The following is a 64,592-nucleotide window of genomic DNA, read 5'->3' as shown; positions in this document are numbered from 1 at the left end:
GAGAGATAGGCATAAGGTCCTTTTACTAAAGAAAGAATTCACATCGAAACTTTGACAGAGAATTTAATGTTGTACTCTAGATTGTGTAAGAATATATGTATATATCCATGGCAAAAGGGTCTGCCTACAAGGCTGCTATTTTGGGTTAATTTACAATTGATCCCCATAAAGTTGGTGATGTTCCATGAACTTCACATAGATTAGGATCACTACTGAAATTTATTATTTTTGGATCATAGTTAAATCCCTTTCCCGTTGGATCTCATGCATGCATGGAATGTTGGTTCACAATATATTCATAACCAGAGACAAATTCAGAATTTGAAGTTTATGATTTTCTTACATCAAGTTTATATAAAATAAAAGTTGAGTTCACGGTAAAAAAATTTATAAATATTTAGGGGCTTCTTAACACATACTGATATACAAGGTATTGACAAAAATTATTGAGTTCACGTGAACCTATAGATTACACAATAGATCTGCCCTGCTCATAACATACTGTCAAACTTGTGTTTTGGTATTAAAATATGTGACATCATTCGAGATTATCGTTAACTAGACGAAAAGATGCTAATCCTCGTTTAAACAAATTATAGAAGTGAATGATCTCAGCTACTAGACCTATCTTAGAACGCCAGATTTGATAAACTGGATAAGTTAAAATATTTGCGGTGGCTGGTTTAAGTTAGTTATATATTGTCATCTAATGGTTAGTAGCTAGGACGTACTTAATTTAGTCATTAGTAGGGATAAAATTCGAAATGCTACTTTAGATTTCGTTGAAGGCTACGTACTATTCCTTCTAACCGAAAGCAAAGAGGCTGACTATTACATAATTATTCTTCAATCCTTGTGTATATATCTTATGCTACACTAATTTGGAATATTCTAACTTCCTTTCTGACTAATCTTTCTACTTCTCGTATGTATATTATTATTGTGAAAAGGAGGTTATTATGAATAATCCTTTGCTAAACTTTTTACGATAGTTCGTACACTTGTTCAGTTCCTGAAAAGACCAAGAATGACATAGGTGGTACGCAGTGGCGGCAGAGCCAGGATTTTCACCTAGGAGATTAAAAAATATGAAGAAGTAAATACACGAAGAAGCCAAGGGGATTCAACATCTACTATATATACATAAAAAAAAAAAATCTTATATATAAACTGTAATTTTTAGCCAAGAGGGCTCGGAGCCTACCTAGCTCCGCCCCTGGTGGTACGTTAGGCACAATAAAATCGTAGCATAAGATTATACAGGATTTATTTTTTTCTTTTAACTAAACGTTGCCTAATTAAGTTATGCAGGGATTATTTTTTCTAATCCCGCTAACCAAACATGGGACTACTATGCAGGATTTTTTTCCAATCGAATGACCTCTTAGCAGGGGCGTATCTATGCGGAAGAGCTGGCTTTTATGCTCGTCTCACTATACTGTATTTATATACTAGACGGCCTATGCCCGTGCTGCGCACGGGCCCAACACTTTAGATTATAGTACATTTATGTGTATGTAGTTGTCTTTGAATAGTGATTTTATATATATATATATATATTATGTTCAAAACACGATTAATATAACATTGTAGTTTGTGCTTCGTATATAAAATTTTATTATATTAATGTTTGCTACGAATACAAAATCGGCAAATTTATTAATATTTTTTAAAAGAGAAGACTTGTTTAAAAGGAAACTATTTTCCTCTCTTTAAGATAAAGCAATAGCAATATTTAAGCATGAGTTGATACTTTCAATTTTAATTCGATTAATTTAAAGGTGTAAAATACTTATTATTTTTTATCAAATTTTGATTTGGATAATTCTAATTCAAATTATTAAATTAATTTTACATGTTTAAAACGAAACAAAGTAGAAATTGATTTTCAATTTAAACGAAGAAATACTATTTTTTTAATTTCTGGTAAATATTCTCGGTTTAGCTCATTTTACTTGTCATGTTGTCTTTTGCATGGTTTTTTAAGAAAACGTCGATTAGAATTATAATTTGACTAATTTACCTTATTCATTATTTGATCTCCATTTGATATATTTTATTTTATGACATTAATCCGTGAGTTTGGAGATGGTGGGTTCCACTTTTTTTTATATTGCTTGATGTTGTTTAGTATGGGGTCCATCCTTTACGGTGTGCACTTTTTTTTGGACATTATTAGTTTGTACTATTTTTATGCATATAATATATATACATATATTATGTTCAAAACACGATTAATATAACATTGTAGTTTGTGCTCCGTATCTAAAACTTTATTATATTAGTATTTGCTACGAATACAAAGTCAGCACTTTGTTTTTAACATTATATTTTTGTTAATATAGGGTTCACTTGTTTTTTTTTTTATATTACTTGATTTTGATAATATGGGGTCTATTTTTTTTTCCCCATGAGTTTGGAGATGGTGAGTTTCACTTTTTTTTATTGCTCGGTGTTATTTAGTATGGGGCCCACCCCCTTTTTTTTAAGGGACAACGGACGACGAAGCATGGGTCTAAACCCTTGCTTTATATAGTTTTTTTTTTATATTGCTTGGTGTTGTTTAGTATGGGGCCCACCCTTTTGGACATTATTAGTTTGCACTACTTTTATGCATATAATATATATATATATATATATATATATATATATATATATATATATATATATATATATATATATATATATATATATATATATATATACTATGTTCAAACACGATTAATATAACATTGTAATTTGTGCTCCGTATCTAAAACTTTATTATATTAGTGTTTGCTACGAATACAAAGTCTGCACTTTTTTTTGACATTGTTTGTTTTGTTAATATGGGATTCACTTTTTTTTTATATATATTGCTTGATTTTATCAATATGGGATACTATGTTCAAAACACGATTAATATAATATTGTAGTTTGTGCTCCGTATCTAAAATTTGATTATATTAGTGTTTGCTACGAATACGCACATGACAATGAATCCATCATTGTTGACTTAATGAGATACTTTGGAAATTACATGAATATTATTTGATTTTTTAATATGGGGTGCACTTTTTTTTTTACATTATTAATTTGCACTATTTTTATGCATATATATATATATATATATATATATATATATATATATATATATATATATATATATATATATATATATATATATGTATATATATATACTATGTTCAAAACACTATTAATACAACATTATAGTTTGTACTCCATATCAAAAACTTTATTATATTAATGTTTACTACGAATACAAAGTCTGCACTTTTTTTTTGACATTATTTTTTTTAATTTGGGGTTCATTTTTTTTTTTTTTTGATATTGCTTGATTTTGTTAATATGGAGTTCACTTTTTTTTACCGTGAGTTTGGAGATGGTGGGTTCCACCTTTTTTTTTTAATTTTATATTGCTTGATGTTGTTTAGTATGGGGTCCACCCTTTATGGGTGCACTTTTGTTTTTTTGGACATTATTAGTTTGTACTATTTTTATGCATATAATATATATACATATATTATGTTCAAAACACGATTAATATAACATTGTAGTTTGTGTTCCGTATCTAAAACTTTATTATATTAGTGTTTGCTACGAATACAAAGTCTGCACTTTTTTTTTTTGACATTGCTTTTTGTTTTTTAATATGGGATTCACTTTTTTTATATATATTGCTTGATTTTGTCAATATGGGATACTATGTTCAAAACACGATTAATATAATATTGTAGTTTGTGTCCGTATCTAAAACTTTATTATATTAGTGTTTGCTACGAATACGCACGTGGGAATGAATCCATCATTATTGACTTAATGAGATACTTTGGAAATTACATGAATATTGTTTGATTTTTTAATATGGGGTGCACTTTTTTTTTTGACATTATTAATTTGCACTATTTTTATGGATATATATATATATACTATGTTCAAAACACTATTAATACAACATTATAGTTTGTACTCCGTATCAAAAACTTTATTATATTAGTGTTTACTACGAATGCAAAGTCTGCACTTTTTTTTTGACATTATTTTTTTCAGTGTGGGGTTCACTTTTTTTTTTTTTGATATTGCTTGATTTTGTTAATATGGGGTTCACTTTTTTTTATCGTGAGTTTGGAGATGATAGGTTCCAGTTTTTTTTTATTTTATATTGCTCGATGTTGTTTCGTATGGGGTCCACCCTTTATGGGGTGCACTTTCTTTTTTTGGACATTATTAGTTTGTACTATTTTTATGCATATAATATATATACATATATTATGTTCAAAACACTATTAATATAACATTGTAGTTTGTGTTCCGTATCTAAAACTTTATTATATTAGTGTTCGCTACGAATACAAAGTCTGCACTTTTTTTTTTTTTAACATTATATTTTTTTTAATATGGGGTTCACTTTTTTTTTTATATTGCTTGATTTTGATAATATGGGGTCCACTTTTTTTTCCCATGAGTTTGGAGATGGTGAGTTTCACTTTTTTTTAATTGCTCGATGTTATTTAGTATGGGGCTCACCCCCCTTTTTTCTAAGGGACAACGGACGACGAAGCATGGATCTAAACCCATGCTTTATATAGTTTCTTCTTTTTTTATTTTTATTTTTTATATTGCTTGGTGTTGTTTAGTATGGGGCCCACCCTTTTGGACATTATTAGTTTGCACTATTTTTATGCATATAATATATATATATATATACTATGTTCAAAACACGATTAATATAACATTGTAGTTTGTGCTCCTATCAAAAACTTTATTATATTAGTGTTTACTACGAATGCAAAATCTGTACTTTTTTTTTTACATTGTTTGTTTTTTTAATATGAGATTCACTTTTTTTTTATATTGCTTGATTTTGTCAATATGGGATATTATGTTCAAAACACGATTAATATAACATTGTAGGTTGTGCTCCGTATTTAAAAATTTATTATATTAGTGTTTGCTACGAATACAAAGTCTGCACTTTTTTGTTTTACATTATTTGTTTTTTTAATATGGGATTCACTTTTTTTTTATATTGCTTATTTTTGTTAATATGGGGTCCACTTTTTTTTTCCCATGAGTTTGGAGATGGTGGGTTCCACTTTTTTTACTTCTTTTTTTTTAATAGTGGTTGGTGTTTTTTTTTAATATTGTTTGATGTTTAATATGGGGATCACGCTTTTCTTTTTAATGCTTAATGGACGATGAAGCATGGGTTGAGACTTTTTTTTTTATTGCTCGGTGTTATTTAGTATGCCCCACCCCCCACCCCTCCCCCCTTTTTTTTTAAGGGACAACGTACGACGAAGCATGGGTCTAAACGCATGCTTTATATAGTTTCTTCTTTTTTATTTTTATTTTTTATATTGCTTGGTGTTGTTTAGTATGGGGTCCACCCTTTTGGACATTATTAGTTTACACTATTTTTATGCATGTAATATATATATATATATATATATATATATATATATATATATATATATATATATATATATACTATGTTCAAAACACGATTAATATAACATTGTATTTTGTGCTCCGTATCTAAAACTTTATTATATTAGTGTTTGCTACGAACACAAAGTCTGCACTTTTTTTTTTACATTGTTTGTTTTTTTAATATGGGATTCACTTTTTTTTTAATATTGCTTGATTTTGTCAATATGGGATACTATGTTCAAAACACGATTAATATAACATTGTATTTTGTGCTCCGTATTTAAAACTTTATTATATTAGTGTTTGCTACGAATACAAAGTCTGCACTTTTTTTTTGACATTGTTTGGTTTTTTAATATGTGATTCACTTTTTTTTTATATTGCTTGATTTTGTTAATATGAAGTCCACTTTTTTTTTCCCCGTGAGTTTGGAGATGGTGGGTTCCACTTTTTTTACTTTTTTTTTTATATTGATTGGTGTTTTTTTTAATTTTTTAATATTGATTGGTGTTTAATATGGAGGGACCACACTTTTTTTTTAATTAACGGACGACGAAGCATGGGTTCCTGCTTCTATATAGTAGTAATATCAATGTGATATTTATTCAATACTACTTGAAAAAGATATTTAAGAGTAAAAAATATCCCTCTACTTTGTTTTTAGGGCTAAAAATATCCTTCGTTACAATTTTGGGTCATTTATGCCTCTGCCGTTATGAAAGTTAACAAATATACCCTTCATTTAACGGAAATCCCCAAATTGATTCAAATAACCCGATTTCACAAAAAATAACTCACTCCCATATTTTACCTGCCCCGACCGGCCTCCTAAAATAATCTTGCCAACTCCAACACCGACCAACCACTTCTCCCATTCCTTTTCCTACCACCAACAGCTGCCGCCACATCTCCACTACCCTTCATGTTCTGTCTTTATTTTTCTGTGCTCTTATTTGAAAAGGATCACAGAAAATGAAAGGTAGTGGAGATGTGGCGGCAGCCGTCGGTGGTAGGAAAGGGGATGGGAGAAGTGATTGGTCGGTGTTGGAGTTCGCCGGATTATTTTTGAGGAGGCGGGTAAAATATGAGAGGGTTATTTTTTGTGAAATCGGATTATTTGAATCAATTTAGGGATTTCCGTTAAATGAATAGTATATTTGTTAACTTTTGTAACGGTAAGAGCATAAATGACCCAAAATTTTCATTAAATGAAGGATATATTTGTTAACTTTCATAACGGCAGGAGCATAAATGACCCAAAATTGTAACGAAGGATATTTTTAGCCCTTAAAACATAGTAGAGGAATATTTTTAACTCTTTTCCCGATATTTAATTATAAATTAGGCTTAGCATATATCAACTAAGCTTTGTTCTTACTGAGAGCATCATGTATTACATGTACTACTGTTGTGACTGAAAAAGTTTTAACCGTTGCATCTTTGGTAGGAAGATGTGATCAATAAAATTACTAGTCTCTCCTGATTGAACCTGATCTTCCAACAAGCGTTGGCAGGGATTGCTGATCAGGCCATACTCCAAATGATTTAGTGGGAAAATCTACCTTAGAGCCGTAGTCAGACTTATCTCCAGTCATGTAGATTCAACAAAATTTATAGTGAAAGCACAGCATCTCCCCAAACTCAATTTAGAGATGGAACAAGACAGAAGCAATTGTTCTCGAAAAGTATTCAACACATTTTATCTTGGAGAAAGATATCCAAGAACGTACAGAAATCTTACAAATGAGATATCTATTACTTCTAATCACGACACTCTCTGCACAACAAACAGTAGATGGCATCTATTTGCCAACTTCCTTGATTTCTCAACCTATGCCACTACTTAACCCTGCTTGACATTGATATATTTATCATCTAAGCAAATGGATAAATAATCACAAGAGACGGTAGTTTCTTACCTTTCAGTTTTCTTTTTAAAAATATGTTTTCATATCATGATGTATTACTATTTTCTTTCTTCACCCACTGAGTGACTTGTTTTCTGGGACTGTGAGTGACTTGTTTTCTTGAACTGTGCCCCTGGTGTTTCTTTGTGCCGGAGTTCCTTGCTCTACTGGCACCAGGTTTATTTGAGGAACCACTAGAATTTGTTCTGGAGTTGGTTGCCAGATCTTTGTCTTGCTGCTCTTTTGCCTCTTCAGTGGACGCCGTTGAGGGTAATGCAGCAGGTTGTGGAAGATAAATACCTGGCCGCAACACTTCATGCTTTTTTATTTCAATTAAGCCACCCTTCTCTTGCTGGAGTTTCAGTATTGCATCAAATTTCTCTCTCCTTAATTTCTCTGACTCTGAGAAAAGAAGCTTGTCCTCCTTGTTAACTTCAGATCCGCTGGAGGTCTGGATTCAATCAGTGAACACATATCAACAGATCTCCCAGACTTTTCCAATATAACTAACAAAATGTTGCAACTATAAAAAAAAAAACTTCATCTAATAACCAGGGGCACTAACCAACTTAACTTTGTTTCAGATTTAACATATTAGGTCTCCAAGTTTATTGGTCCCATATTTAATAAGCAAACCAAACGTGCATAAACAGTCATTAGGAAAGAGTTTACAAGACCCATAATTCACACATCAAACTGAGGCTGTGTGTGTATCTGCCTCTCTTAACTTATCATCCTCCTCACAGTGGATAATAAGTGTGGTTACGCATATGGAGAGGGCGAGTGAAAGGAGTTACATGTAGTCGACATATTCACTGATCAAAATAAATTCTCGTTTGACTAAATAGTTATGGATGACTTGACAATTCCAATTCGAATCGACCAATCGAATCCTAGTTGCTTCTCTTATCCGATCAGAAACTGGTATTCTATCTTAAGTTGCTCGGACTCTCCTAAAATGTTGTCGCACCTGTGTCGGATCCTCCAAAAACACACTACTTTTGGAGGATCCGACACACACCCGTCGATATTTTTGAAGAGTACGAGCAACATTTCAGTTCTATCTATGATTGCAAGGGTCGGCAATAATGGTGGAGCCAGAAATTCAAGTAAGGGGATCCAAAAAAAATTCTTATGCAAATAAGGGTATTCAACAACTTATATATATACAAAAAATATCATTTTTGTCCTATCTAGATGGTATACATATCCAACTAAGGGGGTTCAATTGACCCCCCTTGCACCCTCTAGCTCTGCCCCTGGTTGGCAACAGGGTAAATACTTACCCAACCAGGTGTTTGCACCAACCCATTACAATTTACCATGGTTAAGTGATTTAATGAAGTGAATATCTACATTAATTAATCATGGTTAAGTGATAGTTATATATATTCACACACATTTCATACATCCATTGGTTTGGTGTAAACACCCGGTTTGTGTAAGTTTTTACCTCGGTAACAGCTCCCAAAACTTTTTATTTCTATATATATATATATTTTTTTTCGACTTATTTATATAGGTTTTACGAGGCCAAAATGCACTATAACCACTAAAGTAGTAAGCTACCAAGCTCTCTCTAGAATTTCTCATGTTTCCTCCTTGAACTTTTGTCTATCGGCCATCCTGCTCTATCAGAACTTTTGACTACAGAACACAAAATCATTCAGCACAACAATTCAAACAGGGTCTTTCTTTTATAGAAAGGCAAAGTGTTGCGTTGTATATATATATATATATAATGGATGCAAGAAAAACTGTGAGGTTAAATACACTGATTAAGGAAGATATTTGCATAACTTACAACAGCATTCTGAGTCTTCACAAAGTCAAGCACGTGCTCAATGTCCTTCGCAAGAAAAGACTTGCGACAAACCGGGCACTTCCTCCTACCTTCTTCTGTTATCACACATCACCAAGCAAGATAACTAGTGAGCTACGAAACTAGAAATGTTGCAAAAATCATGTTCACAAAAAAGACACAGATAAAAATAAAAGTTCTTCCTCGGTTTGTCCCAAAACTGTAAACACCATCCATCTGGAAAATATTTTTAAAAAATTAAAATAAATTATAAAATCTCTGTATCCTCGAAGCATGAGGGCTTTATGACGAAACACTAAGACATCGAAGTAGTCATTGACAAGCTAAGCTTGCAAGCAAAAAGAAAAAATTGGTATAACCAATGCTAGTGGTATAGGAGCAAAGGATGGAAAAGAAATGGATGGACATAAGTTGAATAATTGAATCATTGGTAAATTATAAGATGGGGAAACAAGCAAAGGAAACAAGAAAGCAAGGATCATATGAAAACTCAACCTCTCTGCAGAATGAAGAAACAGGGGATCTCTAGCCCCTAGGTTAGTGGATGTAGAGCCTCTTAGACCAAATGATGCAAATACTTTATTCAAATGAAATAAGTGAAACTTCCATTACATCTCCAACTAGACCAGCTATGCAGACAGAGTATTTGGGTACATGAATTATTTCTACAAAATTTCAGTAGTCAAGTGAATTGGGGACAAGTGAGGGATGGCTCAGTGGTTAAGCACCTCCACCCACGACTGGTAGGTCCTGGGTTCGAGTCACACTGGAGGGGAAGTGTGGAAACACTATAAATCCTCCTAAAATGGGAGGGGGAAAAGGAAAAAAAAAAAAAAAAGTGAATTGGGCAAAAAAAAGATCAAGTCTCTTGGCAAAGTTGACACGCCACATGGTTGAACTCAAGTAATTGGTTGACTCCATAGAACTCTTTCTATGCATCCTTCAATGCCTTCTTTTTTTTTTTTTTTTTTTGGAAGGGGGGGGGGGGGGGGGGGGGGGGGCAGGGTGAAGGAGTAAAAGGGTCTAACTTAATGAAAAATCATCCTAAAAGACCTATCTTGCTTCCCAATAAAATCCAGGTAAACTTTTCTATATCTAGTTGGAGCAGGAGAAGAAAATGAAAGGAGGAGTATGCTCTAAAACAAATCAAATCCTAAAGGCATCAATTTCATTGCAACGTACCATCCTGATTCCTGATATTTCCGGAAGATGAAGCAGAACCAGACGATGTAGGGGCATCAGATTCTTTTAGTCGTTCAAGCCAATTCCACCATCTGATGATGCACTCACTGCAGCAGTAAGAAAATAAATGAGTTTGAAGTTGCAACCACACATCTTTCAGCCAGTAGGCAAACTAATCATAATAAGAGGGTACTACGAACAAAATTTACCAATGAAAGCAATGATAACAAGACATCAGTTTCATAAATGGCGCAGAGCTTCCTGCATCTTCATCAACTAATGGATACAAGCACAAAGGACACTCTCCATCAGGGTGATTCATACCGGAAAGCCGCTCCACTGCTTCCTAGTAATACATTCAGAGCATCAATTTTCAGGAAATTAAGCCCCCTCTGAAATTCTAATAATTCAGCGGGATTGTGTTTTGAAGTGTTCCTACGTCCTGCTCATCTTTCCTTGGGTTGTCAAAGGGGGTGGCCCCAGATAACATAACAAAACTCTCTAGGAGCATTCCAACATATTAGCCCTTAAACCTTTGGAAGAAAGAGCAAAATGCATAGATCTCTTCGCAGAATAGATGCTCATCCATGACACAATCAATCAATAAGAGTTTTACTCATACTTCGACAAGTAGATAGTCCAATTCCAGCTCATTAAAATGTCTAATTAGTTCCAAAATTTCATCCAGCCAAAAAAAAAAACAACATTTCACTACTGGACTTCCTTTCAGAAAGAACCTGAGCACCCTGCCGCTAAGCCAGGTTAAGATACCCGTAAAGCTCTGGTTTCTAATATAAAGCCATATTATATACAAAAAGGCAACTAAAGGCATAATCAAAGTCAAGAGAAAAGATCATTAACCTAGCAAAAACATTACAAAATGCCACAGAACAAGTAGGAACCACAATTCTCTTCTTTAGGTAATTATTTTTTTAAAACGAGAAAACCCGGGTCAACTGTAGTGGGCCCACATGTTTGAAAATGAAGCAAATACTTCTTTGATTTCCCACTTAACTACCAGAATCCTGTCTGTGGCAAAATTTGAACTTGTGACGTGCACACAACCCACACCTCATAGTTGTACTTTCTTAACACTGAACCAAAACCCTGGGAGCTTCTATTCTTTAAGTAATTTATAAACATGTTCCTCTTGAGCTATAGAAATCTTCTTTTTCTGTCCAAACTACATGAGGAAAAGCATGTACACTTAACATTTTCAGGACAAAAAGATCCAAAGTATGTAGTTATTCATCGTATTGTGAGTCTTGAGATTCTGTATCTAGGTTTTAATACAAAGAGGGTATTCTAATAAAGAATGTCATCAATCACAGAACTGGATCTCAACAGCACAATGGTTACCTCACAAAGTGCTACAAGCATTAGACACGAGGAGAGTTCGCAAGCCCTTTCTGAAATACAACTTATCAATTGTTTTTGTCTTTGCTCGTCAAGGCCCTTGGAATCAACAATTCTAATAGCAGGAGGCTCGTCGGGATACTGCCAAAATAATTATATCAGCGCAGGAAAGAAATGCGAAACCTATCTAATCATACGAGTAAGCCTAACGCACAAAATAGTTAAATAAGACACAATATGGGACGCAAGGGTGGGTGGGCTGCACAAAGCTATCAGATGAAAAAAGACATGAAATTTGAAAACATAAGCACAGATGAATCAGATAACAAAAGCCCAAATGGTAATCAATCACCTCAAAAAGAAAAGTAATCACAATGACAGAGTACCTTTGGACCAGCCTGAATCCCTATGATTGCTTCCACAAACTACAAGACAGGAGAAAGGAAAAATGAAATTATTCTCTCTAGCAACATGCAACACAAAAAAGTAGGAAATGTAACCAGAAAATCAAAGAAGAAAAAGAAACTGCCAGGTATAATGCCAATTCATAAGATTCTTCTGAAGATATCAACTCATATTGACAGCCTTAGGAAAGACGAACTACTCCTAAAAACTATACCTAGAATCACATCTTCTCTGGTTCCCCATGATAGATGATATCTCAGAATTACATTGAGTTCCTATTTGTCATATAACTTCTTATGAATGTGAGGGATGACAAATTTGGAAGGAATTCAATCCAAATTACGGAAGAATGTGGAGAAGCAAATAAAGCCTAGGAGGTCCAATGGTTAAAAAGAACAGTTCCAATGGCTGCATAAAAAGGGGAAATAAACACAAATTAACCTTGTGAAATCAATTATAATGGGTAGCGACTGAAGAGAAACGTCCAACAGACACAGATAACTGGTCCGCAAAAAAAATCGATAGAAAAATATTAGAATTAAGACCAATAACTAATGAGAAAACCAGTGCTATTATATCGATTCGTTGCTCAAAACAAAAAACTGATGCTAAGCGAGAACTATCGCCTTATTGGTGAAGCCAGGCACTTTAGAGAAGTGTGCGCAGGAGCTGGATTAATATAAACACTATTGTATATGGATACTAAAATAGTTATTGTAATTGCAAGTAGATTATAATAGTAGCAAGAAATTATTGTTTTCGTAAATTGTCCGTTCACTTTAAAGAAGCGTGCACTTCATTAAACGCTATTCATGTCAAACCCCCTGGGATTTTGTCGTGCTTTTCGCTCTTAAAACCATTGGAGAAAACATTAATATATAGAAAACCAAATACGCAATGACAAATTAGAAATCTGAATTAAAAGGGCGTTAGTTGCATATTACCATCATTATACTATGATTGTAAGCGTTACTTAAGGCTCTGAAATTTGTATTCAACTATGGTTTACAAGGCTTGCTAGCTTAAGTGGAAGATAACTCATTGTAGATTCCGTATTTCACAATTAGCCCCCATACTTTAAGTCGTTACGTTGCAGATATCCTTATGAAGAAGGTAAATAGAACAGCGAAAGAGTCTTTCTATGTATATTCAAAGTCCTTTGTACTTTTCCCCATCTTGATGATAAATGCACATTTCACTTTTGTATGTTTTCTCATCTGATAATGAATGAACCTTTTCCATTTTCCTCTTTCCTTTCTTATATTTGGAGGAAGTTCTTTCTTTTCTTCAATCTTTCCTTGTATTTCCTTTTCCATCATAGACCTTTTCCTTCTTTATAAAACTCTGTTTTTTTAGCCATTTGCAGCTCAATGTTGGAGCTTCTTTTTCAAGTAGTTCTGTGATCCAACTTGAAGGCAGATGACTTGGATCCCACATTCAAAGTTCAGGATTACAGTCCTCGGGGACATGATAAATTTGGAAGAATATATACAGAGAAGATCACCATAGCCACTATGTGAGTAGGTCTACAAATAAGGAAATACCGGATTTCAATTTTGGGTTTATAGGCATTGAACTCTCCACTCTTTAGTGTGTCATTCTCATAAAGTTTGTATCACAATTAACAACTTTAGCGACAGATTCATTAACAAAAAAAAAAAACCTTTTCTGCTGCCCTCAACTCAAATTTTTTTTAACAAAAGTCCCTGATGTTTTCAAGATTAAGATATCAGCTAGCCCAAAACCAAGGACACAAATCTGCATTGAGCTCTCCACTCAATATCCTGAAGTTAGCCTCATAATTAACAACTTTATTAACAAACAAGAATCTTTTTTGCTGCCCCCAAATCATAATTCTCTCAACACAAGTCCCAAGCTGAATTTTTTTTTTCCACGTTCAGGATATTAGTTAGACCAAATACTCGAACACAACGTAAATATAAAGATTTCAGCACAGATATCGATCAGCTGTTTCAAGAATCGAATATCTATTATCAAAATAATTATTTTCTTAAAAATATATATATATATATATATATATATATATATATATATATATATATATATATATATATATATATATATATATTGGGTTGAGACGGAACCTGTTGAGAAGAATCATCGGCAGTCCGTGGTGTGATATGAAGATGAAAAAAAGGTGGATATGTTTGTAGGACTAAACAATCATCGCCATATACTGATTGTAGTGCTTCTACTTCTTCTTCCGCCATCTTCTTGTTTGTGGCTGCCAAAGGTGGGCGTTGTTAACTTTCTACACCATATATAAGACAAATTTAAAAGGTTAATGTCTCGAGACAAAAAAGGTCGGATTTTCTTTATTTTGATTAAATTAGTCCATATTAGATTAATTTCAAAATATTACTCATTTAGATGATAAGGAATGCTCCCTAATTTAACTTTGCACATGTATTAAATGAATGAATTTTGTTTAGTTATTAGAGGAAGCTAAGAAATTGTCATTTTAATGCTAGATATTTGAGGATAATTTAAAATAAAAGTATCACTATAATGGTTAAACTATCAAGACAAATATCTTGTATTTTTATGAAATGTAAATGAATGAGAAGAATAATTACTTACTATCATTTCAATATACTTTTTTTGTTATCATGGTTGAGATTTTCTTGCAATTGTTTCTGTTTGTTGCTACTGCCTATTTTTTCGTCTTTCTATGAGCCGAGAGTCTTCCTGAAAAAGCCTCTCTATCTTTTTCAAAATAGAGGTAAGGTCTGCGTATATACTACCCTCGTCAAACCTCAATTGTGAAATGACACTGAGTATGTTCTTGTTGGTTGAGAGAAATTGCTTAATAGTACTTTATATGGCTTGGTGAAACTTTAAAGATAGTGTTATTACTATTCTTTTATTTGATGTGAAAAAGAGTCAAATTCTTTTTTAAAATATTGTTTCGAGGCTTTATTTTGCTTCGTAGTATTTCCTCCATAGAATTAAACATATTAAATATACTTTAATCTTTCTTTTTAAGATTTTATTAGTAATGTAATTATGAAATTTTCTTAACCTCCTTAAATTTTTAGATTCGGAAATTTCATTCTTTGAATAGAAGTGAGAACCTTCATTGCCCTCTAGGTAACTACCTTTCTACCCACAATAATTTATTCATTACTAGATGTTTAAAATGTTAAAAAATGAATTCATTTGTTATGAGTTCTAGCATTTTTTCCAAATTAAAAAATCTTGCAATACTATATTGTTCATAATGAAGTATACGTCATCATTTAACCCTTTTAACTCATTGAGATGAGAAAACTACGCAGTTTGAACGAATTAGCTAACGTCCTTGACATTTTTAACTTTTTTTTTTTAAGAACGTAAAATATGTAGAAAGTATGGCAATATATCTCCTATAAATTATTTATATTCTTATTTTTAATTTTTCAGGTTATTTACTCTATTTTCCAGATTATCATTGTCACTTTTTTTTAAGAACGTAAAATATGTAGAAAGTATGGCAATATATCTCCTATAAATTATTTATATTCTTATTTTTAATTTTTCAGGTTATTTACTCTATTTTCCAGATTATCATTGTCACTTTTTTTTAAGAACGTAAAATATGTAGAAAGTATGGCAATATATCTCCTATAAATTATTTATATTTTTTTAAATTTTTCAGGTTATTTACTCTATTTTTCAGATTATCATTGTCATACTTTATGGCAATATATCTCCTATAAACTATTTATATTCTTATTTTTTATTTTTCAGGTTATTTACTCTATTTTTCAGATTATCATTGTCATACTTTCTAGTGTGTGTGTGTGTCTCTCTCTCTCTCTCTATACATATATATATATATATACAACAACAACAACAACCCAGTGAAATCCCACATCGTGGGGTCTGGGGAACATATATATATATATATGAAAAATGTGTCCAAATTATAAATGAAAAATACCGAAAAAGCTTTGGGAACTATCCTTATCATCATCCATTCACGAAAATGGCAAAAGAAGAAGACACAGCTTTCCTTATTATACCATTAGCATAATTCCATCTCCTTACATACTCTCAGGACGCATGTATTAGTTATACTATTATATATTTACAATTGTTTTACTATTTTATATAGAAGATAGTGCAACCATGTAGTAATTCAAAATGCACATGGATATCAAAGAACAAAAATCAGAAAAATGTACAACAAGCAAGCCTCTCACCCCAAAAAAAGATAAAATGGACAAAAGAAGCAGCAGCATCTATGTACACAGCTCGTTTATCCTTTCTGCCGCCTCCTTAGGTGCTCAAATTCTTCCAATTTCGTCTTTAGATGTGTATGCTCCTGCTGCATTTTGTCGAGCAGTGTTTCGACCATAAGCATCTCATCTTTTAGATGATTAATCTTTTTATCCAGAAAAGCTAGTGTATCAACACCCGTCTCTCCTAGTCGATACATGCTACCTGCAAAGTCCCCTTGAGGTATCACATGGACGTGCTGAGGTCTACTTAATAACACGACTATGCTCATCTGCAAACGAAGTTTGATGAGACGAACAAATTAGAAAACAAATATATCTTTCATCTCAGTTTGCAAGAAACGATCTTGACCGCATAATCAATGAGTCAATTTATTGCAGACCCATCATATGTGGAAACCTAAAAAATCAATGTATCTCTATACAGAGTAACAGACAAATTAGAACAGTGACCAAAATTGACATGGTAAAACACAAGCCAGAGCGGGCTGAAGCTGGGACATTAATTAGACTTGTTTTCAAATGGCATAATGTAAAAGAAAAGTAGTGTCACTGGATCAGATGATCAAAGGAAATGCATATAAACACAACGCAAGCAATGATATATTCCAGAGAAACCAAAACAAGGTGGAAAAGGGCAGCATCTTCCTACCTTTATAGAAGATGGCCAGAGCAATATACTAGAATATCAGCTGGTCATTCCCCTCAAAGTGTGCCCTTAACCTCCTTCTAACAACTAAAGTTGTTACACTCCTGTAACATGCAGCTAATTACACTTCCTTTCCTCGTCTCATTTATTGACCAGGTTTCTACCTTAGGTGCCGTTTGGACATGGTTTGAAATCCCAAATCATGCTTTTTTGGATGATTTGGGATTTCATCTCATGAGATGAAATCGCATGTCCAAACGCTGGTTTCATCTCATGGTTTCAACCCATGGTTTCAAATCGCATGCCCAAATGCCTACTTAATATGTTCTAACTTTTTCCCCTTCAATTCAAATACACATTTAATAGAAAGCCACTTTACTTAATTTCATATATTTTTTATGATGCTGGTGTCTAGGACAGCTTGCGCGCACCTCAACTATTCCGTCGAGTACCTGTTACCTCTTGCCAACATACATACTGGGTAACTAAGTCTCCGAGACTCGGGCAAATGAAGAAAAATCACCTAATGCTTTTTTTTCCATTGGGATTTGAACCTATGGAGACCTCATTGTCCTCATTCCACTTCTTTGACCACTAGGTCACACCTTGAGTGCCCAAAGAGATGCTACTTTATATTACTTCAAAATTGATTTGATCTCTTTTGGATTTTACACTTCCTCACAATTCAAATTATTTTACCTCCTTTACAAGACCAATATAATAATCCACTCAAACCTTGAAAGTCAACCCGGGTCAATTAAAATGGTAAGGACTGCCTTGCTATCTTAAACACTGAAAGGTGAATTCCACTGCGCCAAGACTAGTTTACTGAGAGTATCCGATGCTAACCACAGAAGCAGGGAAAAAGAATGAGACCAAAAAATAAGCTTACAATATCCGGTTACTTTTTCACACTATAACAATTAACAGAAAAATGCATGAAAATCAACTACTGCATGATCACATGGCCATAAAAGTTGTACTTTCCCTGCTCATAACACATCATAAGAAGATAAATTTGTGCTAAAGAATTAGTTAAAACATAATTCTCAGATAGAAGGCGCAAATTGAGAAACATACCTGCATTAAGAGCAGGATCACAGCAATGACAATCACTACAAGAATGGAAACTTGACCTTGAGATTTCAGAGATGATGAACACTTGAGCATGAAATCTCTACACAAGGAAGTAATGGGCACAGGACTGCTACAGCTACCTTGCAGGGTATCTGCAGCTTGCTGGTTGAGCGGCAGTGTTTGTGAGCTGACTTTATTACTTGTCTCATCTAATTTTTCCACATGTTCAGCACTTTCTTTTGGCTGAGCACTTGTTACCACGTTAGCAGCACGACCGCCAGCTGACAGAGAAAATAATATATTAAGATAACATGAGCTTAGAACCAAAGAAAGTATACCCCAACATATAGATGGCCAAAGGTGGGATACAAGAGGTTTCCAGAAGCACTACCTTCTTCCTTCTCTAACTTCTTTTGCTTCAACAGTTCATGTGCCTGAAATAAAAATCTGCGTCAATCTTTTAAACAGCTTTAAAATTCCTGCAAACTGAAAATAGAAGAAAATGGAAAGGATGAGGAACATACAAGGGCAATCCATATGGCATACACTTCTCGACATTCATCAACGGTAGACTGCACTATCTTCCCTGCAGAGATTCCCAAGCAATTAGCAGCGACACAAAAGTTCTCGTAAGGTGAACATCGCAAGTTACCTTTTCCCTGTAACTTCTTAAGCAGCCAAATTAAGAAGTATACACAGCATAGCTATATGCGCAAGATACAATGCCTACCACCTCCACGCTCTCACCTTTTTTAGCTCTCCTCACATTGTTTCAACTCTTCATTGGGGTAGCAAAATGGAGAGACAGGACTTAAATTTCAAGGAATGCCAAAGATCAGAGACTGAAACTCATCCATTGAGCATGAAGACTTCTCTGCTGTTGATATCAAAGAAGTATCTTACCCTTGAGGTGTTCGGAGAATGGTTCAGTAATCGACATCACCGTGTTAACTGGAGTGAAAATCTCCCATATACGGTATGCAGATGAAAAGATTATATTATGTGGGGTTGAGGAGTCGCAGAGAGTATCTTAGGGTAATCTTATTACTGTTTGAAATGGTTTCTGGCCTGAAGATATATCTGGGAAAGAGCTCTCTGTTTGCAGTAAATGGGGTGCAAGAGCTACACTGATCAGGAAATGTTCTGGGTTGTCGGATCAGCGAGTTACCTACAGGATATCTTGGAATTCCATTGGGTTTTTTTTTTTTTTTTTTGGGGGGGGGGGGGGGGGGGGGGGGGGGTGGTCTAGGTATAAGTAGAAATATGTCTGGAAAAAGATTGAAGAGAGATGTGAAAGAAAGACTTGCTATGTGGGAAAAAAATACTTATCTTTAGGGGTAGGTGGCCCTTGAGTTCAGTTGCTTTTAGTTTAATACTGTATTTTTATTTTATTTTTGAAATTGTGTTTAATATTGTATTGATACCAGTAGTTCTAGTTTTTTACTTTTACTATTTGTTTATTGATTTATATTCTCGTTATCATCCTGTGCTCCAACAAAATTTTTCTTACGAGCCAAATAAGAGTTATAAAGAAGAAGCCCTTTGAATAAACAAGGCCTATACGCATATAGAAGCTTTTTTTTTTTTTTTTTGAAACTGTATATAGAAGCATTTGATTAATCTATCCCCAAATGCTAAGTTTTTCAATGATGAGGAGAAGGCAAGATATCTTTATGAATTTTTTTTTTTTTTTTTTGATGAAGAATTTAGTAACTTCTTGATGAATTGGAGGAAAGCCATGCATAGGAGGAGGAAGGAAAATAATAAAAGGATGATACACTAGCGCACAATTCCGTGCCTCTTAAAATTGCAGTAAGATTTGATCAGACTTGCTATTTCTTTTGATAACTACAAAAGTAAAAGTTGAAGGAGGTATTAGGAGGAATAAAGAAGGATGAGCACCTCTAAACATGGTTTTCTTTGCAAATGCCACATTTATGTACACCTTCAAACTGCAGCCTCCTTCAGGTCCATCCCCATCATTTTCTATATCCCAAAAACCCTAATGTAAAAGAGAGAGATGTTCTGAGCAACAAAGAATAAACTAGAAAATTTCAACATGACCAACAAAAATAACCCCCACCCCATTCCTATAACGAAAAGAACCCCAAAACATAAATATATTCAAAATAATTGTGGTCAAAAGAAGACATTGTTTGACGGTCTATAATTCTACTGGAAAATATAATGGGACAGACAGAACACTGGGGATTACAGTTAGAATCGGCGTCAGAATAGGCTCAGATGTGAAGCAGACACTAATTATGCAGAACTATACTATCAACAAATGTTCAGTGGAGAAGTATAGCTCAATTTGATTTTTTTCTCCTCAGAATCTCTGTACCTCTTTTGTTCTCCTCAAGTCATATTTTCTTCCCATGGCTTAAGTCCTTACTTGTATATTCATCTTCAAGCATGATAAAACTTTATGAGATGATTTACAACCACACTTTATGTGGCACATTTTCTTTTTTAGTCTGTCTCAAAAAGGAATGCCATCTTTCTATATTTAGAAACAATTTAACTTTATGAGATGATTTACAGCCACACATTTATCTAAGACTTGTTTTGGACCACAAATTCCAAACGTCTTCCTTCCTTTTTTAAACTCCGTGCCTAGTCAAATGGTGCCACATAAATTGAGACGGAGAGTGTGTGTGTGTGTATACATATATATACAGTTACCAGTTTTAAGAAAAAAATACGACCAGCAAGTCAACATATCCAAATAAAGTTGAATGTAGGCCAAAAGAAACAAAGAAAAATCCAAGGAAAATTCGTTACTGAACACAAAATTAAGGGAACAAGATGCCAAGGTAAGATGGGAAGAATAAAGTTGAATGTAGGCCAAAAGAAACAAAGAAAAATCCAAGGAAAACTCGTTACTGAACACAAAATTAAGGGAACAAGATGCCAAGGTAAGATGGGAAGAGAGAGAGAGAGAAAGGGAATGCCAAAAAGCCCCAAATCTAGTGGGTCCTTGAAAAAGAATTAGATTAAGCACCAAAGACCATCAAACATTTAGGCAAGTTTATTCCACCAAATCTAACACCATATATCCGAGACAAATGACTCCTTGGGCTGGTGTGCAACGGAGTGACTGATGATTACAGAAGTGTAGCAATGGTTGTCCGCGAACACGATAGCGATGTGAGAGTTTATTCCCAAATCTAGTGGGTCCTTGAAGAAGAATTAGATTAAGCACTGAAGACCATCAAACATGTAAGCAAGTTTATTCCACCAAATCTAGCCCCATATATCCCAGACAATGACCCCTTGGGCTAATGTGCAACGGAGTGACTGATGATTACAGAAGTGTAGCAATGGTTGTCCGCGAACACTATAGCGATGTGAGAGTTTATTCCCAAATCTAGTGGGTCCTTGTAAAATAATTAGATTAAGCACTGAAGACAAACATATAAGCAAGTTTATTCCACCAAATCTAGCCCCATATATCCCAGAGAAGGCTGGTGTGCAACGGAGTGACTGATGATTACAGAAGGGTAGCTATGGTTGTCTGCGAACATGATAGCGATGTGAGAAGGAGAAACAGTGGCATAGTTTCCTAAAGTCCTTTCTTCATTTCACAGTCAACATCTACCTTTTAAGTTTCCACCTATGAGGTATTTTCTGGTTACCAATATCTGCCAAACAGTCATCTAACCTAAGTTGTGCACCACCCTAATGATAAGAGGGGCAAGTGCAGTCTTGTAATAAATACTGATCAAGAACTAGTAGAAAACCTCAAGGAGTACTATATCTAACGAGAAATGAGACCCTTATGAAAAGCAAAAATCATACCTCCACTCGAAAATAATCTGCGTAAGGAACATCACTGACTTCTTGTGATGTCTCGATCACCAGGTGACTGAAATCAAAGTAGCATGTTAAAATAACATTATTACATAGCAATAGCAAATCAACGCATTAAAACCTGTGCATTTCTAAATGATAGAGAAAATGAAGAAAGCCTATAATCAAACTTTCTAGACGCATGCAGGGACATCTCTTCAGTTTAAGAAAAAAGATCGATTATGTGTCTAAAAACACTACCAACTTACAACTAAAAAAGATTTGCTTATCACATTAGCGACATGAAATAGATCTTTCTTCTCTCTTGAGGCCATGCAGGGAGGAGGGGAATTTTCGAGGAGAATGGAGGTTGGATACATACCATTGCCTTGAAGGGTTGAATCATTTTATGGACCAAACGACGACATTGTTCTGAACCTAGTTAGTTTACTATTCAAGCTGTGAAAGCTGTTTTATTTGAAGTTTACTTAATTTATGGAATATCCTAGTGAATTTTAAAAATGAATGGAATTTCAATCAACTACATATCCCAAAAAAAAAATAAAAAAAAATCAATCAACTATGCCTAAATCCAAACAAAATGGTATGAATCCTCCATATCTATTCTGTTGTATTCAGATCCATTTCATTCGAATGCCTAATCAAACAGGAAAACAGCACAATACGAATTCAGGTGTTTTGGATAAACAAAAAAACAAAGAAAAAAGCAACCATCACTTAAATAACACAACGTTTGCGTTCGTCTGTCCCTGGAAATTGTAGAGGGGAAAAGACAGAATCCTAAGATGGAAACCAGACAAAAAGAGGAGCGCAATAGACCTTGGTCCTAACTCAACCTCAGAAGCTAGCTTATGCGGAGAGGATTTTCTAAGAACATATAAGGAGACCATAACCCACTTGGACTAAACAACAGGAGGCTAGAGTGTGGATAAACAACACGGGCCAACAACAACAACAACAACAACATACCCAGTGAAATCCCACAATGTGGGGTCTGGGGAGGGTAAAGTGTACGCAGACCATACCCCTATCTCGGAAGACAGGGAGGCTGTTTCCGAAAGACCCTCGGCTCAAGAGAAATCACAACGAGAAAGGTTAGATAAGCACATGCAGTTCAAAGCAGAATGCAAATGAAACTAAAGAAAGCGAATAAGTTAAAATAAAGCAGTCTGAAAAAAGGGAGCAGTAACTACCACAGATAAATAAGATAATCGAAGTACAAGAAACCACATATAGTAGCAAGAAACAAAGGACAATAGACTATAGATCGAAACAACGACTACCTACTAGCCTTCCACCCTAATCTGAGTCCTCCAAAACCTCCTATCTAAGGTCATGTCCTCGGTAAGCTGAACCTGCGCCATGTCCTGTCTCAGCATCTCTCCCTAATACTTTTTCGGCCTACCCCGACCTCTTCTGAAACCATCCATAGCTAACCTCTCACACCTCCGCACTGGGGCATCTGTGCCTCTCCTCCTCACATGTCCAAACCATCTCAGCCTCGCTTCCCTCATCTTGTCCTCCATTGATGCTACTCCAACCTTATTCCGGATATCTTCATTCCTAATCCTATCTCACCTGGTGTGCCCACACATCCATCGCAACATTCTCATTTCCGCAACTTTCATCTTTTGGACGTGAGAGCTCTTGACTGCCCAACACTCTGCCCCGTACAACAAGGTCGGTCTCACAACCACTTTGTAGAACCTGCCTTTAAGTTTTGGTGGCACCTTCTTATCACACAGCACTCCTAAAGCAAGCCTCCATTTCATCCATCCTGCGCCAATACGATATGAGACATCATCGTCAATATCCCCATTTTCTTGTATAATAGACCCGAGATATTTGAAACTTCTTTTCTTTGGAATGACCTGGTACCAAGCCTCACTTCCACGCCAGACTCATGTGTCACGTCACTGAACATGCACTCCATATACTCTGTCTTGGTCCTACTCAACTTGAACCCTTTAGACTCCAGAGTTTGTCTCCAAACCTCCAGCTTAGCGTTCACTTCGTTGCGTGTCTCGTCAATCAAGACTATATCATCCGCAAATAACATACACCATGGCACCTCGCCTTGAATTCGCCGCGTCGGACAATCCATCACTAAAGCAAATAAAAATGGGCTAAGAGCTGATCCTTGGGGCAACCTCATCTCCACTGGGAAGTGCTCCGAGTCTCCTCCCACTATCCTTACCCTGGTCTTGGCTCCCTCATACATGTCCTTGATCACCCTAGTGTACGCTACAGGTACACCTCTAGCCTCCAAGCATCTCCATAAAACCTCTCTTGGCACTTTGTCGTAAGCCTTTTCTAGGTCGATGAAAACCATATGCAGGTCCTTCTTCCTCTCCCTATACTGCTCCACCAGTCTCCTCACAAGATGGATGGCTTATGTAGTCGAGCGCCCCGACATGAATCTGAACTGGTTCTCTGAAATGGACACGCCTCTTCTCACCCTCATCTTCACCACCCTTTCCCACACCTTCATAGTGTGGCTTAGTAGCTTGATCCCTCTATAGTTGTTGCAACTTTGAATATCACCTTTGTTCTTATACAAAGGGACCATCATACTCCACCTCCATTCCTCAGGCATCTTCGCCGTCTTAAAAATAACATTAAACAATCCAGTCAACCACTCCAAACCTGCCCTGCCCGCACTCTTCCAAAACTCCCCAGGGATCTCGTCAGGACCGGTAGCTCTTCCCCTGCGCATCCTGCGAACAACACCCTTAACCTCCTCCACCTTTATACTCCTACAATACCCAAAGTTGCGACGCCTCTCAGCTCCAAATCTCCCAACACAATGTCTCTATCACCTTCCTCGTTCAAGAGTTTATGGAAATATGACTGCCATCTCCGTCTAATGAGAGCTTCCTCTACCAATACTTTGCCATCCTCGTCCTTGACACACTTTACTCGATCCAGGTCCCGTGCCTTTCTCTCACTCACCTTGGCTAGCCTGACCAACTTCTTATCCCCGCCTTTATCCTCTAGTTCTGCATATAGACGTTCGAAAGCTGCCGTTTTTGCCGCTGAAACTGCCAACTTCGCTTCCTTTCTCGCAATCTTATACCTTTCCCTATTCGTCCGCTTCTCCTCCTCATCTTTGCTGTCTACCAACCTCGCATACGCCACTTTCTTTGCTTCCACCTTTCCCTGGACTTCTCCATTCCACTACCAGTCCCCTCGTCGCCTACCACAGCGACCTCTCGAGACTCCCAGGACATCTCTAGTTGTTTCCCTAATGCAGCTCGTCGTCCTATCCCACATACTGCTCGCGTCCCCCCTACTCTCCCAAGCCCCCATAGCCATCAACTTCTCCCCAATCTCCTGGGCACTCGACAAAGCCAGACTCCCCCACCTGATCCTTGGCAGGTCATGCGCGACCCTCTTCCTCTTCTTCCTCGTAATCCCCAAATCCATCACCAAAAGCTTATGTTGGGTCGTAAGGTTCTCACTCGGAATGACCTTGCAGTCTTTACAAAGACCTTTATCCTCTTTCTAAGGAGCAAAAAGTCCATCTGCGTCGCAGCCGTCGAACTACGAAAGGTTACCAAGTGCTGCTCCCTCTTCGGGAAACGCGAGTTGGCTACTACCAATCCAAAGGCTTTAGCGAAATCCAGAAGTGAGACTCCTCCGCCATTCCTGACTCTGAAGCCGAAACCTCCATGCTCATCATCATAACCCCCCGAGGTTGAGCCGATGTGTCCATTGAAATCTCCTCCTATGAATAACTTCTCGGTGGGCGGTATACCTCCCACCACTCCATCCAAATCCTCCCAAAAGCGCCTCTTCTCCTCCTCGTCCAAGCCCGCTTGTGGCGCGTAAACACTAATATTGTTCAAGGTAAACCCTTCCACAACTAACTTAACCGTCATCATCCGGTCATTGACCCTCCTAACCTCTACGGCCTGGTCCCTTAGCTCACTATCTACTAAAATGCCTACCCCATTCCTATACATTGACTTACCCGAGAACCATAACTTATATCCGTCCACATCCTTAGCTTTAGATCCTACCCATTTGGTCTCTTGGACGCAAGCTATATTAATCTTCCTCTCCTTAAGAATCTTAACTAGCTCTATGGACTTCCCCGTCAAAGTCCCAATGTTCCAGGACCCTACTCTCAACCTAGACGCTCTCTGACCCCACTTACCCCCTCTAACCCTAGCCCCCGTCCCCGACCGAGAACATGACCCTAGTCTACCATCACTCACTATAGCCACTAAGGGAAATACAAGCAAATCAAAGATTTATCTAAAACAAACAAGAATCAATACTAAAGCACAGTTATTAAGAGAATATATGCAAGTCAGGTTACTATGACAAGAAAAATAGCACTATAAGCTAAAGGAATAAAGGCAAGAATTTAAAGTCAAGAGTCAAGAATGTGTAGCAGGCAAGATTTAACAAGGTTAAAAGACACATGAATTAATATGAGCCACCAGAGGTACCAACTCCAGGTGAAAACAATTTCAAAACAAAAAAAACATGTTCGCCGCCGGAGTACTGTTCACCGCCGGAAACCCACTGGTGGAGGTTTCCAAGTGCAGAAACGAGAAGACAAGAGGCAAAAAAACAAAGAAAAGAAAGGAAAAAAGAAGAGAAGAGAAGAGAGAAGGAGAGAAAAAGAAGGGGGCCAGGCCGGAAAAGTATACCCGCCGGGGGGTGGTTCGCTGCCAGGAAGGAGGGGGTGGGGTGGGGAGGGGAGTTGTTAGCTTACCGTTGAGAGAGGTGGGAGAGAGAGAGAGAGAGAGTATAAGAACAGCAATGAACACGGGCCATCATTGAGAAACACAACCACAGGTCAATGGGTTTGGCTCTGATACCATCTGAAGAAATAAACCCGGAGTCAGACTCAACTCTAAAAGCTAGCTCATGAATGAAGGATTGTCCCAAACCATATAAGGAACCACACCCATTCCCTCAACCAATGTGGGACTTAACGGAGTTCCTATCTATAAAATCTTTCTTTTTTTTTTTCTTTTTTTTTTTTGATATGGTAAATTATTTCATCAACAAATTGGGAAACTCCGTATACAACAAAATCTATCAGCACAGTCATTTCTAGTTGCAGACCTTCCTCCGTTTTTCTTAAAACGTCTCTTGTTCCTTGCCCTATATGAGTCTGACAAAACTATCAGCTTCCAATGTTAGAGATCAAACAATATCCTCTTTATTCTACCAATTAATAAAGCTTTTAGGCTGCAGCTTAGAGAATAATATGTTGTTACGTATTTTGCCCGTACATCATTAATTCCTCTCTACTTCCATGTAAAATATAAAAAAGTACGTCGCCAAACCTTATGCTTGCCCAACCACCCATCAAACAGAAATATGGACTTAAAATCACAAAGTCAGAGATCTTATCCAAATTATGTTTCTGCCCGGAGATAGCCAGGTGTGCTAGCAAGCGTCGATACTAGATGTTAGACCACTGTTAACCCAGCTAATTGCCTAAGAATTCCGAATTAATATGATTGTTTGAAAGATGACAGAGTTGCTATTAACATGATTGTCTGAAAGATGACAGAGCTGCTATTCACATGATTGTTTTGAAATATGACAGTTGCTACCCGGGACACTACATTAAGCCACCCAAATTACTAACATGGTTGATATAATCCTTTACAAATTGATATACTTCATGGACATAAATAGACTATTGATATGATGAGAAAATCGCCGAATACAAGGTACATATGAATGTAGAGAATCCCATATTCATAGCACACAGAATGCTAAGCTAGACAACTTTTTAATTTGCAAAAACCTAAGCTCCGCTGATTAAATTACCTTTTGCTCAAACGCCTTTGATTTTTTGGCGAAACTCAAACGTAACCAAAAAAATGATGTTATGCGTAGAACTCTATCATGTAACAGGCGCACTGGAGCATCAAGCAGTGCAGATAATTACAGCATCAAGAAAGAACTTAAAGTGCCAGTATCAGTAGGAAAGCAGATCAGTGATTTACAGCAGGCAGCAGCAGTGTAGCACCAAAGTAGAAGTTAGGCCAGATCTCCTGGACAAAAGAAAATTACCTGTTTCTGTAACAACGATATATCTGAACCTCATGGCAGCCACCAAATTTTGCACCTAATTAAACCATACAATAGTCATATCTAAATAAATCTGGATCCACTTGAGAGTGTCCACATAGTTTGAAATTGCACTACTGACAAAGAGGCGAAATCACACCTAAATAGATTTTAATAGGATGCTGAAACGTCAAACTACGAGTGTGCCCAAATTCTTCATGAGGACGCCATTGTGTGCACTTAAAATCTGAAAAACAGGACCGCGAATTTAGGTGAGAAGCTGCATAATTACTTATCAGTTCGTTGTGATCCATTGCTTCTAAGTCTAACTAACATAATGTTCTAAAATATATCCGCTTCACCAAAATCCATGAATGCTGTCACCTTTATCACCACATTTTCTACGGAATAACTCCTGAAAAGCAATGCCATCATTTGAAATGAAGAGTTCAAAGAACTTCTCAACCTTCACCTGCACGACAAATATTAAGTTGAAATCACAGTCAAATAACAGTCATTAAACATCCATCACACAGAAAACTAGGGTATCAGAACAATGAAAGAACTAGGGAAAAAGATAAAGTTATATCACCGGAAACTTTGCCTCCGCAACAAGTGTAAAGCATTCAGGGACTGCATGTGAAAAAAACGCAAAATTTAGCTAAATTTATTAACTGAATAGAGTTTCAAACAAAGAATAAGATGAGAAAAAAAAAAAGGAAAGTTTCACTGGTGGAATTCAAGAAACAGCTGCTTTAAGCCTTTAAACGCTTTAGGAGCTAATGGATACAAGTACCAAAAAGAATATTGTTTCTGGTTGAAGGCACTCATCTGCCTAATAAAATTTAAGCATTAACCTGTGCTCAGAACTTAAGAATAGACACCCACCCTTAAGAGAATACCAGAGAGCATCTGTCTAGAATGAGGGAAGCGAACCCGCTCATAAGTCCTAGTAAGTGTCTCTCTCACATTGTGGTGAGCATGTTTGATACCATTTTAGCAAACAGAGCCACAGAAATAGGACTACAAAACCAGACCAAAAAGAGGCACTATACATTATCTAGGAAGGGAGGAAGAGAAAAAGGCAGCACTGTCCATTTAAAGGTTCTAAATACACAGAGTAGCTTAAAGCTTTCATTGTTCCTATCCTATTCATTGCACATTTGATATAGTTGCATGAGATTTAGCTTGGTGCATTGCAATTTAGCTTTAATTCCGTTTCATGTTTTAGACTAGTGACACTGCACTTCTCAGTAGTTATGCAGAAGTAAAATGTAAGGGCAAGGCAACATGAGTACATACTTTTGTCACATGAGAGAGCAGATAATTTTCAGCATGTCAGCCATTTATTGAAGAATAACAAAACACATAACAAAGCTCAAAGGACATTTGACTGACCCCTAGGTGCATCGGAATCCTCCTGCCTCAAAACAGAGGACTTTCCAGATGATGAACAATCAGTATTTTGAGCAATAACCACTTCTTCTTCCACATTGTCCTGCACTCTTAAAGGCACAATTTCAAATTCACCATTGACTAATGGCTTTGAGTCTTCCTGTACCTTGTCATCCTTATTCCTGGTCACATGTATAAACAGACTGAGATAACTCCATAACAAGGGGAGTTGATTCCTAACTAGACTCTAGATACCTTTCGAGGGATTCCACCCCTTCCGTTGGCTGCCTGACACTATCTGATCCTTCTACTATTCCACTATCTAGGATGTTTAGATCAGATTTTGGCTCCTGACAAGAAAGCGAAGTTCAAAAAAGTCAGACCTGTAATGAAAAGACAAGAAAAGCACCATCGGCAAGAACCAATATTTTCATTGGATTGAAACAGAAATTTCTTAGAACATGAATATAAGGAGAATCCTCGTACTTCTCTTTGCAAAATAAAAGAAAAATGAATAGAAGAAAACCAACCAAGAAGTCAAATGTTTGCTAAAATGGTATGCAATTGCAACATGACTATGCATTTTATAAATGTCAAGCTATGAGAGTTAAAACACACCAGATCAGTAGACTCTTCAGCCGCACCATTGTGTTGTAGCCCACTGATAAGATTAAAAGCTTCATCTCGGGACAGGAAAGATGTAAAAAAGTACTGCATTAACAGACGGCATGTTAAGAGCTTGCCATGTAAGTAGTAATCTGAAAGGAGGAGAACAGGCATTAAGCGGTAGCATAGCATCACAGATCCAGGACATCACCTTCTTTCCTCCGGCTACTATTTCTATTGCCGTCGGGAATATGGCCGCAGCTTTAGCTCTTCGTACTGCCGTGATCTCATGAAAAGGAATTATTTTCTGGTAGATGACCATGGATAATTTAATTTTCATCAAGAAAAGTGAATACAGTAAAAAGAAAACAAATAAGAAAAAGGACCTTATTTGTTTTACTGTATATTCATTATCCTATTTTACTTGTCACAAGAAAAAACAAATAAGAAAGAGAAACAATAGGAAATAAGCTAACATCATGGGTCATGCAGTATAAATTCTTGGTAAATATCCAACGGAGCTTATTAGTCAGTCTTAAAGCTTAAAAACCAAGGCAAGATAATGAATACAGACAAACAAATTCTTTAGACACATTCAGTAGGACCTCATAATGTGTACCCTTCTATTTCCAACAATGACAGGAAGGAATTATGGATCAAGACCAAAATATGTCAACAGCAGGCGAGCAGGAAAGCAACACAAAAAATATGAAAGGGGTACGTTTATATGGCACCCATTTTGAAGAACAAAGAAAGAGGAAATAAAGAGGAAGATGTAGGAAAGAAAGAGTCCCTTGTTGTTCAAATATTCATCACCTTCAATTCACAACACTCTCATAAAGTGAACTGCTTAAGAGAGAATACAAATAGAGCATTGCACTATTAGCCTTTTCGATATCTCTCTTTCCATATGACCTCCCTCCAACACGAGAGGATATCACAGCAGTCCTTGCCGAAATCCTCCTCTATATCCGGTTATATCAGTCCAAACATGTGAACAGAACCCTTTGTGTTACTTGGAATCTTCACTTCTTTGAAGCACCCATTTCGAATGGCTAAAACATAAGTAACTTATGCAAATCCTATTGTCATATCCAGTTCTAAATAAATAGATCGTCCTGTTCTTTCAACCTTGAGTCGCGTGGAGGCTTTCATTTGAAATTCAATCAAGAAGGGCACCAAAAAAGAAATCTAAAAAAATCTAAATATGCATTTTCCTTCTCACACTGGCATGCAATCTCTTCCCTGACCTCAATGTCTAGTAAATATTGTATTAATAACAATTCCAAAATAATTGCATAATGAAAACATATAATCTCAGCTAAATTTGTGTACAAAGAGATGAACACCTTATCAGCAGTGAAACCATACATCAATCAACTATAGGAATTGTAAAAGGTCAAACTAATTAAAAAAAACGAAACACAGACCTTTGTCTCAAAGCCGAATAGATTGGAATAGAAGCAAATATTATGGCCAAAGAGGTACATATGACCCTGCAACAACATAAAACATTAACCAACTCACAACAGCATGTAAACCAAATTGGAAAGAAAGAAAAGATGTAACATAAAGAAATGAGGGTGTTCAAGAAGCCACAAGTTCCACTATAAATGCTTAGACCATCTTTCTAATGTGTATGGATGTAATATCATCCAGTTAAAAGATACCTGAAGCAGAAAACTCTCTTGCAGCGCACAATTAAAATCTTGAACCAGGACCTGCGAAAAATTTATAAGGGAGATCAGAACATGACTATATGGGATTGAGCCGTGGTTCTTGTATCAGAACATAACACAAAATATCTGTTAGCACGCAGATCTGAAAACTTTATTCAGTCACAGGAAAGAAGACGCACAAGTACATTCTTTATACAGATGAGATAAAGATTACATCAGACATGCACAATCAACCACTTTGACAAGAGAAGAGATGTGTCCTAAAAGAAGTATAAAATCACATCATCTATTCCTAGTCCGAAACAAGGACATGAAAGATAAGATGCAAACAAATGAACTTGGTGAATGACACATATGGGGTGCACATAAAAGTATAACTTCAATAAGACTAAGTACTTTTTTGAGTAAACAGTTCAAGATAATTTATTTGTAGATGAAGTAAAAAGATATCAATAAAAGCATTAAGAAGATGCAGAAGTTTACAGAGCTAAGTACAAGGACTCAGAAGCAAAAGTATAGCACAGTCAGTTCTATCAACTAGAGACTAAATCTAAGGAACTGACAAAATCCAAAAAGAACTCAATGCTAGACACAGGAGTCAGCTTGAACCAGCAAAAAAGTTGTATCAAGCGCTTTGACTTTAGGGAGATACTTGAAGTTGAGATTCCATCAAAACATCTTCTATTTATCTCTGACCAGATGCACCAAAAAATAGCTGCAGGAACCATTAACCAAATATTCTTGATGGTCTTTTCAACTTTGAGTGCACTCCAGCTGCTGCAGGCTTCTTTGATACTACAAGCATGACCCAACTCAAACCAAAGAGTGAGAAGAACATCTTCCAGATCTCAGAGGCTATAGTGCAGTGTAGCTGTAGGTGATTAACACTTTCTAGGTTAGAATGACACATGTAACATCTATTTGCCAATTGTATTTTCCTTTTTCTCAGATTGTCTTCGGTCAAACATGCTTCATGTAAGGCTGACCAACTAAAGCACATTACTTTAGGGGGGAGTTCAGTTTTCCAGATGAACTTCCATGGCCATGAGTCAATTATCAGATTCCTAGAAATGAAGTGAGTGTAACCTGACTTGACTGAATAAACTCTGTCATTCGAGTTGTTCCAGGCTATAGAGTCCTTCACCCGAGGGTTCAAACTGCAATTTTCCAACCTTGACAGTAGCTCCATGAACTCTCTATTTCCTAGTCTTGAAGGTTTCCCAATAAGCACTAACAAGCATCCACTTAATTGAACAGCCTGATTTCTTAAGCATGCAGAACATCTCAAACAGAAACATATCCCATTTATGCCTCAACCCCAAATAAGTTCGAGTCGGCAATACGAATCTTTTTTGTATCCATTCTACTCTAGAGGTCTGATCATACCCCCAGCGAATCACACTACAGCCAGGGGCGGACCTATACGAACTGAAATGTAGCCCCTATATAGTTACATGTAAAATGATTACAAGTTAACTGGATATATTAAAAAAGCACCCAGGAAACTGAAAAGTCTCATGGGTGCTTAGGTTAGACAACTGAAGCTAAAGCTCTCCTTTTACAGAGAGTTGAGTTCGAATTCCAGCTAAGCTTTTTTTTTTTTTCCTAAAAACTTTTTCATTTTTCTTTATGAAATATAGTGAGAAAATAAGTTTATGTTCCCAAAACCCAAAACAAACCCAAAGTTCTGCCCCAAAACACAAAACGTATGCAAACAAATCCCAATTTTCCAATCTAGCAAACCCTTTCTCCGTTACCAGCGAGATGCCACACGCGGCAATTCCGTGTTCATCAGTCATCACCGGCGGCTAGAGGCCAGAAATTTCAACACTCAACAAGGTAATACAATACTATTAAGTATCAAAGCTAAAATTTTAGAATAAAGATGTTATTTTTATTGAATTATTATTTTGAATTTTGGGATCTTGCATCTGTATATAGAGGGAAAAGGGAACTTCTGCAAGAAATAGGTGCCAAAAACCCTGTTTTTGAAGTTATAATTTGTGCATAAATTGTATACAGAGTCGCTTATTTAACATAAAGAGAACTTAGATTTACTTTTATAAATTTTCTCTGTGGTATATGCCGAAAAGCTGACGAGATCATTTTTTAGTTTTTTATATAACTAATACAGTCTCTTTTATCCGCTTGTAGCCATGGATTGGGGGGCTGGTAGAAAAAGGACTCACTCTGTTTAATCCGGAATTTTCAGCTTATGGGGCCAACTTTCGATTTCTTTTTTGACTTGCCTTTTGATCATATGACTTGTTTTTCAGTTTTATGAGTTAGTTGCAACTATATACTATAAGTTTATGATCACCGGATTGCTCACAATTTCATCGACAAATTTGGTGCCTACACAGCTTCAGTTTTGTATTATTGCGGGAAAACAATTTATATAGTGTTGATTTGGTATTAATGACTAAGATTGAGATGTTGATTTGATATTGATGATTAAGATTGATAGCTTAATTTTAGGAATATATTGTATTGATGTGAATGATTAGGAATTGATTGTGTAATATTGTCTTTCCTTATTTAGTCTTAGAACTCATGTATAAGTACCCATTCTTATGGATTGTATATTCATTCAGAAATACAAGAAGCCCTTTCTTCTTGCTAAAAATCTTCATGGTATCAGAGCCATTGCTGCCTTTTTGAGGTGAGTTTTCTCCCTCGCAGCACTAGGGTTCCGTGTTTTATCAAAGAGGTCGAGTTTTTCTCTCTCTTTGTGGCTGTCCGCACAAAAAACTCCTCCCGTTCAGTTCGTTTCTGGATTATTTTTCTCTGTTGGGTCGCTGGAACATTCTGAGCCTATCCCTATCAGTTTTGATTTTTTTCCGATCACCGGAATTAGGATTCCAGCATGGCAGCCAACTTTCCGGCGATTTTTTTCTGGAATTTTTTTTTTTTCAGTTCTCGGGTCATAGGCCTATTCTAACCCTTTTCATCCAGATAATATGGGTGACACTACTTCTGGAGAGACTTTGTCTCAAGATGAGGTTCAATATCTTCGCCGTCTTCTGAACAAACTTGGCTCTTCTAATGTTGCTAGCCCCAATTATGTGCAGTCAGGTATTGCTTTTAATGCTCAGCTTAATTGTTGGATTATTGATTCTGGTGCGAATAGACACATGACAGGCTCTTCTAAAGGCCTTCAAAATTACTCTCCTAGTCCCAAAGGAGATTATGTCAGAATAGCCAATGGCTCTCTAACCCCCGTCTCTGGAACAGGTTCAATCTTTTGTACTTCTGATATTACCTTATCATCCATTCTTCATGTGCCTGATTTTCCTATTAACCTATTATCTGTTAGCGCTATCACCAAAGAACTAAACTGTAGTGTCAGATTCTTTCCTGATTATTGTGTTTTTGAAGACCTTCATACAGGGAAGAAGATTGGCAGTGGTAGATTGCATGATGGCTTATATTTGATCGATGGAACTCGAGACTCTGGTCAGGCCTTTTTTGTAGGAAATAAGGATGTCAACCGAGAAATAATACAGTGGCATAGACGGTTGGGACACCCATCTTTTTTTGCTTTAAAAAAGTTATACCCTGGTTTATTTTCTAGAACTGAGTTTGAATCTTTGTCTTGTGATGCATGTGAATATGCCAAGCACACTAAAAACTCTTATCCTCTGAGTGACAATAAAAGCACAATTCCCTTTTCAACTATTCATTCTGATGTCTGGGGTCCTACTCAAACACTTTCTTTGTCTGGTAGTCGATGGTTTATTACTTTTATCGATTGTTGCACTAGAATGACATGGGTATATCTGTTAAAAGCCAAAAGTGAAGTTTTCTCCTGTTTTAAGTCATTTCATAAGATGATTGGTACTCAGTTTGAGGCTAAGATAAAGATATTTCGAACTGACAATGGCACAGAATACATGGATAAAACTTTTGGAGCTTACTTGGAGTCTTTTGGGATAATGCATCAAACTAGTTGTCCTTATACTAGTGCACAAAATGGGGTTGCTGAAAGAAAAAATAAGCATTTGTTAGAAGTAGCAAGATCCCTTTTGTTTTCTATGAATCTGCCGAAGCCTTACTGGGGGATGCCATTCTAGTAGCTGCCTACCTTATCAATAGAATGCCACTTAAAACTCTTAATTTCCGGAGTCCTTTAGAAGCTTTAAAGGGTAAAAATGACTATACTGTTCCTCCAAAGATATTTGGGTGTGTTTGCTTTGTTCACGCTAGGAACTCTGGGAAACTTGAACCTAGAGCTCTTAAATGTGTTTTTATTGGGTATTCTCCAACACAGAAAGGGTACAAATGTTATCACCCTCCTTCTAGGAGATTCTTTGTCAGTATGGATGTTACCTTTCGGGAATCTGAGCCCTATTTCAGTATTACACCATCACCTCTTCAGGGGGAGAATTATAAGGAAGAAGAGATTGTTTTTCCTAGTTCTATTGTTGAAACTACTGCCACAAGGGAAGGTGAAATTGGAGGAAGAATTCAGGGGGAGACTATTGAAACTACTGCCATAAGAGAAAGTGAAAAAAATCAGGGGGAGACTGTTGGGCGTTTGGATAGGCCTGATTTGATTACTTACTCATGGAGAAATAGAGCAGAAGAAGCCATCATGCAACCTGCCGAAGCCGAACCTTCTTCTTCTGGTGAATTATCTATACTTCCTAATGAGTTAGATTTGCCTATTGCTCACAGGAAAGGAGTCAGATCTTGCACTCAACACCCTTTATCTAACTTTGTTTCCTATAATTCTTTATCGCCCTCCTATAGAGCCTTTTCCTTGTCTATTTCTTCTGTGTCTATTCCCCAGAATTGGAGGGAAGCTTTTGCAGATTCTAAGTGGAAGCAAGCTATGATGGAAGAAATGAAGGCCTTATCAAAGAATGAGACTTGAGAACTTGTCGCATCACCACCAGACAAGAAGTTGGTTGGTTGCAAATGGGTCTTCACTGTAAAACATAAAGTTGATGGTTCCATTGAAAGGTTCAAAGCAAGATTGGTGGCTAAAGGATTCACTCAGACTTTTGGAGTGGATTATCAAGAGACATTTGCTCCTGTTGCAAAAATGAATACTATTAGAATTTTTCTATCTTGTGCAGTTAATCTTGACTGGGACTTGCAACAGTTTGATGTGAAGAATGCATTTCTTCATGGAGACTTAGAAGAAGAGGTGTACATGGAGATTCCTCCTGGTTTTGGTACTGAACAAAGTCAAGGAAAGGTATGCAGACTGAAGAAAGCCTTGTACGGATTGAAGCAATCTCCTAGAGCTTGGTTTGACAGATTCTATAAAGCAATGATCTCCTTTGGTTACCAACAAAGCAATGCGGATCACACCCTCTTTATACGACATTTAAAGGGTAAACTCACTCTTCTCATAGTTTATGTTGATGACATAGTAATGACAGGAGATGACAAAGAGGAGATGACCCGATTGAAGAAGTTGTTGGCACAGGAATTTGAGATCAAGGATCTAGGAAAATTGCAGTACTTCTTGGGAATTGAAGTTGCTAGATCAAAAAGAGGAATCTTTATTTCTCAAAGAAAGTATATTCTGGATCTCTTGAAAGAAACAGGTATGACAGGTTGCAAACCAGCAGAATCACCCATTGAAAGCAATCACAAACTACAAAGCGGAGTTGGAAAGTCAGTTGATAAAGAGAGATATCAGAGGCTAGTTGGAAGACTCATTTATCTCTCTCACACTAGACCAGACATAGCCTATTCAGTCAGCCTAGTGAGTCAATTTATGCATGATCCTCGAGATCCTCATATGCAAGCTGTCTTTCACATCTTGCGGTATCTGAAGTCTGCTCCAGGAAAAGGTCTACTTTACTCCAGACATGGTCACCTCCAAATAGAAGCCTTTACCGATGCAGATTGGGCTGGGTCTTTAGATGACAGAAGGTCTACATCCGGTTACTGTACACTCGTAGGAGGAAACTTGGTCACTTGGAGAAGCAAGAAGCAAAGTGTAGTTGCTTGATCAAGTGCGGAGGCAGAATATAGAGCTATGGCTCAGGGTGTTTGCGAACTTTTGTGGTTACAAAAGTTACTAGAAGAATTGAGATTGTCTGAAAAAAGGAAACTTTCCTTGTATTGTGACAACAAGGCTGCAATCAGTATAGCTCGAAATCCAGTCCAGCATGACCGAACAAAGCACGTTGAAATTGATCGACACTTCATCAAAGAAAAAGTCACAGGTGGTGTCTTGAGTTTATTCCACGTGTCATCAGAAAAACAACTAGCTGATGTGTTTACTAAAGGCCTCAACAAACGGACTTTTCATACACTGGTTTGCAAGTTGGGCATGTGCGACATCTTTGCACCAACTTGAGGGGGAGTGTTGATTTGGTATTAATGACTAAGGTTGAGATGTTGATTTAATATTGATGATTAAGATTGATAGCTTAATTTTAGGAATATATTGTATTGATGTGAATGATTAGGAATTGATTGTGTAATATTGTCTTTCCTTATTTAGTCTTAGAACTCATGTATAAGTACTCATTCTTATGGATTGTATATTCATTCAGAAATACAAGAAGCCCTTTCTTCTTGCTAAAAATCTTCATATAGTGACTAAAAGACTATGACTAGGGAAAATTGTTCTCTCTTGCTTATCAGTCGTAGTTTTCTTATGAGCCTTGTTCATCATTGTGTATAACTTTATGTTAACGGAAATAAAGCACCCACGACGTCAAAATCTTGGGTCCGCCACTGACTACAGCATACATAACTATAAAGTAAACCACAACAATTTGATGTCCAGGAATTATATAGAGGAACGAATTTAAAGAAAAGGCTGAAAATCCCTCAAAACCGACAAGCACATCATAGTTTAGCCGTACAAGTAATGAAATAAAACCAGTTCAATAAATTAAGTGAGAATTTCACTCACTTCATCAGGCGGTAAACGAAAAAGTTGTCGATATTCTTCACTCCTCATAGCTAGCTGATTCTGTCAAAAAGTCAAATCATTCAGCAACCACAACAAGGAAATTGTCTAAAAATACTCCCTCCGTCCCAAAATAAGTGTAGCTTTAGCTCATTTCACTCCCGTTAAGAAAAATAATAGATACAAAGTGGAGTTTACTAAGTTACCCTATTTATTTAGATGTTTCCTAAGAACTGAACACTATTAAAAAAAGTAGTTCTTTAATACAAGTCTATAGTTAGAAACAATTACTAATTTTTGTCTTGACTTCCTAAAGCAACACTTACTTTGGGACGCATGGAGTAGTCAATTGTGAAAACTCTTGAAAAAGTAAAAGAGTTCTTTGTTTGCACGCAACAAAATTAGAGAAGAGTTTTTCTTTAAAAGCGATCATCACCCATAAGAATGGCTAAAATTGCAGAAAGGTATTTAGTTTTTAATTCATAACAATTTGGAGCTCAAATGCAATGTCAAGTAGAACTAGTCGAGGCGTGTTCTAATAAACAGTTGATAATAATTCAGGAGGTGCAAACACTTGATAGTTGAGTTGAGGTAGAAAACTGGCAAAACAAAAAGTGGTACCGTAGGTGTGTTGTTGACCGTTATATGTTTTTAATTCATCATTGGGAGTTGAAATGCAAGAGTAATTGAAGAAATCAAGTAACCTGAGCATCAGATAAACGTGAAGGGCTAGCGGTGGAAGAATCATGAGAAGTAGGGCGGCGATCGGGAGTATCAGAGGCGGTGTGGAGGACGCGCTGAGAGGCATGCATATGTTGCGACGGCGGTGGTGACGCCGCCATCATTTTCTCCGGTACGGCGGCAGCCATGTTGATTAATTATGAGGAGTCCAAATGAAAGAGTGTAAACGGCTATTTGAAGTGTCGGTTGCGTTAACGTTCCAGCGCGTCGTCGTCGTCTTGTTGTTGGGACGTCACTCTACCGGACTTTCGTAGATGTGCCCATTTTTGACTTTTTTCGCTAACTAATGGCCAGTACTATATTGGAGCTGTTAGGTGCGTGAAATTATCAAATTAAAGTACTCCTATGAACTAGTATGATAAAGATCTTTTAACGCTGTATATTGGAGTTTGGTGCGTGAAATATACATAAAAGTAAATGATTAGAGTATTATAAAGCACTTACTAAAGTATAATAATAACTGTATAGAAAGATGAGTCATAATGTAGGATCGTCGACATAGTATATATTATAGCTAGAGCACATAGGTGTAATGTAGGATCTTCGACATAATATATATTATACTATTTAGAAAGAAGCTAGAGCACATAGGTGTTGGTCGACATGTGAGCTAGCCAATCAAAGGGCATTTTCGGCATTGCTTCATTTTCAGGCCTCAAGTATATTATACTTACGGAAAAGGGCCAAAATTACTCTTGAACTTTGGGAAATAGTTCATTTATACCCTTCGTTATACTTTAGGATCAATTATACCCTTACCGTTATACTATGGGGTCAATTATACCTTTATGTCTAACAGCTGCCACGTGGCATCATCCCATCCCTTCAAAATTATTTTCCCCTCAAATAATTTTTTACCCACTAAAATAATCCAACCCGACCCGACCCGAATTTATTTTTTCCAGCCAAAGTGATACGGACCCAACCCATTACCCCTTGGCTGGAAAAAAAATTCGGGTCGGGTTGGGTTATTTTAGTGGATAAAAAATTATTTGAAGGGAAAATAATTTTGAAGGGCTGGGATGATACCACGTGGCAGCTGTTAGACATAAGGGTATAATTGACCCCATAGTATAACGGTAAGGGTATAATTGGTCCTAAAGTATAACGAAGGGTATGAATGAACTATTTCCCAAAGTTCAGGGCTAATTTTGGCCCTTTTCCGTTATACTTAACTGTCTTATGATGTTTACTTTTTAATTCTTGGAATCAAAAGCAGCTCATATTTTACCTTTGACATTTGTGTCCTCCGAAAAAGTAGCACTTCAACTTCCTATGCCGTAGGGCCCATCTTCTTTTTCTATTTTCATGCCTTTTGATTTTGGATTTTCTTTTAACACCAGTGGACCCCACCTATCAGTTTTGGTTGACAATGCATTTGTCTTTTGGCATGGATCTGTTGCATGAATTATTTTATTGTTATAATTTAGTCTAATTGATTAATTATTCAAAGAAAATGAATAAATAAGAAGTATACCACTATGAGTACTTACATGCTCAAATACGCTCCAATTACGCTCGCATCCAGCAGCACTAGTCGTTAAACCCAAAATTCTAATAGCTAATTTTTGGAGATGAGGAGCCGAATTACCATATTAATTCCACCATTCAACTGTAAAAAGTGTTATGTTTACAATCATTATTTCTAAGTTAATGTAAGTATGTAACTATGGAAGTATTAAGTAAAATTTTAAACATAAACTAATAATTAGCAATTTAAAAGTTAATATTTTCACTTACCAGGAGATCTTGTTGTTCTAGATCTTTTTGCAATCGGAAGGCCAAATTGTTGTTCAGCTTTAGTGTACAGTGGTATCTCCGACATAATCTTGTCTTGAACATCAGTGCTTGGAATTAATTTTTCAATACAAGCATACAACCCATCTGTTACTTCTGTACAATTTTCAATAGCTGGATTTTGATAGAAAAACTCTAGATTTAGATAATGTCCAACTGCATGTAATGGATGATGCAATTGGCATTGCCATCTTTCATCAATAATCTTAAAGATATCTTTGTACTTTGCAATAATCCCTTCAAATGACTTTGCAATAGCCTCCTTAGTTCTATCCATGGCTTCATAAATGTACCCCATTGCGGGTTTTTTCTCATTATCAGCTAATCGCAACACTTTAACAAGAGGCCCCATGATTTTCAAAATATACACAACCTGGTTCCAGAAATGTTGTCATCAAGATGGTATGAGCTACAGATTTTTCCCTTTGGTAACTTAGACCATCTACTAATCATCCATTTGTCAGATGTAAACATTGCTCGCAAATTAATTTTTTGACAATGCAACCGTTGCAAAGTCAGAAAACTTGTTGCAAATCGAGTAATCCCACATTTCACCAACTCTTTATTTTTTTGTGAAATCTCTCATCATATTTAAGACTCTTGAGTGCTCATAAATGAAACTGACAAGGGCGATTGCTCTTTGAAGGGTCTTCTTAATGTTTGGAATCTTCTCGATGTCTTCTAACATAAGATCTATACAATGGGCTGCACACGGAGTCCAATATATGTGTCTTCTTTTTCTCTATAAGAGCTGACCTGTAGAAATAAAAGTAAGTAGACATGTTAACAATTAGAAATCAGAACTTTGATCGATATTAGAAAGTAAAACATAAAACTTAAACATTTAAAACAATAAATTCTTACCAGCCAACACAAAGTTGCTGCCATTATCAGTTTTAACCTGAACCACATTCTGCTCTCCAACGCGCTCCACGTATCTATCAAGCAATTCACATAACTTCTCTCCATTTTTAACAAATGAGGAAGCATCTATCGACTCCATGAACACTGTTCCATTCGGAGAATTCACCAAAAAGTTTATCAAAGTTCTTTGGTTTCTATCTGACCATCCATCCGCCATAATGGAACATCCATACTTCAGCCATTCTTGTCTATGTTTGTTTATAATCTCATTGGTCAACTCAACCTCCTTCCTAAGTAACGGAACCCTTAATTCGTGGTAACTTGGAGGCTTCAAGTTTGGACCATACCTTCCTACAGCCTCAATTGCTTCCTTAAAACTTTTTGAGCGAGCAACATTGAATGGGATCCCATTATCGTAAAAGAAGCGAGCAACTTTTTGAATTGTCATTGCTCTTGCTTCTTTATCACATGAATCTTTGATATTTGCTTGCCTAAGTGTTCCTTGCCTTTGTAGAAACACATCCATGGGTCCCCTTCCTTTGGCCAATTTCTTACTAGTGCTACTAGGAAAGCTTCCTCCACCTCTTTTCTTATGAATGATCTCTTGGACTTCATCTTCTCCACCGACATCGTCTTGATAATCAAACTCATCAAATCCAGAAAATTCATTAGTATAGACTTCCTTTCTTAATTTTTTCTCCTCCATGTAATTTCTCAATTCATCTCTAACCTCTTGTGGGCAATTTAAACACTTTGCTGCATTCCTAAAGTTCCCAATCAAATGTTGTTTTGCCCTATTAATTCCACCCCTGGTTGTTTTTCCACAAATATTGCATGCGACTCTTGTAGTGTCATTAGGATTCTGCAAATGATTATATTTCCAGCCAGGATCCCTTCGATTGCCTTTAGACAAGTCCTCTGCCATTCTAATTCTGGAAAAAAAATATAAGGCATCTTGCAATTAATTATAATTTTTAAATAATATACATAACAAGAAAATAAAGCTGGACAGTCCTTTGCCATTTTTAACTGTGAAATAAAATTTACAAGTCACATGCAATGCGCTTTGCATGCAATTATAACTTTTAAATAATAATATACAACAAAAATGTAAGGTAGACAGATCCTCTTAACATTTGAATTCTGAAATAGAGTAAAAAATAATATATGACATTTTGCATGTAATTATAATTGTTAAATAAATATATGCAACAAGAAGATAAAGTGGACACCACTGGGGTCCACCATTATGACATAACTTCTAAGAAAGTTGTATCTTTATCCTCTCTTAAGTCTCTTTACAGGTGCTGTTACATAAATAGCATGAATCACCAAACAAGGACAAGTGTCCCATTTAATTCTACAAATTTTCTACAAAGACATATGATTAAACAAAGAAATTAAGCACCAAACCCATTTCTTTCAACTATACCAGTGATCCACCTTAATCAAAAAAAAAATAAAAAAAATAGCAAAAGACCAAACATAAAAAAACTCAACTCAGTAAAATACACATATTTTAATGGAGTCTATATATATCTCTCTTATATATTAACTAGATGGTCTATGCTCGTGTTGCGCACGGGCCAATATTTTAGATTATAGTATATCTATGTATATGTAGTTGTATTTGGATAGTGATAATATATATATATATATACACGAAGCATGAGTTTTGTGCTCCGCATCTAAAACTTTATTATATTCGTGTTTGCTACGAAAATTTATTAATACTTTTTAAAAGAGAAGACTTGTTTAAAAGAAAACGATTTTCCTCTTTTTGAGATAAAACAATAACAATATTTAAGCATCAATTGATACTTCAATTTTAATTTGATTAATTTAAAGGTGTAAAATACTTATTATTTTTTTATCAAAATTTGATTTGGATAATTTTAATTCAAATTATTAAATTAATTTTACATGTTTGAAATGAAACAAAGTAGAAATTGATTTTCTATTTAAACGAAGAAATGTTATTTTTTAATTTTTGGTAAATAGTCTCGGTTTATTTTATTTTATTTGTCATGTTGTCTTTTGCATGGTTTTTTAAGAAAGCGTGAATTAGAATTATAGTTTGACTAATTTACCTTATTCATTATTTGATCTCCATTTGATATTAATCTCTTTTCACATTTATTAGAGTAAGAATAAAAATGAAAAAGTAATTAAATTCTATCTTATTTTAAAATATAAATATTTTAAGTGTATTTATTTTAGTAATCATAACAAATAAATGACATGGCGGAATAGCAAATACAACAATTATATATCTAGATTAGATCTCAGGCTAATATAAGAAAAGAAAGAAAATTGTATGGATTTCCCTACTAAACCTTTTGAAGAAAAGCAATAATATGGGGTTCATGTTTTTTGTTGTGCAATAATTTCATTTGCTCCCACTAATGGGTTAATACGCATGTAGCAATAAATCCACTATTATTGACTTGATGGGGATGCTTTAGGAATTACATGAATATTGTTTAATTTTTTAATATATGGGGTGCACGTATTTTTTTTGACATTGCTTTTTTTTTTTAAATATGGGATTCACTTTTTTTATGAGTTGGGAGAGGGCGGAATTCAATCTTTTTTAATTAGAATTATAATTTCACTAATTTACCTTATTAATTATTTGATCTCTATTTAATATTATTTTTTATTTTATGACATTAATCTCTTTTCACATTTATGAAAGTAATTAATTCTATCTTATTTTAATATATAAATATTTTAAGTATGTTGCTGTACAATAATTTCATTTGCTCCCACTAATGAATTGATACGCATGCGGCAATGAATCCATCATTATTGATTTAATGAGATACTTTGAAAATTACATAAATATTGTTTGATTTTTTAATATGAGATGCACTTTTTTTTTTTGACATTGTTTGCTTTTTTAATATGGGATTCAATTTTTTAATATTGCTTGATTTTGTTAATATGGGGTCCACTTTTTTAATCCATCATTATTGATTTAATGAGATACTTTAGAAATTAATTGTTTTTTTTTAATATGGGATTCATTTTTTTAATATTGCTTAATTTTGTTAATATGGGGTCCACTTTTTTAATCCATCATTATTGATTTAATGAGATACTTTAGAAATTACATAAATATTGTTTGATTTTTTAATATGGGATGCACTTTTTTTTTTTTGACATTGTTTTTTTTTTAATATGGGATTCAGTTTTTTTAATATTGCTTGATTTTGTTAATGTGGGGTCCACTTTTTTTTCTGTGAGTTTGGAGATGGCGGTTCCACTTTTTTTTTTTAATATTGGTTGGTATTTAGTTGGGGCCCACACTTTTTTTTAAATATGGGTTGATGTTTAGGTGGGGCCTCACACTTTTTTTTTCCAGTGGAAACGGACGCCAAAGCATGGGTGGTCTATGCCCGTGCTGCGCACGGGCCCAACACTTTAGATTATAGTGTATCTATATATATGTAATTGTATTTGGATAGTGATATATATATATACACACACGAAGCATGGGTTTTGTGATCCGTATCTAAAACTTTATTACATTCGTGTTTGCTACGAAAATTTATTAATACTTTTTAAAAGAGAAGACTTGTTTAAAAGAAAACTATTTTCCTCTCTTTGAGATAAAATAATAGCAATATTTAAGCATCAATTGATACTTTCAATTTTAATTCGATTAATTTAAAGGTGTAAAATACTTATTATTTTTTGTCAAATTTTGATTTGCATAATTCTAATTCAAATTATTAAATTAATTTTACATGTTTGAAACGAAACAAAGTAGAAATTGATTTTCTATTTAAACGAAGAAATGCTATTTTTTAATTTTTGGTAAATAATCTCGGTTTAGTTCATTTTACTTGTCATGTTGTGTTTTGCATGGTTTTTTAAGGAAACGTGAATTAGAATTATAATTTGACTAATTTATCTTATTCATTATTTGATCTCCATTTGATATTAATCTGTTTTCACATTTATTAGAGTAAGGATAAAAATGAAAAAGTAATTAAATTCTATCTTATTTAATATATAAGTATTTTAAGTATGTTGCTGTACAATAATTTCATTTGCTCCCACTAATGGATTGATACGCATGTGGCAATGAATCCATCATTATTGATTTAATGAGATACTTTGGAAATTACATAAATATTGTTTGATTTTTTAATATGAGATGCACTTTTTTTTTTACATTGTTTGTTTTTTTAATATGAAATTTATTTTTTTAATATTGCTTGATTTAGTTGGAGCCCACACTTTTTTTTAATATTGGCTGATGTTTAGGGGGGCCTACACTTTTTTTTTTTTTGGTTGTTGACGACTTGACGACGAAGCACGACCAAAATTCGTGCTTCTAAATAGTTAGTAATAATAAGAATGAATAATAAAAGAATGAGTAGAATAGAGAGAGTCAGTGTCATATGTAAAGAAGAAAAAACAAAGAAGCAGAGAAGAGTAGAACCTGTGATGAAGGCTTGCTGTTTCAGTTGTCCAAAAGCTGATCTTGTCTTATTCTGTTGAGCTTCAAACTTCTTTACCTTCTTACAATATTCCATCTCTTTCTATTTTTTTTTTTGGAAACTCTAACTTACTCCCTTAGGGAACTGTGATAGACACCTACTCTAATTTTAAAAAAAATAATTAAAGGCTCTCTGACCACACGCGCCTCGCTTCAGGTCAGGTGGAGCGCCAAAGTTGTGTTGCGCCTCGCTTTTGCGCTTAAGGCGCGCTCTTAATTTCACTGCACCATACTTAAATAGAATATTCTCAAATGAACCAGGAGCATTCTTTATTGATGGGCCTGGAGAAACAGGAAAAACATTCTTATACCACGCTTTATTAGCTACTGTACGATCAAAGAGATTTATAGCTTTAGCCACAGCAACTTCTGGTGTTGCAGCTTCAGTGCTCCCTGGAGGACGAACTACTCACTCGCGTTTTAAACTTACTATTGATGTAGGTGAAAATTATTGTTGCAATATAAGTAAACAGAGTTCACTTGCATTTTTAATTTAAGATGCAAAACTGATAGTATAGGATGAAGTATCAATGGCTAGGAAAAAACTTGTTGAGACTTTTGATTCACTCTTGAGAGATCTTATGGGTATAAATACACTATTTGGTGGAAAAGTCGTAGTTTTTTTAGGCGATTTTAGACAGACTTTACCTTTGTGAAAAGCGGGGCAAAAAAGGATTTCATATGTGAATGTTTATTGTATTCAAATATTTGGGATCATATTCAAAAATTCCGTTTGACACAAAATATGCATGCATGCAAAGATCCTGCATTTTGTGAGTATTTACTAAGAATTGGACATGGAAGAGAAGAAGTTAATGAACATGATAAAATCGAGGTTCCAAAATCATTTCTTATTCCTTTTACGAATGAGAATGTATCATTAGATATTTTATTCAAAACTGTTTATCCCAATCTAGAGACACTCATGTCTGATACATCCTCCGTAACATCACGTGTTATCTTAACGACCAAAAATGAGTTCGTAAACGAAATTAATCAGATGTTCATAGATAAGTTTCCTACAACTGCTGTGACATTCATTGGAATTGATGAAACTGTAGAGCCAAAAGATTAAAGCCAATTTGAAGATTTCCTCCATTCTTTGAATCCTACTGGTTTGCCTCCTTATAAGTTAGTTGTAAAGAAAAATTGTCGAGTTATACTACTACGCAATTTAAATCCTTCTGAAGGTTTATCCAATGGTACACGCTTAATTTGTTCTGATTTCAAAACTCATATTATTAGTGCTAAAATTGCAAGTGGTGACTTTAAAGGTAAACATGTTTTTATTCCTCGAATACCATTGTTATGTTCACAAGACGAAAAATTGCCTATTCAATTTAAGAGAACACAATTTCCTATTCGACTATGTTTTGCTATGACTATAAATAAAGCTCAAGGTCAGACACTAGATTCCGTAGGAATTTATTTACGTGAACCTGTATTTTCACACGGTCAACTTTATGTTGCTTTATCAAGAGCAAAAAGTTCAGACTGTGTAAAAATATTAATCCGACCTCCAACAGTAGACGACCCGATGATCATTCTACCTACAATATAGTATATAATGAAATTATCCATAAAGCATTCTCTTAGGACTTTCAAAAAGCTACTAACTATTGATATAACATATGTAAGTTATTACTTGCATTTACATTTTTCATCAGCCTTACTTCCTTTATCATACTATTCCATTGTTTACCCCACTTTAATTATTTTTCAGGGGATATAAAATGACACAGCGACTTGGTATATATGCAATCACTCCTGAAATACCAGATTGGACCTGTAAAGTGTAAGTTGTGGATATATATGCAAACCAGGAGAAGGTTCTCACCGAAAGATAAAATATTTGGACATGATCTTTCAAGATGAACAGGTACTTCCTTTTTCTAGCAAAATCAATTATTTATGTCTATGTATGTATAATATTTTTGAATCAATTGCTTACATTTGTAGATAACGAAATTTTATTGAATTTAAATCCGTAAGAAATTCGGATTATAGTAAATTCAAGATATATTAGTCCAAATAAATATTACGGATTAATATAATTGGGTTAATTATTTAAGTCCAATAAATATGGATTTAAGTAATGGTCCAATTTCATTGGGCTAGTCCATTTAATTGGGCTACAAATGATGAGTCCACTTTGTCAAGCCCAAAATGTCATATTATTCAAGAGGCCCAAATTGATGCCACATGTCAAACGATGTGGCACGCCAAGTCAAATAAAGGAGCCTATAGGGTCATGCCACGTGTCAACATGATGCAGCATGCCTAGACAAATCAAAGGCCAATGAAGATGCGTCATGTGTACAAGTGACATGTTCTGGCCAATCAAATATCGACATGTCAGCTTAATTCTGATTGGTCGAAAGAAGTTTGTCCTTATCACAACTCCTCCATCCTACAACTATAAATAAGAGTCTCATAATTCAGAAAAGGGACAGAAATTCTAACAAGAAGCAAGAGAGAGCTCGTGGATCAAACGCCGCGGATTTCTCTACAAGCTAAAAGCATTCAAGTATTTCTCTAGAAGTTCTAGAGATCCAGACGAAGATTCAAGATCAAGCTTCAAGCCCTTGAATCCAAGTACAAGTTCAAGATCAAGCTCAAAAGCCCTTGAATTCAGGTACAAGTCAAGATCAAATCCATCAAGTTCAAGAATAAGCTCAAAACCCCTTGAAATTATTGTTGAAAAGACGAATCAGAGGAATCATAGAGATTGTAACACTCATATTCTGAAATCAAATACAAAGATTGTCGCAATATTTTCCTGTCTTGATTATTATTTTCTCGACGCGAATTTTATTGTCTACAACATTGCCTATGTATATCTGTTTCGTTATTTCCTTATGAATCATTCACGGGAAGACCAAATAAAAGCTATTGTTTACGGTGATGAAATCTCCTCTTATCGAGATATATTCAAGTTGTTCCACACCTATTTGATAACGGGTGCGCGCATACAAGTACCAAATTTGAGATATGAAAGACCCTTGCATACATTTGAGTGGATTATTGACAAAAAAAACCATAGTTGATCCAATTGGAAAAGATAGTCCATATGAGGATGAATTGCCACCCCCCACAAAGCTGAATACAAATTCATTTAGTAAATACAAATTGTTTTGCCAATAGATATACTCGCAATTGTTGTCTGCTGCTTCCCGCCAAGGTTTGTTGCAAAAGTCCAGAAAAGATTGCAAGAACTCATTCTCATCGATACTGAGTAAGTGCATTCGTAAATTTTTCAAAATCCTTATTGTTTTACAATTAAAAATATACGACATATTTACCTTTTTTAATGTAACCAACAAATAAGCTTTCACCTTCACACTATGGGAAGAAACTATTATTAAGGATGAAGGCATGAAACTCCTTGACCAATTCCAAAAACGTCTTATTATCTTTGCCAGGCGTATTGGGGTATCCAAGTACAATGGTAAGCTAAATTAGTAACGTAAGTTTGTATTTCATAAATAAAAAAATATTATTGCAATTAATATAGATATATTACTTTGTACTTTGTTAAATAAAAGATGATGCAATTAATGCAAGTACATCGTTGACAACAAGATTTAACACCACAGTACAAATTGATCCCCCTTATTCCCAATGCCTACAATTGCACACATGGTACCGCATTACTCCAATCTATATTGTGCTTGATTCTTCCTAATTATTATTATCCTAAAGTTTTTTAGTTTTTTCCTCGAATAGGGTCATAGAAAACAGAGAAATGCTTGCTTCTTTCAGTCTGAGGAGCACATCTGAATCTGGATCTCTTATCAACGTTTCAGTAGATAAACAAATAGTCCCAATTGCAAATGTTCAATCACAACAGGACGTTAGTATAATTTCTATTTACATAATTCATAATTTCTGCCTGTACTTATCCTTATAATAAATAGTCTCATTTCCTTTTAATGCAGGGGCATTCCTTCTCCATTGAGGCAAAAGTATCACTTCCAAATAAACTCAAAAGTTGTTATGTTTTACTATGTCCCAACTGCAAACAAGAAGTGAGAAGTTTAATAAAAAGAAAGTTTCTGTGTATGACTTGTAAGCAACAAAATATGTTAATTCCCAAGTACTTTTATCTCTAAGTTTACACATACGTCCAAACACAATATTTACCACAATCCTTCTATTCCTATAAAAAAAATATTATCTTTTGCACATATACACTTGCAGGTCCAGATTTGATGTAAATCTCCAAGATGCCTCCGGATCAATAATTGGGATAATTATGGATAAAGAAGCAGATAAATTATTATACCTTACCACATATGAGATTTACGACCTTGCTCCAAATGAGGTGAGCATTCTAATTGAATAATTTACACAATCTCACTTTTCAATTGATCAAACAAAAAGCTAAAATATATTTCTCCCCAGGATGAGTTGCTACCAATGCAGAATATTCAAAGCAAGCTAAATCAGAACTTTTACATAATTCAAGTGAAAAAATCATTCTCCCGCAGTTCTCAAGCAACATCTGGAAAATTGTACATTTTATCTTGCACTGAAAAAAGAAAAATGGTGCATTCTCTCTCTGAATCACCAAAAACTGACATTGAATAAGGCAACAAAAGAAAAAAGAAACATTTAGTTTCCTTTGATGAAGAAACAGAAGTACCAATCGAGCGACGTCACTCGCTCAAGCGGAAACAAAAACTGGAGCCAACAACTCCAGTAAAAAAGAAATAAAGGTCACCACAAAATTCTCTTTCTTATTCTTTGTATGAATATATTTATATTATATCTTTATACCCTCTTTCATTCTTTCTGGTAAACACATTTGCAGGATAACCTTTTTTTGCAATCACTTTTGCGTTTTGCGGAACAAAGATAATTTATATCAAAACTTATTTACCCTATTCCATTACTTAAATGTTCCACAATTTTCTTTTTACAAAATTTTAACATCAACCACAACTAAAATTTATTTATTCTTAAATAGTTCTTTTGTAGGGAAATCAATTCTCTTTTGAAGCTTGCTTTTGACTTGTTGTCTTGCAACTATATGTTCCAACAACATATACATCCATCAAACAAAGGTAATAAAAATTACATTTATTCAATTAATCTTAATTTATTTTGCTCAATTTACTACTTTCTTATTTTTGCATTTCTATTTCTTTGACTCTATTTATTTATTTTCATATATTACTATCTTTCTACCTTCAACTGAAGCAATGATTGTGTGAAAGGAGCTTCAAACAACTGTGTTGGCTGAGATCGAAGAGGGGCGATGTTCCCTATTTCTTTAGGGATTTAGTATGTCAATTCGTCCTCTATGAAATTCCAATGTAAGTCTCCACTTTGAACAAATGATTTTCTCTTTCTTTTACCCGTGTTATGCATTTGTTTTGCCTGCTCCTGCTTCACGACTTAAATTTGTGATTTTGTAGCTTTTATAGTTCAGAAGCTACAAAAGCTAAATTTTTGTGTTTTAGAATCTTGAAGGATTAATATTAGCTTCTCAACCTTTGCTTGCCTATAAATCATACATCATCACCAAAGGTTTTGAGATCTTTTATTGTACTCGTACGAATGCTTGGCTATCTGGATGGGGAAAACAGATTTTTCTTTAACTTTGTATTCACTTATAGCTTTGTTCTTTCCTTCCTGTGCTATCTTTTTAATTGTCTTGAATAAATCTATTTAATTTGTTTTGGGTTTCAAAGTTTTGTCCCTGCAGATACTCCTGTGGTCAATTGTTTCAGTTATTTGTTGTTTTGTAGAATGAATTTTTGTAGGATAAAGTGATGTAATGAGCAAGTTTGTTCTTGCTCTTAAGGAAGTTAGTTGTGAATTTGCTTCTTGCTTTGGTATTGTGAGTTTTTTTCTATGGAGCTATTCTTATATCTTATCAGGTGCTTCAAATTCTTGAATCACTACATTATGTTGGTTTCACTTTTCACTTTACGCCTCCACTGTAATCAGCAGGGTTGGTCTCATAAGCGTAATTGAAGGAGAATCTTACCATAGCTTATAGATGAGAGAAGAAAAAGAGCAGGTCAAGGATCTCGAGTTCTCATTTGTGCCCATAGAGGTAGGCTCTCCTGTGTCAGCTAATATATTATGTAGTTAAACAACAGTGTGTTATTGTTCTGCTTCTACTTCTATTTGGAGAGGAGGGTTAGGGATAACAGCATATTCATGTATGTTATTTCATATGGCATATTTCTTATATGGACTCTGAATCGGCTTAAAATAGAGAATTATTTAAGTGACTTAAATAATTTAAAGCTAGAATCTATTTAAATTTGTAGTAATATTACACCTTAATTAAGTTTACTGAAAGTGATAAGCCAAGTCTACCATATGAGGTGAGTGCTTCCCCCACCAATATTAGATGCAATATAAAGAATTGTGAAGTTGGTGTGTGTATGTATGAGAGAAAGAGCGAGAAATCAAAATGCACATCTTTTATCATTAATTAGGCGGTTGGTATAATGATATGTTTCTTTTCTGCTTCTTCCTTATATTACACAAAAAAATTATGGACTTAGCTCTTTTGTTGCTTTTAGCCATTGTCTAATTACTGAAGTTGTTATGATATAGAGGCTACTAATTAAGCTGAGACTTAGCTTAAGCATTTGTTTTCCCACTTGTGTGTTTGAGGCTTACTACATAAGCTTTACCACTGCCTTCCTTTGTTGAGATTTTGGTATAGTAAACCGAATGTTACTTCATTAATTAGATGGAATTTTATGACTTTAATACATTGAAAAGGTCAGAAATATCCAAAGGGAAGCTTAAAGCTTGTGTTATACATTAGAAGCATTGAGTTTGCTAGACCGAGTTCCTGGTTATTCAACTTCTGAGAAGTGTTTGACAAAAACTAGATCAAAGAATTGCACATAAGCTAATTCTCAATATTGCTTGTTGTTTCATTGATTGCTGCTCAATGCATGGGTAATAGAGAAGACTCAAAAGTTGTGCCAACTTGCACCCATGGGTTCCTTCTACCAACTTATAGTTTCAAGAGCTATTTATTTTATAGAAGCTGAAATTTTATTAATATATTCTAATGATGTAAGATGTTACTTAATGGTGAGTATTGACCTTATAGTGTTTTAAAACTTTACAGCATCTTATAATAAACTACATCCACTTGATGTTGTGTGGAGATCGTGACAGTTTCCTACCAAAGATTGAGATTTGATCAGTGAACTATACACATTGAGAGAGTTCAGGACTTCAAAATCTCCATTCAAAGCTTAAATTAATTCTCATACTAGAATGTAAGCACATCTAACTTAAGTAGATGAATTGAGGACAAGAAAGGCTCAATTAATGTGGTGTAATAGTCTATTTACTACAGTAGTTGTTTTAAGTGTTTTCTTTCAAGCGCATAAAGAGAGAAGTGAGCGAAAAGACAATTTTCTTTTTAGTGCTTTAGGATAAGCCTATCAATTGGGTTGGGTCAGCCCGGGACTGACCCACCTAACCCTTCATATCGCTGGTTCATGGAAGATCGTACATTACCGATGTGTTGTTCTACGTTATATTATACGAAGCTATCGGAGTTACTTGGTTTTATTTTAAAAAAAAAAAAGATGCTACTTAGAGTTAAAGCACTATATGAAAAACTTAACATCTCTTTTTGTGTTAAGATATTCTGTTTATGGTCACTGCATATTCTTTTACACAATACTATGCCCTTGAAATTTTTTACATTAATAGTTATTACTTATTAATTTGTTTTTCTTTTAACGGATTAGCGCTCTTAAGCAGAAGATTGGAATTGGGCGACAAGTTTAGTGAGTCCTCTTTTCTATGAGATTTCTTTAGTCTGTTATTTATAATTGCACATCCAGCTTTCCACTCCTATTACTATGTGCAAACAGAGGTAGTAATCGTAGGACATCTAGGGAATACTTAATGATCTCAGTGTGAATTCAACTTTCAAATTCTGAAATATCTTATGCTTTCTCTTCTCTTTTCCAGTTAACACCCAAATGCAATCTCTACACCCAACTACAGCTTCTTGAATCCAGATTGTAGTCCCTTAAACGAAGAACATCAACAATTTCACAGCTTTTCTCTTTCTAACAAACTTGGCAATGTAATAGTATAACTTTGTTCCGCACAATATGAAGCATATTATCTTTATATAAAGCATATTTAACTTGATAGTATTGGTTCCTGTTATCTGTTTTACTTTGTTCTGCTCTGATGTGATTTTGTATGTTCTTTCCTTTTTTAAAAGCACTATGTTACCGCTAACGGAATTTGGTTTGATATCTGGTACTTTGTATGTTGTTTTGGACATTTTCTTGCTAGATTTTTACATGTATGTCAGTACTATATCAGGGTTTTCCTGCACTGAAGGTGTTTGATAGTATGCCTAAATCAACTTATTTTTATTTTTCTCTTTCTAATTGTGCATTTATGGAAAATATTATATATCTTGTAAACCAACACTACAATTTTTAGTATTCTTACTGTAACGTTAAAATCTCAGTAAGTTTATCTCCAAAATGCCCGGTAATTGAGATTACTTTTGGTAGTTGTACCTATAACTTTATTAAAGCATAGACATATACAGTCATACTTTTTTCGTATAATTAATTATTTCCTCTGAAGCTTAATATATTCTTTCTTACGATATGTACTTTTACTACTACCGCTGACAATATTTGATCCAAAGTGTTTGATCATATTCGTGAAAGCACTAACACTATTTTGTTGTATTTCTTTTTCAACAGGTCTACCACAACATTCTGTTATGTCATTTAGTCACTCAAAAGGTATTTTTTTTTTTACTTCTGTTGGACAACATTAAATAACATATCTCCAGCTTCAAATTATATGACGAATTAATGAGTTATTGGTGTTGTTACTAATATAATGATTCGAATTTCTTAACTACTCTCTGTTAGTAATTACTGATTTAGCAATTGCATTTCTTCAATTTAGATATCTAAACCTTGAATGCGTCCCTTTCTACTGGAATTTATTTTAATTATCTAAAATGAGATAGCATATTGTCCCTCAAAATATGTTCGGCTTAAGCCTGGAGCTCAAATTAAAACAGTGACTAAATATGCTCTATATTAAATTAGATTAATAACAGGTCCACACACTCTAATTCGATGATCACTTTCTTCTAATGATGTTCAATCAATGTCACAATTTTGCATAATTTAACAGTTAGAACTGATGCAATATGACCCTATCAATTTTTTAAGAAATAAATATGATTGACAATTCCAATTATAAAGTTGTCAAAGATGACATTGATCCATCACTGAGACAGTGTCTAAACTCATGTTTTGAGTTATGTCTCCAGGGTTTATGACAATTTAATAACCCATGGCTGTTTGCAAGAAAATTAAGCCACTTCATTTTGTTTTTATGTGGTATGGGTCAGTTAGTACATTGATTTTCGTTTGTTAAGCCTGACATTTTCAGGTAATTCATAATTTTTTGTTCCTTCAAATGCTAATGAATGGTTGTTGGATTCTTAGGTGTTTGGGTCGATGAACTTGGGGTTATTTATTTGTTCAGATATCAATAATTAAGCTGCAACTTTCTCTTGCATTATTTTTAGAGTTCCTCCATATTTGGTTCAACGTTGATTTATTTATTGCTAAATTTCTACATGCATGTATGGAATTCTATATGATTTTGAATGTAAGTTTGACAGGAAAGACTTGGTGTGTGTTCTTTTATCCTTTCTTCAAATTATGGTTGTGCAAATTGTGTTTTAGCTCGAATTTTTTGTGCTTTTGGAGTGGGTAGAACTAAATTTGCACTTTCTGGAATTCTTTCATTAGAAATATCTGAAATGTGTTTGTAACACTCACACAATGTGTTTGATTTAATTCACGAGAGAGATGCACTTTTATGGTAAACTTTTCAGTTGCCACCCATATCCCATCTCCATGGTACAATTCACAATGCTTTTTGTACAAGTCAGAGCTATGCTTATACACTCCATGTTCACTTATGTATAGACTATAGTAGCAATGCACCTCCGCATAGGTGTTTTCTTCTCTATGTTTGAAATTATTTCTGTTTTGAAATTATGATTTTTTTTCAACACATTATTGAAATTTGAAAACTGATCAAGTAATGGTTGATTTGGTCAGTTTTAGTATAACATTCTTGGAAAAGTCAATATTTGGTGGCTTTCAATTGAAAAAGAGAGGAAAGTTGTTCAGTCATAGTTTCTCTTGCATTATTTTTAGAGTTCCTCGGAGATTGAAAGTTGACTCTAGGAACAGAGAACTGAGTAATGCAAATTAAAACGGGTAGCTTAACAATAAAAGATATTAAAACAGCAGCTTAACAATAAAAGATAGGATGAAGAGTATGGAAGCGGTGAAAATGGAAAACGAAGATCCAGCAACTCAGAAGAAACCTTGTGTTGTTTGGTCTATTGCACTTCATATGAAGTTTTCTGCAACAGTCATTTACATCGAAATGAGTTTTTTGGCATTAGTGTGGCAATATTTGTCCATCTTTATTATGGATGTTCTCATGTTAGTTGACTAATTAAATCGTGTTTCTGCTGCAGAAATTGTCCCTAAAAGTATCTTTGACTTGGTGAATGTTGCAGCACTTACAATAGAGGATGTCGCAAGTAATCTCCAGGTATTAAAATCTATTTGTTCATTTTGATTTCGTATGTTAAGTCCTGTTTCTTTATATTTGTGAAGTTTTATATTGAAACATATATGAGATTATAAATTCGTTACCTTCATAGATGGGACAAATTCAATCCTGGAGAAGTTTAGTGTCTAACTAAGACGTGGAAGGCTGGGGCGGAACTACAAGGGTGCAAGGGGTGTCAATCGAATCCCCCTTCGTCGGAAAATTGCATTATATATATGGGGTCAATTTTTTGATTCATGTATAAATATTAATGTTGCATTCCCTTAACATAATGGAAAACTCAGCTCAGCGACTGAGGAGCCTACTATTGAGCCCATGGTTGCGGGTTCGATTCTTTGTAACAACCCTTTTTCATCCAATCCCTTTTTCTTGAACCCCCTTATCAAATGTTCTGGCTCCACCCCTGGTGGAAGGGATCATATATCCTAGCCACATCATTTAAAAAGAAAAAAAGATTGCCTTGTCTACATCTTATAAATGTTAATCAACTAATGTCTGCATTTTTAATGAAGGAAACCAGTGTAGCTATATCTGAAGTTAAGTTAGCTAACTTCCAATATAGTGGTGACTATCCAAAGATTTTCTAAGAGGGTCCTGCTGGGTTTAATAGATAGGTTGAATGGGAAATGGAGGGAAAATGAGTTGTCCCCTTTTGCTTTATGAAATAAGCATTTGTCTTTCATAGGTAGTGGAAAGAAAAGTTCTCCTACTTAAAAGTAGAAGCACTCCTTCTTGTTGCTAAAAGGTTCAAGAAAAGGGTCTCTCCTCGCGCCGTCATCGTCGCTCGGCTTCGGTCAAATGATCTGATTGATTGATAATCTTTTTGGACCAAAATTTCTTTAATTTTAATTTAATTAATTATTATTTAATTAATTAATTGATTAATCAATCAAAGATCCTGACCCGCGACCCGACCCGTTTTCGGATTTGGATTTGGATTTGGTCAAATGATCTGAAAATTCCTTTAATTTTAATTTAATTAATTATTAATTAATTAATTAATTAATCAATCAAAGATCCTGACCCGCGACCCGATCCGTTTTTAGATTTGGATTTGGATTTGGATTCGAATTCGGATTTGGATTTGGTCAAATGATCTGATTGATTGATATTAATTAATGATTATTTAATTAATTCATTAATTAATCAATCAAAGATCCTAACCCGCGACCCGACCCGTTTTCTTTCTTTCCCGGATTAATTTAAAACATTTCCCTCCGTTTTTCCAACGGATTTTTTCTGAAAGGTTGCAAACTTTTCTGAAAAGTTGCAAACCTTTTTCCAAACAGGCTATATATTTCTGTTGATCCTCAGAATTTTTCCTTACGAAATTTTCTGATATCATCTTCTTCTTTTTCTGCACTTCTGAAACTCTCGTGTGATATACTACCTTCGAGTGGTTCGTAGTCACCTTAATTTGCTGTACCGCTATTTTGGTGAGTAAATCGTTCTACCCTGGGAGGAAAGATTCCAAAACCTCGGGTACATTGAGGGGAATAATTTCCTTAAGGACACACTGTGAATTCAGTGGGCTCGATTTGGTTTTCCATATGTTGTTCATATTATTTTCCAATTTCTATTAATTTCGTTTTCTACACTTTTTGCAGAATCTGTCCAGTTTTTGTTTTTTGTTTTCATAAATTACTTTTTTACTGTTTCAATGTTTTTGCAATACAGTTTACTAACAATCTTAAGGAAATTACTGCTTATGTATTTTAATCTGTATTCTGTTTTGGAGACTAAAACCTTTTGGTTTTCTACTCCGTTGGAATTTTTCTAGTCCAACTTGAAGAACATAAAAACTTCGTTGGATTATTAAAGTTCATAACAGTGACGCGATTTGAAGAACATAAAAACTTCATCGTGAAACAGATTCTGAAAAAAGGAAAAAAAATAATATATATATATATATCTTCTCTGTTAACTGTTCTGCTTCATTTGTCATTTATTAAACAGTTTGTCAATTATTGAAGTGAAGAATGGAAACAGAAAGTGATGTTAATGCTCCTAGTGGAACTGCAACTGTTGGCGCGACTGCTGGTATTACTGTTGGTACTACTGTTGGCACTACTGTTGGGCCGACAAATGTTGCATCGTCAAGTCGTCCAACTGCTGCACACGCGATGGCACCGGCAGAGAAACCAGGGAGGTTTTCTGGTATCAACTTCAAAGGATGGCAGCAAAGAATGCTTTTCTGGCTGACTACTCTAGGCATGCAGAAGTTCACAAATGAAAATCCTCCTGCTACTGAAGAGGGAATGCCTGAAAACCCGCGCTTTATGATTATTGAGGCTTGGAAGCATGCAGATTTTTTGTGCAAAGGATACATCCTTAGTGCACTAGATGATGATCTGTATAATGTCTACAGTTCTGCCAAAACTTCAAAAGAATTATGGCTTGCACTCGAAAAGAAGTATTAAACTGAAGATGCATGCTTGAAAAAATTCGTGGTTGCCAAGTTTCTTGACTACAAGATGACAGACAGTAAAACTGTTGGAACCCAAGTTCAAGAACTCCAAGTCCTTATCCATGACCTTATTGCTGAAGGTATGGTGATCAACGAGGCATTTCATATTTTTCATATGAAAATGACAGAGGTTGTAGATTTAGAGGTTCCTATAGAAGATATTTCAATAACATCAACAATTGTTGTAACTCAAGCACATGGTAATGCCCTAATACTTCTTCCGCGGGTAATCCTCCTAAAAAGCAGAAAAGAACAACTTCTTGTAGTCGAGACCCTAGCCTTGGGGATAATGAAAGAAAAACATCTGAAATTTGGAATCATTACACAAAGTTTTTTAATAAAATGGGAGAATTGAGGGCAAAATGCAAGTACTGCCCCAAAGTTTCGGATCATTACACAAAGTTTTTTTTATTTCATATATTTTCATTTTAATTTTAATTTTAGGTAGTCTTTATGTTTAATTAATATGTATGTTTGTAACAACAACTAAAAGCTCCTATGCTCTACTTTATTTCCAGGCATGTGTATTAAGATGATAAAAATGGTGCAACCTCGACTAAGTTAGTGTTTAGCTCTATATGTAATAGTTTTGCAACTTTGGATAACTTAAGTACTACACCATCACTAATAGTGAAAAGGTTTATATGATGTATGTTCCATCTTAAACTATAAACAAAAGTTATCGTTTGAACCTTAAAAAAGACATGTTTTTTTCAACTTTTAAATGTTTTGCTAATAAGTTTCATGGCTGCTAGTCATAAACTGAAAAATCGAATCAAACCGAACCAAACCGGTGGTTATTATTTTATTTGGTTTGGTTATGGTACATTTAAAAACCGACTAAATTGGTTTGGTTATGGTTTTAATCAATAACTGACCCAAACCGAACCATGAACACCCCTAGTTCAACCGATGTTTGGTTAAACAGATTTAGACCATGTCTTTTTATCATTCGTGAGATTCTTTACATAGTTATGTAATTACGGAGTGTGGGATTTTAGGTATTGTGTCATTGAAAATAATGAATTTTTTCTGATTTGTTACAGTTCATCAAAAAATTGTTCGAGTGTCATCAAGTTTTTTACTTATATCAAAAACAATATCATACAACATATATTCTATATAAATGAATATAGAAAAATCCATCTACATTCTTCTTTTGAGTTCTTATATGGTATTACTAGTGTCATTTGGCCTGTGCTAAGTCCGGGTCCAAACCGACATTAAAAATTTAATTTGCAGATATTTTTTAAATTTTTTCTGCTCTTGCTTCTTTATTTTTGTAATATTAATTTGACACTTTAAAAAGACTTCTAAAATTTGAAAGTAAAAAAACGTATATGAAAGTTAGAAAATATTTTTCTTACTTCAAATTGAACCCATATTGGCTAACTTATTTTTTACCATAAGATATTACAGTATTAGATAAGTTTTATGTTAAAAGTGTGCGCATGTAAATTTTGATTAATTATTATTGTGCTTCGAAGTTCATTTTTCGATTGAAATGAAAGGACTATAATTTACATTTTAAAAGTATTTAACATTAATATAAGTTTATATGTATTTATTACTTTAATTTTAAACTTAATTCTACCTTAAGTGAAATCTTTTCTAATTACTTATTTTGCCAGCATGTACGACACAAAATTACAGGAGAAAATAAAACAATTTTACGTCTACCAGACGAATAAAAACTAAAAATAGCAAATGATAATCAATAAACAATATCAACAAATACTAAATAGTATTATAAGAATAATATGTTAATTCAATAAAGATAGAATTTGCATGACAGGATAATTTTTTACGTGTCTATAATAAATTCTTAAGGAAGAAAATATTTTAAAACAAGTTTAATAATATTTCCCCAAAGACTCAAATACATATGAGTATGCTTTGTGGGGTTCACTATAATCTTTTCCATGACATCATTATTTTTAGTGGCATAAAAAAAAGTCCCTAAAATTTTTAAAATTTACCAAAATGTTTGAGGATTCACAAAGTCATAAAAACTTTAATTAGGGGTAAAAATATAAAATAAATTCATTTGAGGACCACAAAAAGTTGGTAATATCAAAATCGATATGGAGTGGTCTCAAAAAAAAAAAAAAAAATGAGAGCAAAAAATGAAAAATGAAAATATGCAAGAAAAAGTCAATAAGAGAAGACACATGTAAGCATCTTATTAGTGTTGTGAGGATGTGAGGACTACAAAAATTCACTATCCTCACTTATATATAGTAGTAATATGGTATCAATACCTCCATCTCATTATTTAATTTATCCAGTCCGACATCAATTGTGAAATTAGTATCTTTATATGTTGTTGGACAATCCTCCCCATAAATTAAGATTCAAGAATCATTTATTAACAAATAGTAAATAGTTTGAAATTATTTTCTAGAAGCATTCGTATTGTAAGGTATTATTAATCGCCAATTCCAAAAAAAATAAAAATAGAAAAGGGAATAAAATCAAGAGCGGCGATGGAGCATATGTGAGGACCATTAACAATGATGCAACTTATTTATATTATTGTTCCGTAATATTGTGAATCTTGGAGATCCACAATAAAATTGAATATTTAATCGTTGATCATCAAATATTAGGTCATTAGGTGCTTCCGTCATGTTTTAAAATCGAGATAGAAAATAAACACATTACTTAAGTCTATTTTTAAATGTTGATCATGATTCAAACACCCCAGAATACAGTTATTGTTTTACGCATTATTAATTTAGTAGATTAGACACATCTTTTCTGAATTTAACTCACTATAAAAAGTAAAATTTATTTCACTAAATTATTCGTAATTAAATAGTATTTATTTAATATAATTTTTTATTATGTAAAAATTTAATACTTCTTGATTATTTAAAATATTATTTATTTTAAATTAAATAAAAAACTTAAAATACCATATATTAATATACCGAAAGTAATCCGATAAGGGCCTAAAACAGATCCTTAAATAGTTGGACCACACACCTAATTGTAAAAGCCCATGAGGGAGTGGGCTTCATAAAATGAATAAAGTAAAAAATGATATGTAGGACAAACACCAATTACAGCAGCTAGCCACGTGGAAAGTTTAAAGAGTTGAAACTCTACTTAACATGTGTCACTCTTTCATTGTGGGATGGAAGGGCTGTAATGACAAAAATAGCCTGTGAGGACTACAAAAAAAAACTCTCATTCTCTCTTATATATAGTTGTAACTAGATGGCTTATGCCCGTGATGCGCACGGGCTCAACACTTCGAATTATAGTGTATCTACGTATATGTAGTTGTGTTTAAATAATATATATATATATATATATATGTACTATGTTCAAAATACGATTAATATAACATTGTAGTTTGTGCTCCGTATCTAAAACTTTATTTTATTCGTGTTTGCTACGAAAATTTATTAATATTTTTTAAAAGAGAAGAGTTGTTTAAAGAAAACTATTTTCCTCTCTTTGAGATAAAATAATAGCAATATTTAAGCATCAGTTGGCACTTTCAATTTTAATTCAATTAATTTAAAAATGTAAAATACTTATTACTTTTTATCAAATTTTAATTTGGATAATTCTAATTCAAATTATTAAATTAATTTTACATGTTTGAAACGAAATAAAGTAGAACTTAATTTCCTATTTAAACGAAGAAATGCTATTTTTTAATTTTTGGTAAATATTCTCGGTTTACCTTATTTTACTTGTCATGTTGTCGTTTGCATGGTTTTTTAAGGAAACGTGAATTAGAATTATAATTTCACTAATTTACCTTATTCATTATTTGATCTTCATTTGATATTAATCTCTTTTCACATTTATTAGAGTAAGAATAAAAATAAAAAAGTAATTAAATTGTGTCTTATTTTTTAAATATATATATTTTAAGTATATTTATTTTAGTAAACATAACAAATAAATTACATGGCGGAATAACAAATACAACAATTAAATATTTTGAAGAAAAGTAATAATATGAGGTCCATATTTTTTGCTGTGCAATAATTTCATTTGCTCTCACTCATGGGTTAGTATGCATGTGGCAATGAATCCACTATTATTGACTTGATGGGGAAACTTTGGGAATTACATGAATATTGTTTGATTTTTTAGTATATAGGGTGCACGTTTTTTTTTTAATATTGGGTCCATCTTTTTTTTTCATGAGTTTGGAGAGGGTGGGGTTCACTTTTTTTTTTCATGAGTTTGGGGAGAGTGGGGTCCTGTTTTTTTTTTTTTTTTTTTTTTTTTTTTAAGAATGACTGTCGACGAAGCATGGGTAAACCGATGCTTCTATATAGTAGAAAAATAAAAATATAGTAAGTATTTCTATCTACTTTTTAGAAGAGTTGGTAATATAAAGTATAAAACAATATTTTTTTGCCCTTAAATAAAAAAGTGGGTGGGACCACAAAGGATTTTTTTACTCTTAAATAAAAAAATAGGACCGAACACGGACGACGATCTTGCCTCTATAAACCGCTCTTCTATATAGTAGTAATAGTGAAGTAATACATATAATTTTTTTATCAAATTTTGATTTGGATAATTCTAATTCAAATTATTATATTAATTTTACATGTTTAAGATGAAACAAAGTAGAAATTTAATTTTTTATCTAAATAAAGAACTTCTATTTTTTAATTTTTAGTAAATATTTTTTATTTAACTCATTTTACTTGTCATGTTATTTTTTACACGATTTTTTAAGGAAATGTCAATTAGAATTATAATTTCACTAATTTACCTTATTAATTATTTGATCTCCATTTAATATTATTTTTTCTTTTATGACCTTAATCTCTGTTCACATTTATTAGAGTAAGAAAAAAATGAAGAAGTAATTAAATTCTATCTTATTTTAATATATAAGTATTTTAAGTATATTGCTGTACAATAATTTCATTTGCTCCCACTAATGGGTTGATACGCATGTGGCAATGAGTCCATCATTATTGATTTAATTGCTTCATTTTCTAAGCATTTGGTTTTTAACATTGTTTGTTTTATTAATATGGGATTAACTTTTTTTTTTTAATATTGCTTGATTCTGTTAATATGAGGTTCACTTTTTTTTTCCCGTGA

The 64,592-nt window shown here is 34.4% G+C and overlaps 3 protein-coding genes and 1 long non-coding RNA gene across 13 annotated transcripts; 2 read left to right on the top strand and 2 right to left on the bottom strand.

Annotated features, from left to right (window-relative positions):
- Positions 1 to 7,105: 7,105 nt before the first annotated feature.
- On the bottom strand, positions 7,106 to 14,390 carry LOC132645799 (uncharacterized). Its single transcript, XM_060363002.1, has 7 exons — positions 14,211 to 14,390; positions 12,087 to 12,125; positions 11,704 to 11,841; positions 10,554 to 10,690; positions 10,345 to 10,451; positions 9,145 to 9,239; positions 7,106 to 7,791 (listed from the first exon to the last, which is right to left on the bottom strand). Exons 1-7 carry the CDS (start codon positions 14,334 to 14,336, stop codon positions 7,387 to 7,389), a joined length of 1,047 nt encoding a protein of 348 aa, XP_060218985.1. The 5' UTR covers positions 14,337 to 14,390; the 3' UTR covers positions 7,106 to 7,386.
- Positions 14,391 to 16,094: 1,704 nt separating this feature from the next.
- On the bottom strand, positions 16,095 to 39,610 carry LOC132645798 (protein VASCULAR ASSOCIATED DEATH 1, chloroplastic). Of its 2 annotated transcripts, XM_060363000.1 has the most exons (18): positions 39,192 to 39,599; positions 38,491 to 38,550; positions 31,599 to 31,649; positions 31,359 to 31,424; positions 30,140 to 30,235; positions 29,941 to 30,033; positions 29,578 to 29,672; positions 29,326 to 29,504; positions 28,520 to 28,560; positions 28,312 to 28,399; positions 28,088 to 28,174; positions 27,931 to 27,985; positions 21,874 to 21,940; positions 19,975 to 20,074; positions 18,597 to 18,658; positions 18,464 to 18,506; positions 18,076 to 18,353; positions 16,095 to 16,618 (listed from the first exon to the last, which is right to left on the bottom strand). In XM_060363000.1, the coding sequence occupies exons 1-18, from the start codon at positions 39,354 to 39,356 to the stop codon at positions 16,367 to 16,369; spliced, it is 1,878 nt and encodes a 625-aa protein (XP_060218983.1). In that variant the 5' UTR covers positions 39,357 to 39,599; the 3' UTR covers positions 16,095 to 16,366. The 2 variants fall into 2 exon arrangements, with proteins under 2 accessions (XP_060218983.1, XP_060218984.1); XM_060363001.1 differs by lacking the exon at positions 16,095 to 16,618 and having other exon boundaries at positions 18,298 to 18,353; positions 18,464 to 18,519; positions 39,192 to 39,610.
- A 10,379-nt stretch (positions 39,611 to 49,989) lies between these two features.
- Positions 49,990 to 50,488, top strand: LOC132600065 (uncharacterized). The gene is made up of 3 exons (XR_009567109.1): positions 49,990 to 50,041; positions 50,126 to 50,252; positions 50,338 to 50,488. It is a non-coding gene; the product is annotated as an uncharacterized LOC132600065 (long non-coding RNA).
- Positions 50,489 to 51,081: 593 nt separating this feature from the next.
- Positions 51,082 to 60,046, top strand: LOC132645797 (uncharacterized). 9 transcript variants are annotated; one of them, XR_009584182.1, is made up of 8 exons: positions 51,082 to 51,465; positions 51,602 to 51,717; positions 52,355 to 52,463; positions 54,139 to 54,177; positions 54,365 to 54,482; positions 55,126 to 55,167; positions 56,940 to 57,016; positions 57,129 to 57,553. XR_009584182.1 is itself a non-coding variant. In XM_060362998.1 (4 exons), the coding sequence occupies exon 4, from the start codon at positions 59,017 to 59,019 to the stop codon at positions 59,455 to 59,457; it is 441 nt and encodes a 146-aa protein (XP_060218981.1). In that variant the 5' UTR covers positions 54,184 to 54,482; positions 55,126 to 55,167; positions 56,940 to 57,016; positions 58,994 to 59,016; the 3' UTR covers positions 59,458 to 60,046. The 9 variants fall into 9 exon arrangements, 1 of the variants encoding a protein (XP_060218981.1); XR_009584181.1 differs by lacking the exons at positions 54,365 to 54,482; positions 57,129 to 57,553 and adding an exon at positions 58,994 to 60,046 and having other exon boundaries at positions 51,091 to 51,465; XR_009584177.1 differs by lacking the exon at positions 54,365 to 54,482 and having other exon boundaries at positions 51,304 to 51,465.
- The last annotated feature ends 4,546 nt before the right edge of the window (positions 60,047 to 64,592 follow it).

This window comes from Lycium barbarum, chromosome 6 (assembly GCF_019175385.1).
Source record: "Lycium barbarum isolate Lr01 chromosome 6, ASM1917538v2, whole genome shotgun sequence".
Classification (NCBI taxonomy): Eukaryota; Viridiplantae; Streptophyta; class Magnoliopsida; order Solanales; family Solanaceae; genus Lycium; species Lycium barbarum.
The sequence above is the reverse complement of the archived record's forward strand: the minus strand, read 5'-3'. Positions and strand labels throughout refer to the sequence as shown.

Bases quoted from the DNA above. Each gene is read 5' to 3' on its own strand.
- LOC132645797 (XM_060362998.1), top strand. From the start codon at position 59,017: ATGGAAACAGAAAGTGATGTTAATGCTCCTAGTGGAACTGCAACTGTT.
- LOC132645799 (XM_060363002.1), bottom strand. From the start codon at position 14,336: ATGGCGGAAGAAGAAGTAGAAGCACTACAATCAGTATATGGCGATGAT. The intron at 10,691-11,703 runs GTAACCATTGTG...ATGTATTACTAG, and splicing joins TGCTTGTAGCACTTTGTGAG to GAAGCAGTGGAGCGGCTTTC. The intron at 7,792-9,144 runs GTAAGTTATGCA...GATTGAATCCAG, and splicing joins TGAAGACTCAGAATGCTGTT to ACCTCCAGCGGATCTGAAGT.
- LOC132645798 (XM_060363000.1), bottom strand. From the start codon at position 39,356: ATGGCTGCCGCCGTACCGGAGAAAATGATGGCGGCGTCACCACCGCCG. The intron at 28,400-28,519 runs GTGATATAACTT...TTTGTCGTGCAG, and splicing joins TTGCGGAGGCAAAGTTTCCG to GTGAAGGTTGAGAAGTTCTT. The intron at 21,941-27,930 runs GTAATTTTCTTT...CTTTGATTTCAG, and splicing joins TATCGTTGTTACAGAAACAG to TCACCTGGTGATCGAGACAT.